General features: G+C 42.5%; 2 long non-coding RNA genes and 5 other non-coding genes across 8 annotated transcripts in view; 5 read left to right on the forward strand and 2 right to left on the reverse strand.

Moving 5' to 3' along the window:
- Nucleotides 1-10,673: 10,673 nt before the first annotated feature.
- On the reverse strand, nt 10,674-10,761 carry trnay-gua (transfer RNA tyrosine (anticodon GUA)). The gene is given in 2 exon segments: nt 10,674-10,709; nt 10,725-10,761. It is a non-coding gene; the product is annotated as a tRNA-Tyr (tRNA).
- A 6,098-nt stretch (nt 10,762-16,859) lies between these two features.
- Nucleotides 16,860-16,941, forward strand: trnas-cga (transfer RNA serine (anticodon CGA)). The gene has a single exon. It is a non-coding gene; the product is annotated as a tRNA-Ser (tRNA).
- A 5,358-nt stretch (nt 16,942-22,299) lies between these two features.
- On the reverse strand, nt 22,300-22,371 carry trnae-uuc (transfer RNA glutamic acid (anticodon UUC)). The gene has a single exon. It is a non-coding gene; the product is annotated as a tRNA-Glu (tRNA).
- Nucleotides 22,372-42,781: 20,410 nt separating this feature from the next.
- On the forward strand, nt 42,782-44,563 carry LOC113145008 (uncharacterized). 2 transcript variants are annotated; one of them, XR_003297204.1, is made up of 5 exons: nt 42,782-42,921; nt 43,102-43,170; nt 43,540-44,039; nt 44,247-44,334; nt 44,426-44,563. It is a non-coding gene; the product is annotated as an uncharacterized LOC113145008 (long non-coding RNA). The 2 variants fall into 2 exon arrangements; XR_003297205.1 differs by having other exon boundaries at nt 44,429-44,558.
- A 3,657-nt stretch (nt 44,564-48,220) lies between these two features.
- Nucleotides 48,221-48,302, forward strand: trnas-uga (transfer RNA serine (anticodon UGA)). The gene has a single exon. It is a non-coding gene; the product is annotated as a tRNA-Ser (tRNA).
- A 13,000-nt stretch (nt 48,303-61,302) lies between these two features.
- Nucleotides 61,303-61,376, forward strand: trnan-guu (transfer RNA asparagine (anticodon GUU)). Its single transcript has one exon. It is a non-coding gene; the product is annotated as a tRNA-Asn (tRNA).
- Nucleotides 61,377-67,542: 6,166 nt separating this feature from the next.
- The window catches only part of LOC113145007 (uncharacterized), a 4,904-nt gene continuing 357 nt past the window's right edge, over nt 67,543-72,089 (forward strand). The window contains exons 1-2 of the long non-coding RNA XR_003297203.1: nt 67,543-67,756; nt 68,402-68,403. This is a non-coding gene — a long non-coding RNA (uncharacterized LOC113145007). The remainder of the gene's footprint in view (nt 67,757-68,401; nt 68,404-72,089) is intronic.

Genomic DNA, 72,089 nt, shown 5'->3' on the forward strand with positions numbered 1-72,089 from the left:
CTTCCTGTCAGGCTCCCGGTGTGCCGGTCGTCTCTGGGTGTGGGACGAGTCTTCCTGTCAGGCTCCCGGCGTCTCTGGGTGTGGGACGAGTCTTCCTGTCAGGCTCCGGTCGTCTCTGGGTGTGGGACGAGTCTTCCTGTCAGGCTCCCGGTCGTCTCTGGGTGTGGGACGAGTCTTCCTGTCCAGGCTCCCGGTCGTCTCTTCTGGGTGTGGACGAGTCTTCCTGTCAGGCTCCCGGTCGTCTCTGGGTGTGGGACGAGTCTTCCTGTCAGGCTCCCGGTCGTCTCTGGGTGTGGGACGAGTCTTCCTGTCAGGCTCCGGTCGTCTCTGGGTGTGGACGAGTCTTCCTGTCAGGCTCCCGGTCGTCTCTGGGTGTGGGACGAGTCTTCCTGTCAGGCTCCCGGTCGTCTCTGGGTGTGGGACGGGTCTTCCTGTCAGGCTCCCGGTCGTCTCTGGGTGTGGGACGAGTCTTCCTGTCAGGCTCCCGGTCGTCTCTGGGTGTGGGACGAGTCTTCCTGTCAGGCTCCCGGTCGTCTCTGGGTGTGGGACGAGTCTTCCTGTCAGGCTCCCGGTCGTCTCTGGGTGTGGGACGAGTCTTCCTGTCAGGCTTCCGGTCGTCTCTGGGTGTGGGACGAGTCTTCCTGTCAGGCTCCCGGGTCCTGTCAGCTGGTCGTCTGGGTGGGACGAGTCTTCCTGTCAGGCTCCCGGTCCTCTCTGGGTGTGGACGAGTCTTCCTGTCAGGCTCCCGGTCGTCTCTGGGTGTGGGACGAGTCTTCCTGTCAGGCTCCCGGTCGTCTCTGGGTGTGGGACGAGTCTCCCTGTCAGGCTCCCGGTCGTCTCTGGTGTGGGACGAGTCTTCCTGTCAGGCTCCCGGTCGTCTCTGGGTGTGGGACGAGTCTTCCTGTCAGGCTCCCGGTCCTCTCTGGGTGTGGGACGAGTCTTCCTGTCAGGCTCCCGGTCCTCTCTGGGTGTGGGACGAGTCTTCCTGTCAGGCTCCCGTCGTCTCTGGGTGTGGGACGAGTCTTCCTGTCAGGCTCCCGGTCGTCTCTGGGTGTGGGACGAGTCTTCCTGTCAGGCTCCCGGTCGTCTCTGGGTGTGGGACGAGTCTTCCTGTCAGGCTCCCGGTCGTCTCTGGGTGTGGGACGAGTCTTCCTGTCAGGCTCCGGTCGTCTCTGGGTGTGGGACGAGGTCTTCCTGTCAGGCTCCCGGTCGTCTCTGGGTGTGGGACGAGTCTTCCTGTCAGGCTCCCGGTCGTCTCTGGGTGTGGGACGAGTCTTCCTGTCAGGCTCCCGGTCGTCTCTGGGTGTGGGACGAGTCTTCCTGTCAGGCTCCCGGTCGTCTCTGGGTGTGGGACGAGTCTTCCTGTCAGGCTCCCGGTCGTCTCTGGGTGTGGGACGAGTCTTCCTGTCAGGCTCCCGGTCGTCTCTGGGTGTGGGACGAGTCTTCCTGTCAGGCTCCCGGTCGTCTCTGGGTGTGGACGAGTCTTCCTGTCAGGCTCCCGGTCGTCTCTGGGTGTGGGACGAGTCTTCCTGTCAGGCTCCCGGTCGTCTCTGGGTGTGGGACGAGTCTTCCTGTCAGGCTCCGGTCGTCTCTGGGTGTGGGACGAGTCTTCCTGTCAGGCTCCCGGTCGTCTCTGGGTGTGGGACGAGTCTTCCTGTCAGGCTCCCGGTCGTCTCTGGGTGTGGGACGAGTCTTCCTGTCAGGCTCCCGGTCGTCTCTGGGTGTGGGAAGAGTCTTCCTGTCAGGCTCCGGTCGTCTCTGGGTGTGGGACGAGTCTTCCTGTCAGGCTCCCGGTCGTCTCTGGTGTGGACGAGTCTTCCTGTCGGCTCCGGTCGTCTCTGGGTGTGGGACGAGTCTTCCTGTCAGGCTCCCGGTCGTCTCTGGGTGTGTGACAGTCTTTGTCGGTCCGGTCGTCTTGGGTGTGGGACGAGTCTTCCTGTCAGGCTCCCGGTCGTGCTCCGGTGTGGGACGGTCTTCCTGTCGGCTCCGGTCGTCTCTGGGTGTGGGAGTCTTCCGAGTCTTCCTGTCAGGTCCCGGTCGTCTCTGGGTGTGGGACGAGTCTTCCTGTCAGGCTCCCGGGGTCGTCTCTGGGTCTGGGTGTGGGACGAGACTTCCTGTCAGGCTCCGTCGTCTCTGGGTGTGGGACGGTCTTCCTGTCAGCTCCGGTCGTCTCTGGGTGTGGGACGAGTCTTCTGTTCCATGCTCCCGTGTCTCTGGGTGTGGGACGAGTCCTTCCTGTCAGGCTCCCGGTCGTCTCGGTGTGGAAGAGTCTTCTGTCTAGGCTCCCGGTCGTCTCTGGGTGTGGACGAGTCTTCCTGTCAGGCTCCCGGTCGTGCACGGTCTCTGGGTGTGGACGAGTCTTCCGTCAGGCTCCCGGGTCGTCTCTGGGTGTGGGACGAGTCTCCTGTCAGGCTCCCGGTCGTCTCTGGGTGGTGGGACGAGTCTTCCTGTCAGTGATCCCGGTCGTCTCTGGTGTGGACGAGTCTTCCTGTCGGCTCTCCGCGTCGTCTCTGGGTGTGGGACGAGTCTTCCTGTCAGGCTCCCGTCGTCTCTGGGTGTGGGAGGAGTCTTCCGTCAGGCTTCCCGGTCGCTCTCTGGGTGTGGGACGAGTCTTCCTGTCAGGCTCTGCGGGTCGTCTCTGGGTGTGGGACGAGTCTTCCTGTCAGGCTCACGGTCGTCTCTGGGTGTGGGACGAGTCTTCCTGTCAGGCTCCCGGTCGTCTCTGGGTGTGGGACGAGTCTTCCTGTCAGGCTCACGGTCGTCGTCTGGGTGGTGGGACGAGTCTTCCTGTCGGCTCACGGTCGTCTCTGGGTGTGGGACGAGTCTTCCTGTCAGGCTCACGGTCGTCTCTGGTGTGGGACGAGTCTTCCTGTCAGGCTCACGGTCGTCTCTGGGTGTGGGACGAGTCTTCCTGTCAGGCTCACGGTCGTCTCTGGGTGTGGGACGAGTCTTCCTGTCAGGCTCACGGTCGTCTCTGGGTGTGGGACGAGTCTTCCTGTCAGGACTCCGGTAGTCTCTGGGTGTGGACGAGTCTTCATGTAAGGATCCACGGTCGTCTCTGGGTGTGGGACGAGTCGTCCTGTCAGGCTCCCGGTCGTCTCTGGTTGTGGACGAGTCTTCCTTCAGGCTCCCGGTCGTCTCTGGGTGTGGGACGAGTCTTCCTGTCAAGGCTCCCGGTCGGTATCTGGGTGTGGGACGAGTCTCCTGTCAGGCTCACGGTAGTATCTGGTGTGTGGACGAAGTCTTCCTGTCAGCTCCCGGTCGTCTCTGGGTGTGGGACGAGCTTACTGTAAGGCTCCCGGTCGTCTCTGGTGTGGACGAGTCTTCATGTCAGGCTCCCGGTCTCCTTCTGGGTTGTGGACGAGTCTTCCTGTCAGGACCCGTCCGCTCTGGTGGGGCGAGTCTGTCAGCTCCGGTCTTCTCGGGTTGTGGGACGAGTCTTCCTGTCAGGTCTACCGGTCGTCTCTGGTGGAGTCTTCTGTCAGGTCCGGTCATCTCTGGTGGACGAGTCTTCCTGTCTGGCTCCCGGTCGTGCCTGTCGTCTCTGCGTGTGGGAAGAGTCTTCCTGTCCAGGCTCCCGGTCGCTGCCGGGTCGTCTCTGGGTGTGGGACGAGTCTTCCTGTCAGGCCGGTCGTGCCGGTCGTCTCTGGGTGTGGGACGAGTCTTCCTGTCAGGCTCCGGTCGTGCGTCTCTGGGGTGGGACGGTCTCTGAGGCTCCTCTGTCGCTGTCAGGCTCAGGCTCTCGGTCGTGCCGGTCGTCTCTGGGTGTGGGACGAGTCTTCCTGTCAGGCTCCCGGTCGTGCGGTCGTCTCTGGGTGTGGGACTGAGCTCCGGTGTGCCTCGTCCTGTGTGGAGTCATGCGCTCCGGGTCGTGCCGGTCGTCTCTTGGGTTTGGGACGAGTCTTCCTGCAGGCTCCCGGTCGTGCCGGTCGTCTCTGGGTGTGGGACGGAGTCTTCCTTCCAGGCTCCGTCGTGCACTGGGTGTGGGACGGTCTTCCTGGCCAGGGCTCCGGTCTGCCGTCCGTCTCTGGGTGTGGGACCGGTCTTCCTGTCAGGCTCCCGGTCGTCTCTGGGTGTGGGACGGGTCTTCCTGTCAGGCTCTTTGTCGTGCCGGTCGTCTCTGGGTGTGGGACGAGTCTTCCTGTCAGGCTCCCGGTCCTCTCTTGGTGTGGGACGAGTGTCTACATCTTCTGAAAGTACAAAAGTCTCTGTTGTGGTGCCAGCCGTAAATGTAGAGCTGACACTTACGTTTGGTCTGGCTGTAGAAAGTGATTTCACAAAGCTCGTACTTTGAGTTGAGGTGCTTGTGGTTCCAACCACACCATCTTTTGCAGATAATGGAGAACTATAACTTGAAACTCCTGAAAGGGCTTCCGTAATTCCTATATCTTGAAGGAAAGAAGTACCGGTTGTGGTGGCACTAGTAGTTTTAAGGGCCAAGCTGACATTTGTCGTTGGAGTCAGTTTGTCTGCAGTAGTTTTTGGGGCAAAAGTCCTGATGGTGGCAACGCTAGTTGGTGTTGAAAATGAAATGACATCTGTTGTAACCATTCTAGCTGTGATCGGTTCTGTGGTGGAGCTTCTGGTTTGATCTCTAACCACTGTGTTTGGCACATTGACAGGCCACGTGATCTGACCAACACTAGTTGTGATAAAGACTGGAGCTTTGCTCATGCTTTGAGTAGCACTGACTGTAGTAGGAGAAGGTGGTTCGCTAATGGTTTGAGTTGCTCTAGTTATAGAAGTTGGGTTAATGCTTATAATTGATTCCAAACTAGTCTTGGTCAGGGCAGTAGTTGATGTGGTGTGTGCTTCAGTGATCCTCACAGTTGGAGCAAAGGTATTTACATCTGAGGAGGCACCGACAGTTGTAGGGGCCCACTTCACACTTCTGGTTGGAGTTTGTTTAGGTGTGGTAGCTGCAGGGGCAATGGTTGCTACTCCAAAGCTACTTATGGTGGAAATAAAACTATCTGTTGTAGTTAATAGAGTACGACGTGATGGAGCTGTTCTGGCTGTGGTAGGTTCTGAGGTGAAGCTAGTTTGAGATGTGCTCAATGTGATCGGCAATGAGACATAACTTGTGGTGTGATGCACACCAGTTATGGTCAAGTCTGGAGCCATGCTCATAGTGGTAGGAGATAAACCATTTTGTTTTGTACTAGATGGAGTTTTGGGGGTAACACTCATAGTTGGTGGCAAACTTATGATGGGGACAGCAAAGGATGTTGCACTTGCTACTGAGATAGGCAAAGTTGGCGTGTCACTAGCAGTTGTAGGCACCATTCTGGCAGTGGTAGGTTCTGAGGTGAAGCTTGTTTGAGCTGTACTCGATGCAATTGGCACTGGGACTTTACTGGCAGTCTGACCCACACCAGCTGTGATTGAGCCTGGAGCTGTGCTCATAACAGTAGTAGCAGTGACTGCAGTTGCAGATGAGGCTTTACTTAGGGTTTGACTTGTACTATTTGTGGGCGGTGTTAGGGTGATTCTTATAGTTGGTGGCAATGTAGTAATGGTGGTGGCTCCAGCAGTTGTATGGGTCGAGGCGACACTTATCGGAGTCCTGGCTGTGGTAGGTGCTGGGCTAATGCTTGTAGTTGGTGCCAAGCTGCTGATTGTCAGGGCAAAACCAGGTGTTGTAAAGGTTGGAGGAGATATTGTTGGAGCCGTTTTACCTGTGGCAAGTTCTGCGGTGGAACTTGCAGCTTGAGCTGTGCTCATTGTGATTGTCTCAGGGACAGAGCTTGTGATTTGTGCTTTACTGGATGTGGTGTAGGCTGAATCTGCCCCTCCAGTTGTAGTAGGTGGGGTTGCTCTCATGGTTTGAGTTGTACTTGTCATTGATTCTGTGATGTGGGTTTTGGATACAAGCAAACTGGTCATGGTGGTGACTGGACTAGCTGTAGTATGAGGTGTAAGAGTGCTTTTGGTTACAGCGATACTCATTGTACTAGGTGATTTGGTGTCACTTGTGATAGATTTCTTAGGTGTTGGGGCAGTGGTCATACTAGCACAAGAATCTGTTGTGGTTATTGCACCAACACTCATGGTTGTAGCAGCACACAGTATGGTATCAGTTCCAGGATTTGTTGTCACAGGGGCACAAGCAGCTCTGGTTGTGATAGGCACGGCACTCTTGGCCTGTGAGGAACCAGTGCATGTTGAGGTGCTTGAGGTGGTGGCAGGTGCTGTTGGGTTATTGTCACCAGTATATGGACCCTCTGGAATTTCATCAAAACCCCACAACTCAAAGATGTCATCTTCAGCATACATCATCTCAGTTTTTACTGTTTTGTCAGCATCAGGACATGGTTTGGGCTCAAGTGGCTCAGGTATTGCCTCTTCTATGTCCCAAAATCTCCATGGATCGTGTTCCTTCAGAAATCTTGGGCGACGATTCCGGCTATTTTGTGTTACTGCATTGGAACAAGTTGCCAGCACCATGAACACTTCTCCAGCTGAATCAACATAACTGATTTCAAAGACGGAACCCTGCAAAAACATTGACATGTAAGCTCCTATTCAATCTTGCACTAACCCAAGCCCATTTCAGACCTTCCTTACCATGTCTAGTGGTGTTGACATATGCACTAACACAGCTTCCTGGGTGGTTGTTGTCTGGGCTCTTCCAGCAACGCCACCTTTGCCGAGGTGTTTTACACACTCTAGTTTTGTTCCAAAAGGCAGTTTCACAGTGACACCTGTTGGTCTGCAGGTCACTGAAGGTGGTGCCAGTTGCTCTAACATTTCCAGAGTCTTGCAAGTGGCCACACCAGTCCTGTTGGCCTGCAGCAGGTGGTCGAAATAACGCATTCTGAACCGGTGAAAAGTTGTTCCATTGGAAATCTGTACACAACAGAACAAACAACATCACAGGGTGCGTCTTCACTTTAAAACTAGTGATGTTCTCTCTCAGCCTACAAAATTTTATCTTAAACTGTTTTAGTGCTGATTAATGAAACAATTAGGCTGTTAAAACATCAAATTGTGACTAATCTCAGTTTAGAGTCAACATTCAGTGCACCGAATTATTTTGGTTAAAATTTTAAACCGGCTAAATCAATTGCTGGCCATAGCGTAGTGGGTTTGTGGACTACCCAAATGTGGCAGTGCGGTGTTTCCCATAGATAGGCGCTATCAAGGTGGCCCACCCAAGTAAATTGTGACCCACCCAGAAAGATAAAACTTGAATTCCATTTTACAAATTTCTGTAGTTTTTGACCTTGTGTAAATCTTTTTTTTTTTTGAGAGGGTACTGTAGTGGGGTGAGGTGGTAAGCATAACATGAACATGATGCGTGCGTAGTGGACTCATCATCCAACACACCAAACTGGATTAAATGAACGGCTGTTTCATTTGGGAAATAATTCTGGTAAGCCTTCTTGACTTTATTTTAATGAATTCAGAGAGTTAGTGAAAGGCATCAAACAAGATTGTTACTCAAAGATTTTCATTTTTGCTTTAGTGAGGAACTGTCAAGGAAACTTATAAGTTTTAAAACTGTAAAACCTAAACAGATTAGACATTCCAGCAAACACTGACATCAACCTGAAATGACTTCTAGATTCATCAGATCAACAGAAAGACAGCTGATACTCTGGACTAAGAATCAATGTCTGATGGTCCATTGACATTTAACAATTACCTGTTAGTTCAGTTTAGTTTCAATAGAAATATATTTGTCATTCGGGCTGCTGAGTCAAAACTGCACAAGAAGCTTCAATTCTTACCCATGATTCCATGTGGCAACTGGCAGACAGATTCAGCAGCAGCCATGGCCCAAAGGCCTGAACAGAACCTTGACACCTGTCCTGCAGCAACAACCTCCTGTCTGTAGAGACGGTTTGGAATAAACAGTCAACCTCACTTATTTCACACAAACCAAAGTATAAAGATTTTACCAGTCAGCAGGTGGCAGCTTCACTCTACACAGGTATCTGGATTGTGTGAGCTCTACCTGCTCTGCTGGAACAGAGAGGATCAGTCTGTTCTGTGGACTCATAATTTAACGTTTTCGCCTAAGCACCTAAGCTTTCTCAGTGAGGCTGCATTCACACATTAAGCTATATAAAAATCCTCATCCATGTGAAATTAGCCTAGAGAGAAAAAACATGGGACTGTCCAGAGGCAAGTGCAACTGTTTTCCAACATTCTGTGCAGGGGGGGAGGGGTCTAGTACTGCATTTCAATGAATCAGTTACTCAGTTTGGACACTACAGATTTAGAAAAGCAGGACTCTCCTCATGAAATGTGGAAACAGCTGCAGCAGGTGCACAAATCAAACTCACCTTCCAGTCGCAGGTGTGAGTGTCGGATGAGGGAGAAGCGGACCAACAGGGACATGTTGCTACACTGGTACTGAGGCCTTCCCAGGTCTGAGGACTGCACATGCTCTGAAACTGAATGGACAAAAAGCAGATCAGACTGGGTCTGAGCAGACTGCTTCAGCTGTTCCTTCAAACTGAACTTCTTTAACCACGTAGGTTTTCTGGCTGAAGGCAACCGATTCACACGTTCTTTAATGCTTTCATGTCTTTTTTTTCTTTAAGCTTGTATGTGCAATGGTTCTGACTGTACCACCCACTACAGTGGTGATTAGTGTGTCATCCCATACTCTACGCCCCCCCGGTCAGCCATCGCAAAGGCAACAAAAGTTTCTCAAAACCAAGATGACCGACAGAAAGCCTGAGCAGCTTAGGAGCAGGAGTGACTGCATTGAACCTTCACAGAGAAAACCTGCTGCTTATTCTATTTATTCTTCTTCCCACAATTCTATAACTTAAGATTAATACCTCATTGTTAAAAATTACATAACATGTGGGGTAAAATGTCAAACTGGATTTTGCAACAGATAAAACCACCCATGTAATGTTGCTTCTTTTTAATAAGACTTCAATTCAAAAAGGAAGTTCAGCTACAGAAAAATCTTGATTAATCATTTAAGTTGAATAACTCCTGGAATGTAGCCATTAAACCACTAACAACTACAACATCATTTCAATCAAACTATCAAATAAAACCTGTCAGCCAAGTCTCAAACCAAGTCAAATATTCTGAATTATAGCTCTGGCACAAACATCAGCCAGGGGTGCACTCCACATTCTCTCCTCTACCAAGTCCAAATACATATAAATATTAAATATATGTATAAGCCAGGAGGAAATTATTACATCAATATATATCGGATATATATTACTTTTATCTATTCTTTTATTTTTCTAAAGAGACAAAGTTGCTTTAAGCCAATGCAGGTTTCAGGCGTCCAGGTTTTCCCTTTGGTTAGTTAAGATTTTAGGATCAGGACTGCATTTGAACGCAGCGCGTGCTGTGTGAGCAGAGCGGGGCTTTGAAACGTTTCAGTCAGATCAACTCAACATTCATCTAAAACCTAAACAATTTAAAAGACCCCGAGACCGACCAAAGACCATTTCAAACACTTTACAGGGAGCAGACATTCAAAATAAGAGTTTAAATTTAATGTGAGGAACAAATTTAAATTTAGAATAAAAGAAAATAAAAACGCTTCATTTTGGTATTTACTGAGATCTTAGTGGATCCGACCAGGTTTACGTTTTTACCTTCCAAAAACTTCCAGACCGACACAGGAAAAAATCCTCTCCGGGTCTCCACCGGCGGCTCAGAGACCGAGAACAACGGGTCCCACCCGGCCAAACCTCCGTCCGCTTCCCGGGGCGATTCCCCTGCCGTGTTAACCCGGGTCAGGGTCATCAAAACGACCCACGCTCGGATCATCATCGTCATCACTTTCATCCGTCCTGGAGCCGCCGACATGGTCCGCTCCGCGTCTCTCTGCCCGCCGGGAGCGACCCAAACTCAGCTACAAACTGCTGGAAGCCGTGGATCCACTGACACTATTAAATACTCCCGGACTCCTGAACTCACCTGTTAGCTACCTGGATAATTAGAACCGGAAGCTTAACCGCTGCTTTCCCACGTGTGGGTTTAAGCTTCAGGTGGAAAGATCTCTAGAATGAATTCAGGAAAAGTTTCAGCAGATGCTTTAGTAGACCTTCAAAGAACCTGTCAAGTTACTGAAGTTCTGAGTATTTAAATGAATTAGAGTCTTGTTTCCATTTATTTTTATTTTTTCTTAACTTCCTAGGACCTGGCGTCCACATATGTGGACATCACATTTTTCGGTGTCTTCACCATAATACTTTGGCACTTTGAATTGCGTAGTGTATGAAATTATAAATTTGCCTTGCCTTGTCTTGCCTTACTTAATTCATAACATAGTGTTAATAACATAGTGTTAATTCAACATAGTGTCTGTGATATTTCTGGTAACACACAAATGCACCAGTGGACTTTGGAAAATCAGCATGTTGAGACAAATGTCATCTCAGTGTGGGACATAAAGCTGTACAGCTGTTTAACACAACTAGATTCAGTTCAGTCACATTTAGAGTATTAGAAGGAAGTAAACACACTGTAGTTAAGGTTAGACCCTGTGTAACAACAGGTGCACTAGACAATACAACACAAATCTCATTCCCAATGTGACTTGAAACAACATGAGAATGTAATTTAACAGCATAACTTAGCAGCATTATGACGTTACAGTAAATAGACTGAGGCTGCAGTTAAAATAACATCATGGCTCTGCTTTGTTTTTGACCATCAGATCAGACACCAAACCAAAACCACATTCCTTCAAGCCGGAGTTGAACCAGCAACCTAAGGATAACTGCTATTTCAACCTACAGTCCTCCGCTCTGCCAACTGAGCTATTGAAGGAAGCACACAGTGGTTTGGTGTTGAACTTTTCCACAGATGCATAAACTGACACTTAACTACACATTTGATACCAAAGCTCTTTTCTTAACTGCAGGATAACTGTCACTTCAACCTACAGTCCTCCACTCTACCAACTGAGCACCTTGGACAGCATCAACAATGCTGCAGTTTCATTGGCTATGACTCCTATATACAACTGGCCCCTGTGTGGAAGGCAGCTATGCTCACCACTACACCACCATCACTGTGTCCAAAGTTTTTACTACTCTTCTGAGGTATTTTCCATCCACCTCATCTGTTCTGCTCCTTGGCTCCTGTACTTCTGCTTATGGAAAACATGTCAGTCAGGAAAGCAGGAGTGAAAGGATGACAGCACTTTGGCAGTTCACACTCACTCTGTCTATAACACATTCTGCTGTCTTTGTCTGGACTGAGTTCATACATGTTGTACAAATATGAAACAAGATATCTGATAATACAGAAGTCTTAAGATTGGGCTTTAAAGACTTGTGGAGAATGTGGGCATCGATCCCACTATCTCTTATATGTTTAAGCAAACACTCGACCACTTGAGCTAATTCCCCAAAACACTACCCACACAGATCCATAATTCAGTCTACATTTTGCCCAGACTGTCTACATGTGTTCTGTGGACTCAGAAAGACCTGGAACTGTGCTCTTTTTCCTATCACACTGAGCTAGTTTGGACTTCTCCTGACCGTCTGGGTTTTTCAAACTAATCTGTTTTTTAATAGTCTAATTTAGAATTTTCTCAAAATTCTCTTTCAAATTTCTCTTTTTTTGCTAGGGGTTCTGGCTTTCTTCTTAAATATCTCTAAACTGACATTGAAATTCTCCTAGACCTGTCACTGCTGGAGCTACAGGACCTCCAGGCACTCACTACAACCCCGGAGCATTGGTTTATACTGTGTCTATCAGTGGAGCAGAGCAGAGAGCAAATGGCCAATTCTTCAATGAGGCTCTATGAGAAACAGAGTGAATGGATGTGATGCTGGCTGAATGGAGAGAAAGCACAGACTTAATACCCCAACACCAACGAGACCAGGTGGTGCACTACACCAGTGGTCCCCAGCCCCCTTCCCTTCCTGATTGGCTGAACACACCTGATTCAGTTAAAATAGGTGAAAAATGTAGCCAGAGGATGAGCTGCACAGTGTGATCTTCCTTTTTTCAAGTCCACTGGATTTAGGGTAGACTCCCCAGACTCTCTGGATCATTAACCCAGAGATTTTGACAAATAGAAGCCCTGCTGTTGTTGCCACCTGCCACAATTTTCCAATTTTATCTTCCCCTTTGCTGCTGATGAGACATGTTCAGTAACACCCATTGTCCACATGTTGGATTCAGTGAAATTCCTTCAGTCATTTTTCCCTGTGTCGGCTCATTACATGCGTTGTGTTTAAAGACAGGTTTCATTATTGCTACTTAAAGTTTTATAGATAAACTGTTGATAAAACCATGAGCTCAGCAGGGGTTAATATTCACTTGTCTGGTAGTGTGGCTGAGTGGTCCAAGGTGCTGGATTAAGGTCCTGACCAGACTGGAGGGACTTTGCCCATGCCTCCTCAGACGTGCAGTGGAGCCAGACTGCCTCCACAAATTCAGGGTATGCTGAGGAGTAGTGGTCAAAAGCCTCCTACCAGTGGACATAGAGAAGTTGAAACTGTCATCACACATATTGCTGTACTGTATGCATTATACTCTGTATACATTACAATCATCACACTCTCATGGATTAAATTTCTGCAGAAAAAGGGTAGATGTGTTATTTTCTTCTCAGTTTGTAATAATCAATATTTGAAATGCTCAGACTGGGCAGCAAAAGAGAGATGAGCTCACAACACAGGTTGAGAAGGAAAAGTTTTATATTTGATCTGTAACTGGTAATGTGTTAAAATCAGCACCTTAAAGTGGACTAACTAACATAAGCAATGCAGCCTATTTAATAGGTAAGTTCTCTCACAGAACAGAAGGACATTCATCTGCCGTCACACCTGTGAAGTATCTCCAGTCAATGCCAGAGAGATGGAGCAGATTTCCAGAGGTGAGTGTGTTGTTGTACTTTGTCACTCTGCAACCCTACAGCTGCAGATTTGTCTTAGAATAGTCCATGATGGTGTTCATTGTGACTGAATCAATGGCACTGACACTACATCATTTCATAGCTTTTTTATTTTGGAACAAATTTTTAGAGACATACATTCACTGGAGAATTTAGTTCACTGAACAGGAGCTGACAAACATGAATCCTTTATGAAACAGGAGAATGGAGAGAGGAGACAGGAAGGAAACAGAGACAGTCCTTCTAAACTTTCTAGGCTCAAGAGCTAAACTTAGTTCTTACATGTTCCTGTGCCTGTATAAAAACTCAGACAATGTAGAATAATGGACATATATTTTAACCTTTTCCAACAGCTGTTTTTTTTTTTTGGTTTAGTTGGTTAAAGCACCTGTCTAGTAAACAGGAGTTTCTGGGTTCAAATCCAGCAGTGCCTCAATGTTAACAAATGATAAACAGTATAATGCTTATTTTTCTGTTTCCATGCACTGACATAACACTGCAAGAAGGAAATACTGCAAAACATGTTTACAGAAATAGTTCCAGTTGCTGGCTTCAGACATCCTGAACAAACTCAGCTTTTTCTCAATAGCCAAGTGTTATGTCAATTTAAAATTCACACGTTAAGGGTGAAGTAACTGCCAGGATGTTAGAGCAGTCTAAGATCCAAGAAGATATGATCCTTGCTCAGCCTCCTCAGAGAAGATCATGTCAGTGGCGCTGAAAGGTGTTGGAGTGTAGGACACTGATCAGAGACTTTGTGTAGTGGTCTCAGCCTAACCCCCTGCTACTGTACATAGACAAGACAAAAGAGCTTATCATAGACTTCAGGAAGAGGACACCTGTGGAGCCCATCCCAGGGTGAACGATAGAAATAAAGCTTTATTTTAATTTAAATTAATTTGTTTTGTTTAATTTGTTTCTGACTCCAGATCAGAAGGTTGTGTGTTCAACTCATATCAGCGTCAATGTGTTTGCTTCTTATTAGGATGTTATAGCATCGAAAGTGTGGTGTACTGACCACAGGGAAATTCACACGGTGATCTTTAAAATGGAAGTCTAAGTAGACTAAGGACTTACCTGAACTTGCTGCTATTATCATAGGAGTCTGTAGAAGTTACCAGTGGTGTACAGATCATTAGGAGCATGCACGTCTGTAGCATGTCCTACAGCAGGACAAGAAGAAGAAGAAGAAGAAGAAAAAGAAAAAAAAGAAAAAAAATCAGGACAACAAAGAAACAGGAAGGAAGGAAAATCGACTCTGTCAACAGGAACAAGGAGGTCCAGTCCTCTGTTCCGAGCGATCAACAGGTCAGTGTTCAGGATTTAATCGATAGAAAAGGCTTCAAAAAGAGGCCAGAGTCAATGGTCCGAGTGTCATCTGTTCTTTCTAATTTTAGTTCAAGTCTGGAAGCCTCTAAAATCCAGTCTTTATGTTTATGTGTTTCCAGGTGTGTGTTTTCCACACATTCCTGAATAAAACAGCTTAGAAGTAGGTCTGAGCCATTACCCAGCCACTTTACTAAGGATGAGTGTTGATACTCTGATATGCTACTTATGCTACTCTGTATTTCCATTTATTTCCATGGGTACACAGGAAGAGAGGACATGGGAAAGAACACTGATTAAAATGATACATGATGAACAATGGAACAGCTTCATGGAATTTATGGACTGAACTTGTCAGTAACAATGTTTGAAGTTTGTTACATCATGTTAGAGTTTGGTACTAAGTTCTATAGTTTGATGGAAGACTTGAGAAAATATCTCTGTTTTTGCAGTTTGAGACATCAGCTGTTCACCACAGAGTACTTTCAAGCCATCACCTGGAGCTTGCTGAGGTTAGTATGCAACCAGGGCAAGAAAGTCTGCTTCAGAGGCCATTTGGTCCTCAGAGTGGAATCAGTCGTAGTTCCAAGACTTCTCTAACCTGCAGGCTCAGAGTGTCTTTGTCACGAAGCTGGTGTACACACTCTTATGTTGGTCAATTGTTTCGATCTTGTGGTGGTTGACAGACCAGGGTCTGTGCGGCACTGAGTCGTAAAACTTGGTCTAACTTAAAAATAATCCTTCCCAGACAGTTTGGTGGCTGAAAACCAAATTTGTGTAAGAGAAAAATGTATTTAGGCTTAAGAGAAATTCAGTAATTTCAAAACTAAGCTAGTGCTTTAAATATGGTGCTGCACTTCAGAGAGTTCTGTCCTCTGTTTACAAATGAAATGATAAAAAGTTAAAAGTAGTGTTAATACTAAGAAAATCTATTAAGGTGAGGCAGCATACATTTTAAGAAAAATAGTTTTAAAAATGACAAAATATGTGGATGAGACAACACAATGTTACAACTTTGGAATAAAATAGAACTCCAATGATGTTCATGTTTCATAGAAATGTAAATGTCATTTATGGTTTTAGATTGTTCTATCATGTTATTTTATATCTTCTCTCCATTTTGCTTTTTTCTTCTTCTTTTTTATAAATAGAAAAGAAGAAAGGGAGTCACCAAGACCTTCACAACATTGCAGAGTTTAGGGATTAATCAGCATGTTCACACTGCAAAGAAAATGTACAGCTGTGACCAGTGTGGAAAAGCCTTCTCACAGTTAGGCCACCTGAAAACACATCAGCATATTCACTCTGGACAGAAGCCGTTCTGGTGTGACCAGTGTGGAAAGTTAGTTCAAGGGCTCTAACAGCCCAACAGCACATTCACACCAAGAAGAAATGTTGAAACTGACCACTGTGGTTGAAGTCTATATCAGAAAGCATAAGGACCCACCAAGACATTACACTGCTGTAAATAGAACATGTCCACAGGACCGAAACCCTTGAAAATGTCCAGCATTTTGATAGTCAAGGGCCTCTTAATTCTGGGTGGAAACTGTGGGAGATAGGTCTGAGACTGGCTTTTGTCTTTGCTTCTCTGTTGCTATGAAATAGAGGCTGTGGTTTAGGAGGTAGAGCAGGTCAATTATGAACCAGTGTTGGTGATTCAATCCCTGGCTTCACTAGTCCACATATTTTAGTGTCTTTGGGCGAGAAAATGCAACCCATGTTTCCCCTGGTGGCAGTTCCATTGGTGTGTGAGCAGTTGGGCGAACGGGCAAAGTGTAAAAGTGCTTTGAGTGGACGTGAGTGTAGAAAAGCACTCTACAATGTAGTGAAATTAAATATATATGTGTTGACCATGAATGTGTTTATTATGTCTGGTTTATGAATTATGAATATCATAAATCATCTTCATAATTTTGGAGCACCAGATCCTTTGATGGCAGATCAACCAGTCAATTAACTACAGGATATCAGTCTACAGCTGGAGTGAGAGTTCCCCGATTCAGTGACGTATTTACTGTGTGAAATAACATAGATGATGCCAGTCACAGATGCCTTTTTAAGATTTATTCAACTATTTACATGGTAGATACATGCTATTTACATAGGGGGAAACAGAGGGAGAACTGGTCAGAGAACTAGATGAATTACGAATTAAGCACTTCTGTGCTTCAAGAGCAGTGTAAAATTTCATTGGCTGTCACTGAATTTCAACTATACATGACTGGCCCCAGACAGACTAACTCTTCTTCTATTCTATACAAAGAATAAACAAAGAATCTTTAGATTGAGTTTAGGACTTCCTGTCCCATTAATAAACACAAATACAGAAAGAAATACATGCAGCTCTGCAACAATGTAGAAACACATTTGAAGCAGTTATTTATTCATATTCGGTTTATTACCAGCTTTTATTTCTTTTTGTTGTCCATAGAAGTTAGTGTGGGCATTTTGTAGCTAGTTCAGCCATGATGTTTGATGTTAATTCAGAATTTAGGTTCTTGTCTTTAGTTCTTCCTCAGTACTAAATAGACAAATGACTATATCTTCCTATTATTGCGGCACAGTTTCCACACCTAGTAACACACTTTAACCTACATTTATGTGCAGAGAAATGTTTCTTTTCAAAATAAAACAAATACTTACACATTTTTCTGTTTTAAATATAACAAATTAACCTTGACTGTAAGTTGTTGTGGCTGAGAGGTTAAAGCGATGGACTCGAAATCCATTGGGGTCTCCCCGCGCAGGTTCGAATCCTGTCAACAACGAGGTCTCCTTTAGGAATCATCATTAGCATTAATGTCTGTATCTGTTCAAAATTGGACTGACCACATAAAGTCAGTGTATTGTCTTCTGTTGATGTCAGTTACACCTTCAGATGGTGTTTCCATAGTAACTGAGTCTAGGTTGTGGTTCAGTGTTGTACAGAGAACTAGTTTGAGCTTTGCTTCATGTTAAGGTAAAGAGAAACATATCTTTGTTTCTGTTTTGTTGCATAATTCAGAGGTCGGTGGTTCTTCTTCTTTACTACACAAATGCAATACATGCTATAACTCCAAACTGAAGCAAATGTTACACTCAAGCCTTCGTCTAATGTCACATTTTTAATCTTTGAACACCAAACACCAGTTCACACGACAAGGATGGGATTTGAACCCACACGTGCAAAGCACAATAGATGAGCAGTCCATCACCTTAACCACTGTCACCTTGTCACATTGAAACAGATGTTTGAAATACATGATCTGTGCAGAATTCCCAGAATAACTTCCAGCTGACCTTCATGAGGTTGAGATGTGCCCAAGAACCCACCCAGGACATAGTTATTGTGTCAAAGCACTTCACTTTTCTCCTTTTGATTTCCCACTGACTGTCTAAACAATGTACAATACATATCAGTGCATATAAGTTCAGATGATGAATCAGTTTGTTATTGAATGTTTGCATATTGTGTTGACATTTGTTAGAAATGTTACATTTTAAATATGTTTTTCTAATATTATTGCATGATTTTATTATGTTTGCTTCTCAGAATTCCATCTTCCAACCTGAAGTTTTTTTTCCCATATCTGACTTTCTTCTCAGAATTGGGACTTTTTCCTCAGAACAAAATATAGTGCCCATAATCCTCTTCTGTAAAGCTTTGAATCTAACTGAATAGATAAACATGCTGCCATGACAAAGTGTGACAGCTTTGGTGGAGCTCAAACCACCATTGTTTCAAGTAGTAAACAAAGTCTCTAATCACTTGCTTCACAGAGACAGTCCTGGAATCATTGTAAGAGATCTGTCTTTATTTCAACTCTCCATCACCCCAGTATTTATTCAGCATTCCAGCGATGTCTTCAGTAATTCAACACATCAAATGGAGCTACAAAGAGTTTGGGTCACAGCTCAGGTTGAGTTTTCTTGGCCTGAGATGCAACAGTGACCAAAAGAGCCATATATGTACTGGTTTCTAACCAGGGACCTTTCATAGGTGAGGCAAATGTAATGACGACTACACTGCAGAACAAACCCAGCTTTTTCTAAATAGCCAACTGTTATATCGATTCAAAATTCCCACGTTCAGGGTGCAGTAACTGTCAGGATGTTAGAGCAGTCTAGGACACTGCATTCAGGTTGCAGTCTCCTCTTGAGGTGTGGGCTCAGTGTGCAGATGAAATCAGCATAAAAAGAAATGTTATACAAAATTGGGAAAATGCGACAGGATACCTACACTCATGCTAAAATTTTTATTCCATTCAGAGTCATCAAATTCCATTAGAACGACTCTGAACGGAATCATAATGAACTGTATGATGATAGCCAATGCCAACATGTAATTATGGAAGGAAGAAAGTCAGACAGCATGATGTAGGCTGACAGATGTGTATGGATAGATAATTTGTCTATGCCCTATAACGTGTAATGGGAACATGAAAGGAATATTCTAAAATCAACTCATGTAAACACTTTAATCAGAATATTGTCTTATTCAGAATAAGGTCAATAGTCAGATTACTGCTGTCCATGTAAACATACTCAGTGTAGCTGAATGTTATTCATCCTGCAGCTGTGAATGAGCATTGACTGAACTTTTTGTGTCAGGTTCTGATTATCCTCATGGAGTCAACTTACTTTATTTAGGAAGTTCTTTCTTTTTATAGTTTACGAAGTTCTAGTACCGGTGGGTAGTGAAAGTTCCTACTTCTGTTTCTGTGAAAGTGTAAGCATGTAACTTGCACCTTAAAAAAAGCACTGTTAAGCTGATGTATAACATTGATGTTAGCTTAATTTGCTCAGTAATAATAATGATTAAACATCTTTTTACAGCCGATTCACGAAATCATCTCATTGATTTACATTGTTTAAACTTTTAATAAGAAAGTCATTAACATAGAATTTGTCAAACAAGTGCAATATAAACACAATGAACAATGTTTTTTCCCATCGGGGCTTTCTGCCATTTTCAAATATGACAACTCCTCTCCTTATGGCATCATGGGAAAGCAGAGTGTCCATCGTATGCACACTTTAGAATTAGTAGAAGTAGTAAGTCATCCTGTTACTTTTTTATTTTTTGCATACTATTAATTGGGACATAGTACTTGCCTTGCATACTGGTTTTCACATAATATATAGTAAGAAAATATGCTACAATTTCTGACGTAAATAGTAAAATAAGAACCTAAACATGCTTATAGCGCTGTTTGTAGTCCGTTAGTAGCTTGATACTCTTTCATATACAGAACAAATATGGTGAAAGAACACACTCCTGTGGAGAGACAGTAGAAGAGTAAAGGATGTTAGTATGTACCTTGTAGTTCTGGGGTATAGCTCAGTGGTAGAGCATTTGACTGTAGATCAATGGCTATCTGTGTGGAGTGATCTTTTTTCAGTTTTCTGCAACACAGATCATATTAGACTTCTTGACACACCAACAACAGGACTGTTCTGACAACATTAAGGTCAGATTTATCTTTATGAATTAGTCTGACTATATTCAGAGACTCTGTTCTTTGGGAGCTAGAACTGTTTTCTATGTAACAGTGGAGCTGAAATATATTGAATGTGCAGCTGAACTTCCTTTATTCACTACTCATTGACTGATATCTCATGTTTCAGAAAAGTAATGTTTTATTTATTATTGCTGCTTTTCTTAAAGAGGTCCCACTGAGATTTGAACTCAGATGACTGGATTCAGACTCTAGAGTGCTAACCATTACACCATAGGACCCTGTAACTGATACATGCTGTCATCAGAAACTGGACAGAGTGGCTACTTTGCTCCACAGAGACAGACAGAGGTATCTGTCCCCTCAGCAGCATCGGACATTTCTCAGTCTGTAATATAGTTGAACAGCAAATCAAAATAATGTGTCCCCTTTTAAGATGACTTATCTTTACACAGTTAAGTTAGTAATACACGATGGACTGTGCCAAGAAATGGTGAGCATTCCCATGGAAGCTCCCTGTCTTGCCATGTGGTTGGGTGGGTTTACTCCGGGTACTCTGGTTTCCTCCCACAGTCCAATAAACATGTATGTTAGGTTGATTGGTTAATCTAAATTGCCTGTAGGAGTGAGGTTATTTGTCTTTGTGTGTCTCTATGTGGCCTTGTGATGGACTGGTGACTTGTCCAGGGTGTACCCCTGCCTTCCCCCTGAAAAAGAGCTGGAATAGGCTCCAGCAGATCCCTGTGACCCTGGTTAGGGAATCAGTGGCTGTAGAAGATGGATGGGTCACATCTGACTCAATGTAACAAGAATATACTGTATATTAATATTGTAATAATATTGTATATGATTCCACTTTAATTACTTTCATTTGGGTGTGTTTGTGGCAGCCCCTCTCAGTAGCTGGTAGTGGTAAGTGCCCAGCGCACAGTGAGCATGTTGACGTCTCATGGCCAGATCAGGCGTCATGATGTGAAGACATCAGCTTCCAGGAGAAACAGATGCATTGGTGGTTCAATGGAAGAGTTCACGCCTGCCATGTGGGATCTCCAGATCTCTCAGATCTCCTTTATGATTTCCTAAGGATGACACACATTTGGATCATTTGAATTTAGCTTCTCCAAATAAGTGCCGTATGGCCTTATTGTACAATTCTGTATTTTACAGCACCATGTTCTGCTTCCAAAGGCTGTGTCAGTTTCTGTACTGTAGTGGTCCTCGTGTTTGCCTGATAAGTGAAAAGACCCTGGTTTGGAACCAGGTAGAAAAAGAGGTTGTTTATTGACTGTTGAAGAAAACTCAGCCTGAGCTTACCAATGTTAGCTGTGACCCAACGCAAGAATAAACAGCCTGACGGTGACACCACAGTTAAATCTACAGAGACAGTCCCCCAAACACCTTAAAGTAAGTAGCAGCACAAAGTAAACATCAAATACTCATTTCACAGTTTCAATATCAATGCAGATATACTGGTTTAGCTTCAAGGAAAGCAGGATAAGGAGCATATCATACTTAACCAGTTCAACACAGATGCACAGTACCACAGTTGCAACCCTGAGATGTAGTGGGTGGGGCTTGTTATGCTGTTTTGTAAAATACAAAATTATTTGGAAGCCTGGATGACAGGGTTAAGTCATGACATTGTTTGCAGTACATAGCACTTCAGCTTCACTAGCTCAGTCAGTAGAGCATGTGAATTTTATTCTCAGGGTCAGCTAAGCAGTTAGTTCATCCACTTTGTTGCAGAGTGACCTCACATTCCCCATAATAATTTTTGGGAGAAATGGTTTAAATCTCCTACGTTTTTCTCGATGCTTCACTCCTGCTCTACAGCCCCTCCTGCGCCTCCTCAGGTCTTGGGGGATTTCAGGTTTTATACCAAGAAGCAGACTTTTTCCTTGAGAGCTAACAGTTGCTCTCTTGTATAGATGCCACAGAAACGTATATTTTCTGATGCAGTTTCCATAATCTCCATATGTCTTTCCTGCTGTAACAGGCTGCCACCTAACAGGCGCCATTCTAGAAAGGAGACCAGAGAGATTTCTTGAGACCATACAGCTGCATTCTTGTAATGTAGAGGTTGATACGTTTCGCCCCTGCAGCCTTGAAAGCTGGAAGACATAAGTGCTGCCATAAGAATTCTTCCATTGAACCACCAATGCTGCGTGAGACTAAAGGTCTTGGTAGACTACCCTAAATCCAATGGACCAATTGCAAAAAGGTCGACCATACAGGGCAACTGCTTTCCTAGTTAAATCTGCAGGCAAAAATGGAAATGTTTATTTTGGAAAGATTAATTTATCATTTCACTAAGCTTCATTATCCTATCTCACAGGAATATTATTTACCAGGTTCACCATTTAAGTTCAGCATGTTACACTATGAACTTATCACTAAAAAGCAAAGTTCAAGTTGATATGAAAGTCAGTTGCTTTGTAGTTATTTGGTGTTTACAATGTCCAAATGTGAATGGAGATTTTTAAGTGTCAGGGAATGTTGTGAACCAATCAGATTTAAGACAAATCTTAACACATGCCCTCTCAGAGGACTTTTTCTGAAAGGGTGGAGACACTGAGCTTTGTCTAATAGCAGAATGTGTTATGTGCTGGAGTCTGGCATGAAGGGGTCATTGCTGCAACTGGAGACACTGCTCTATAACTGGGCATATACAAGCTTATTAAACACAAGTTCCCATACCGGGAGTTGAACCCGGGCCACTTGGGTGAAAACCAAGAATCCTAACCGCTAGACCATATGGGACTTGAGTGTTTGGCAAGCTACTTAACAAAAAGAATATATATAAGATATAAAACATAAGACTGTAAATAATACTTTATTACAAGTAAACATGTGCAGTCGTCAAATTGTACCACAAAAATCTAATAATATGTATTTAATAATATAAATATAATGATCAATAAAGTTTCATGATTATATTGTATTTTGTTTGATTAATGTGATTCTGAAAATAAACTGAAAATTTACTGATAGACTGAAAATTTACTGATAGACTGAAAATTTACTGATAGAAGACAATTTGATTTGTCGTTTAAAAAATCAATATTTCCATTTTATCTCTTTTTCAGCTCAGTTACAAATCAGACCTGTTTTTAGACTGGTTCGCTCAAAGCACAGGAAGCTAAAATGCTAATAATGAAATCCGTTCATTCCTGCTCCTGTCTAAACATGTTATAGCTAAACTGAATTCACTGTTTGTACCAGAGTTTAAATAGTGTCAAAGTACAACAAGTGAATTTGTTATTCCTTGGCCTAATATGTCACATGTAAAACACTGCCACACACAGTTTGTTGGAAGTACTCACCAAAAGTTGGGACACCTGTAGGAATTGTTTGCATCCATATTCAAGGCTCCATTTACTTCTACTGCTGCAAAGAAGATGGAAGTAGCTCAATCCCTGATTTCTGACATTTGCTTCATTTTCTGTGTAAAAGTGACTTTTTTAACCTCAGGCAGTACCAATAGAACATGTTTTGGACTTTTAATGTGAGGAAAGAAGGTCTTTTCCTGGGTTGCTGTGGCTCCGTTGCTTAAAGTACCTGTCTTATAATCTGCAGCAGAAACAAAGTTTGAAGTGAGTGGAAAACTTATCATGGATTGGAGATAAGGAGAACAGTTTTTTCTTTGAAAAAGATGACGGTAGCTGATCATGGTCTGAAAGCTTGATGATGGAGGAACAAGTCCACTTGTTTATTAATGGTACAGTTATGTCTCCAGGTCCAAAGAACAGATGGGCACAGAGACTTAACTGTAACTCCAAGGTAGCTTATCACCCCAGAACCTCTTGCACCCTAAGCAAGAAACACCGTTAGACCAACAAGTATCAACATAGCAGTAACATAGGGGCCTGCTGTCTTTCATATAAAATTAGGTTTATATTTCTATATACAAACTGTTACATTCAGAAAAACCTACATACAGATCAGTCTGACACAGGCACCGGGAATGACTGAACAAGATGTAGGAACAACTAAAAAAGGAGATTTAATGGCATAAAGTGTTTTTATTTTCAGTGTTGAAACAAGGGACAATATGACAAAGGGAAAATAGTGTGAGAGTAGAGGACGACTGGTTGAGCCTTAAAGAAATGAAACTAATAAAACAAAACAGACCTATCCAAACCAAACTATAATGGATAAACAAAAGGAAACAAAAAACAGCCAAAGGGAGAATAATTACATTTGGAAATTTGTTGTACATGAAGCCCATCATACAGAATAATGCAGCTGTACTGAGAAAATATCTTACACTTTCCAGCAGTAGCAGAAGATGGACACAGCAACCGAATGGTCCAGCATGTTAAGATTGCTGTTTGGATTTTATGCTTTGGAGCTTCAAACATGTTTCTGCTGAATTCAAGTTGGCGTCATTGTCTTAAAGCACACACTAATGCTGGAAGAACTAGGACAGCATAATGGCAGTGGTGGGATTTGAACCCACACCTCAACTGACACCTGAAATCTCACACAGGTCTTGTTAATATTTAGTGTTTGAGTGGTGCGGCTCTCATCTCTAGAAATTTGGCCGAGTTTAATAGCTAACCTAAAGCCTGACAATCCAGAGTGGGGACCGGGACGCAGAGACTCAGTCTAAAACGCCTCTCTGCAGTTTCCTTAGAGCCGCCGCCCCCCTCAAACCACATAGAGACTGTGTCGGCCCCTCGAACATCATTAAATCAAATAAATCAAAAGTTAACAGAAGAGGACTTATTCATAAAAACTTAATAAAAATTAAGACCACTCCTCTTATTGAATAGAAAAACAGAACTGTCAAATGTGGATTATTAAATCTCAAGTCGCTTTCATTTAAATCTTTGTTAGTAAATGATTTGATAACTGATCACCAAATTGACCTACTTTATTTTACTGAAACCTGGTTACAGCAGGATGAATATGTCAATCTGAATGAATCAACCCCCCTCAGTCATAAAAATGATCATGTTCCTCGAAGTACAGGTCGAAGTGGAGGAGTAGCTGCAATCTTCCACTCAAACTTATTATTAAACTTTAATTCTCAGAACAATTATAACTCATTTGAGAGCCTCACTCTTAGTCTCTCGCATACAAACTGGAAAACACAAAAACCAGTTCTAATTGTCATTGTGTACCATCCACCTGTTCCTTACTCAGAGTTTTTAACTGAATTTCCAGACTTCCTGTCTGATTTAGTGCTTAGTTCAGATAAAGTCATTATAGTGGGAGATTTTAACATTCATGTAGATGTTGAAAATAACAGCCTCAGCATTGGATTTAATTCTATATTAGATTCAATTGGTTTCATTCAAAATGTTAATAAAACCCACCCACTGTTTCAATCACACCCTTGATCTTGTTCTGACCTATGGCATCGAAGTTGAACATCTAATAGTTTTTCCCCAAAATCCTGTTTTGTCAGATCATTCTTTAATAACTTTTGAATTTTAAATGATGGATCATGCAGCGTTTGGAAGAAAATTCCACTACAGCAAATGTTTATCCGACAACGCTGTTGATAAATTTAAGAAAATGATTCCATCTTTATTTACATCTATGCCGAGTGTTCCCTTAGCTCTCAGCAGTAATGAATTTCTGAATTTCTTTACAAATAAAATCACAACTATTAGAGATAAAATTCATCAGATCCTTCCTATACCTGCAATAAATGAGGCTACGTACCACAGGCCTTTTAAGACTGCAGTAATCAAACCTTTACTCAAAAAGCCTAGTCTTGATCCAGGAGTCTTTTCTAATTATAGACCAATATCCAACCTGCCATTTATTTCTAAAATTCTTGAAAACGCTGTCGCCAAGCAGCTATCAGACCACTTACACAGGAATGAACTATTTGAAGATTTTCAATCAGGATTTAGAGCACACCATAGTACAGAAACAGCACTGTTAAAAGTTACCAATGATCTTGTCTTAGCCTCAGATAATAGACTTGTTTCTATACTTGTCCTCCTAGACCTTAGTGCTGCATTCGACACCATTGACCACAACATCTTATTGCAGAGACTGGAGCATGGGACTGGTATCAGAGGAACAGCGTTACAATAGTTCCAATCCTATTTATCAGACAGATTCCAGTTTGTTCATGTCCATGATGAACCTTCCACATGAACAAAAGTTAGTTATGGAGTTCCACAAGGCTCTGTGCTAGGACCGATTCTGTTCACCCTGTACATGCTTCCTTTAGGCTACGTCATTAGAAAGCACGCTATTAATTACCATAGCTATGCAGATGACACTCAGTTGTATCTATCTATTAAACCTGTTAACACAAACCAGTTAACCAGACTTCAAGCCTGTCTAACTGACATGAAGGCCTGGGTGACCAGTAACCTTTTACTTTTAAACTCAGAGAAAACAGAAGTCATTGTATATGGGCCAAAAAATCTCAGAAATAACTTTTCTAAAATTATAGCTACTCTAGATGGCATAACCCTGGCCTCCAACACTACTGTAAAAAACCTTGGAGTTATTTTTGACCAGGACATGTCCTTTAACTCACACATGAAACAAATCTCTAGAACCGCATTCTTTCACCTGCGCAACATTGCCAAAATTAGGAACATCCTGTCTCAAAATGATGCAGAAAAACTAGTCCACGCATTTGTTACCTCAAGGCTAGATTACTGTAACTCATTAATATCTGGATGTCCCAATATCTCCATAAAAAGCCTCCAGTTAATCCAGAATGCCACAGCCAGAGTCCTGGCTCCCTGTAAAATATAGAATAGAATTTAAAATCCTTCTTCTCACATACAAATCCCTTCATAATCAAGCTCCTTCATATCTTAAAGACCTCATAGTACCATATTATCCCAATAGACCACTTCGCTCTCAGTGTGCAGGTCTACTTGTGGTTCCTAGAGTTTCCAAAAGCAGAATGGAAGGCAGAGCCTTTAGTTATCAAGCTCCTCTCTTGTGGAACCAGCTCCCAGCCTGGGTTCAGGAGGCAGACACTCTCTGTACTTTTAAGGCTAGACTTAAAACCTTCCTTTTTGACAAAGCATATAGTTAGGGCTGGCTTCAGGCAACCCTGAACCATCCCTTAGTTATGCTGCTATAGGCCTAGACTGTCCGAGGACCATCGGTGCACTGAGCTCCCCTACCCTAACCACCCCTTTCCCTTCCCCTCCTCTCTCTTCTCTCCTCCCACCTCATGTATATTCCACCATTGAATGTCACTAACCTTGTCTCTCTCTCCCCTAGTTTGTGCTCTCTCTCCCTCTCCTCTGTTCTCTCTGTACCTTCTGCAGGTGTCCCTGGTCCTGGAGCTGTTTATCGCTGATGTGCAGTTACTGGCCCCACCACCTTACAGTGTCTATTTGTTGTTTATTGTTGCTGTTTTTTCTCTCTGCTCTATCCACTCACCCCAACCGGTCGAGACAGATGGCCGCCCAAACTGAGCCCGGTTCTGCTGGAGGTTTTTTTCTTCCGTTAAAGGGAGTTTTTTCCTCTCCACTGTCGCCAAGTGCTTGCTCATAAGGGAATTGTTGGGTTTTTAGTTTTAGTTTTAGTTTTGTAAAGTGCCTTGAGATGATTTGTATTGTGATTTGGCGCTATACAAATAAATTGAATTGAATTGAATTGAATTGAATAGTGCAAGGGATGCTCGATGCAGGAATCCTGGTGAGATCCCCAGAGGCTCAGTGTAACACCCCCATATTTCCAGTCAAGAAAGCTGATGGAAATAGTTGGAGGATGATCCAGGATTTGAGGGAAGTCAATAGGGCAGTGGAGAGTAGAGCACCATGTGTCCCAGACCCTCACACCCTGATGAATCAATTAAGACATGAGATGAAATGGTTTACAGTAGTAGACCTAAGCAATGCTTTCTTTTCTTACCAGTGCATCCAGACTCACAGGGATGGTTTGGTTTCACCTTTGAGGGAAAGAAGCTTACATACACTAGGTTACCTCAAGGCTATGTAGATAGCCCCACAGTATTTGCTTCTGAATTAGAAAATTGCTTATCTACATTCCACATGCCTCCACACAGCCAAATTTTGACTTATGTTGATGATATCTTAATTGCATCAGACACCCAGCAACACAACAAAGACACTGCAATAGCACTGTTCAAACACTTAGGAAAAACAGGCAACAAAGCATCCCCAGAAAAATCACAATGGGCTGCCTCTGAAGTTGTATTCCTGGGTCATAAACTAACACCAGAAGGCAGAGCCCTGACTGAATCCAGGAAAGCAGCTGTTCAACAAGCCTGTAAACCTATCACTAAGCAACAGATGATGCAATTCTTAGGGCTATGTAACTATTGTCGACAGTGGATTCCAAACTATGCTCAGGTGACACAACCCCTGTTAGACTTAATTTATGAGACTCCAATGGCCATGAAGCAGGAGATAAGGTGGACTCCCGAAGGCGAGAGGGCTTTCAGTGAGTTAAAAGGAAAACTAGTGACCACGCCAGTTTTAGGCCTGCCAGATTATAGTAAACTTTTTGTCCAGACAGTAGACTGTAAAGGGAAGTTTATGACTTCAGTGTTGACTCAGCTGTCAGGAGGAAAACAGAAACCAGTAGCCTATTACTCTAAGAAGTTAGATCCTGTGGCTTGTGCCCTGCCTGCCTGTGTCAGAGCTGTGTGTGTGGCTGCAATGGCAGTACAGGCCTCAGCAGAAGTGGTACTTTTTCACCCACTTACACTGCTAGTCCCACACTCAGTTGACTTGCTTCTGACAGAGACCAAGATGTCATTTTTGTCACCAGCTAGACATCTGTCTGTCATGGCTCTTTTAATGTCTCAGCCACATTTGACCATAAAAAGATGTTCTACACTTAACCCTCTGGGGTCTGAGGGGGTTTTGGGGCCTGGACAAATTTTGACATGTCCTGACATTTGTGCTTTTTTCAGTGTTTTTTAAACATATTAATGTCTAAAGTCTGATAACACTGTAATCAGCACAAAATTGGCTACAATAATATGTGAGCTTCAAGTTTATACATTATTGTGTTTTTGAGAAAAAAGTGTTTATGCATGGCTAGTGAAAAACTACAATTTTTTACTCACTGAAATAAGACCATAAAACACAAACACATTGGTTCACAAGACTTTGGAGACCAGCATGTTGTAGGCTAAAGTGTTTACTTCAGAGTGCTGTGAATGTCATCTTGTTCACACATTCACAGTAAACAATACACTGATTTAAATTTTCTAAGACACTTTTTGTCCAGAAAGGCCATATGCAAGAGGGTGTGTCTGAGGATGAATAGTCATGTGATTTACCTGAGAACACAAAAGACGCACTGAACGTCCAGACAAAGGCGCGCATAATGAGCCTTTCAGTCAATGTAGATGGGACGGATTAGTGCAGTACAATACAACACAATGAGGAGCCAAACGATCCTCATTTGAGTTAAAATCAGTGTTCTTACTCTGAGGACAAGCTAAACTATTTGTCTCTGTGAAGAATGTAAGGAGCGCCGCTTCATGTGCGTAACGCGCCATCATCCAAACGCGCCGAAAAAGTGAGTAAATTCTATGATGAAGTTTGATATTTTGTGTCATTTCTGGGGGCGTGCACATATTTACCTGGTTCACCTGAGATTATTTACATGTGAACAGTGGACAGAGTACAAGGCGGGACCGCATTACCTGTAATGAGGTGAGACAGGAAAAAACGGCCTTCTCCTTACGTTCATACGGATTAAATAAAAAGTGATGATTTGTTTTCGACTTGAATTGTTTCACTCAAAAGAAAACATTTCAAGCTTTCTAGCCATATAATTCTTATTTTTATGAGGCAAGTATTCGCTGAGATTCTGGTTGTTTTATTTACGCGTCTGTGAAGAGAAATGGCAGAGACAGAAAAGTCCGAGAGCTTTATTTTTATAATTCTTTATTTAAAAAAAGCACAATGTTTTGTTGTTATTATGATGGTATACCACTAAAACTAGACCCTTTACAGATTTGAATGATATACTTCTTTTATCTGTACGATCAGAATTGACGGGAGTAATTTAAGTTTGTTTCGGCCTTATCAGAAAAGATGCGTCAAAACGTGCCGGCGCGTGCGTCAACCCCAGAGGGTTAATCCATCTACCCTACTGCCCACAGCTGAGGAAGGCACACCACATTGCTGCATTACAAACACTGAAGAGATGTGCAAGCCTCGTAGTGATTTGAAAGATGTTGCCTTAGCTGAGGGGGAAGTGTGGTTTGTAGATGGCTCCTGCTTTAAAAATGAGAAAGGAGAAAATATGTGTGGGTTCACTGTAGTGTCACAACAGGACGTTTGTGCAGCAGGTCAGCTCCCCTCACATTTCTCAGCACAGGCTGCAGAGATAATTGCTCTAACTCAAGCATGTAGACTAGCAGAGGGAAAAAGTGTTACAGTGTATACAGATAGCCAATATGCTTTTTTAACGCTCCATTTCTTTACTGCACAATGGGCTCGCAGAGGAATGAAGACAGCTGGAAGACAATCAGTTAAACATGCCTCCCTCCTAAAAGAGTTATTGCAAGCTGTTATGTTACCAAAGCAGATTGCTATCTGTAAATGTGTTGCACATACACAAGGTACAGACTCCGTATCGAAAGGAAATGAGAAGGCAGATGTAACAGCAAAGGCAGCTGCACAGGGACAATTCGGCAAATGTAATCTATATATTATAGAAGACGTGAAACAGCCCATAGACCATGAAGTACTTTCGGACATGCAGAAAAGAGCCCCACCAGTTGAACAACAACTCTGGCTCAAAGAAGGAGCCACAATAGAGCAAGACCTTTTTAAAATCAAAGACAAACTTTGCCTACCTAGAAGTCTTTATCATACAGCAGCTATTTTGACACATGGGCCTTGCCATGCAGTGGAAAAGTATTTCCACGCACCAGGATTTAATAACTACTCAAAACATTTTTGTAAATCCTGTTTGATTTGCGGTAAACACAACCCATAGGGAAATCTCAGACCAAAGAGAGGGAGATTCCCCAACCCAGACTATCCATTCCAAGTCATTCACATGGATTTTATAGAGTTGTCACAATGTCAGACATATAAATACTGCCTTGTTCTGATAGATGCATACTCTAAATGGGTTGAAATTGTGCCCAGTAAAAATGCTGATGCATTAACAGTGGCCAAGGCACTGTGTAAAAACATTATTCCAGATCATGGGATCCCACAGCGAGTTTACAGTGATAATGGTCCACAATTTGTGAATTAAGTCGTTACACAATTGTCAAAATACCTGGGGTTCGAGTTAAAAAAACATTGCTCATACCACCCCCAGAGTGCAGGACTAGTTGAAAGAACTAATGGCACTATAAAAAATCCATCGAGCAAACGGGGAGGACATGGGTAGAATGCCTCCCCCCTGGTAAAAGTGTACATGAGGGTCACGCCAACAGACAAAGGCCTGACCCCGTTTGAAATCCTTTATGGGAGACCTTTTACACTTCCCATTTGTGAGGATGTGTGTGAAAAACCTCAAGGAGAAACTACTCTTGCAGAGTGGATGAGTAAAATGTTAAAGACCAAGGAAGTTGTGAGTGCAAATAATCTGCCAGATGACCTTTTGTCTCCACAGGGGCAGAGGGTTAAACCAGGAGACCAAGTGCTGATAAAGGTCATAAAAAGGAAAACCTGGTCTACACCTAAGTGGGAAGGATCCTATACCGTGATCCTGACCACACCCACAGCTGTAAAGATCCAAGAGAGACCCACGTGGATTCATCAGAGCCACTGCAAGGTACTGCGACACCTGGTGAGTGTCGAGTAGAGGTGGAAGTCGGCCGGTATCAAAACACTTGGCCGCTGAAGAAAACATCTAATCCTCGCTCCCAGCTATGGCACCCACTGCCTGCCCTAAAGGGTGGGAATGTGTCCTATTGCCAGTATGGCTCTGCCTGACCATACTGGTAATCTTCCTCACAGTGGCAGATCTAGAGACTATAGCGAACAATAATTTTACGAAGGAGCACAAGAAAACCTAGGGCCAAACGATGGACACGCACTGACCTCACAGACTGGCATTGGATACAGGAAATGACCGGAATGCCCCATCCGTTTAAGACTAATATGTGGTATAGATATGCTGCCCATGTGGCCAGAGCAAAAAACCGAACTGGATGCTACATACTCATATGAAACTAGTAATGCCTTTTATTGTTGTTTTAATACTGTTTTGCTTATTTACTACATGTATTCAGCCATGTATTCAGTCAATGGTTACCAAAATGTTCACTCAAGCCTTTGTGTCCTATACTCTCCTATAAACAATTCTATTGGAGGAAGAGGACCGAGTGTAAAAGAGATGTGAATGTTTTTCTTTTATCTATGTAACGTTTTAGGTAGCAAGCCATAAGGTGAGGTTTTTCGCCCAGCCTTGCTACATACTTACCTATATGTATTATTCCTTTTTGTTCTAGCATTAACACTGTTAGTTTAGGACCTATGTGATTTCCTCCACTCCCTCTGTAGTCAGTCATGGATGATGGCGGCTCAGAAAATCTTATGAAGTTGGGTCAGCCTGATGTATGTTTCACAATGACAAACAGGAGGGAAATGTTGGGGTCATGAGGTCAAAAGTTTAAAGGTTGCCATTGTGGAACCGATTTGAAGACAGGATGTTTGTGTAAGAGGTCTGTTTCTCCAGGTAACCCACATGACCTTATGACCTTTGCATCCTGTGTCTGGTTTGTTTCTCACTATACAAATAAAGGACTGCTGAGTGAAAAGAGAAGGAGAAGGGTGAAAGTCGCATGGGGGAGAGAAGAAAGTCTCTTCTCTCCGTCTGCAACTGAGGCGTTTGCACTTGCAGAGCATATACTCGGTACAAAGTTGTCGTGTGTTTCATTGCCTTCAGGAAAAGAACCATGTCAGTGTAGCGTAAACCTGACAATCACGTTTGCCTAACACGTGAAAGGTCCCTCGTTCAAAACCAGGCAGAAACATTGGCTGTTGCATCTCAATTTCAGAGAACTCAGCCTGAGCTTACGAAACATAGCTGTGACCCCTTTGTAGCTCAATTTAATGTGCTGAATTACTAAAGGCTTAGCTGGAACCCTGCATCAATACAACCTGCACTCATTGTCCTCATGCATGTGGTTGGTGGTTACTGTCTTTCAAAAACTAGGCAGTGTGAGCTGTGCTTCCATCTATCCCTGCTCAGCATCCTCAGAGAAGCTCATGTCAAGGAGTTGGAGTGCAGGACACTGATCAAAGACATTGTGGAGTGGTCTCAGCCTAACCACCTGCTCCTGAATGTGGACAAGATAAAGGAGCTCATCATAGACTTCAAGGGGGAGGACACCAGTGGAGCCCATCACCACCTAGGGCCAGGAGGGGGAGCTGATCAGAGGACGAAGCCAAAGGCATCTTCAGTGTGTGTTACTCCTCTTTTCTGACCTCATTTTCAAACGGGTCCTTGTCCGAATTTTGACACATGACAACCACATTTTGGACTATCTCTATAATTTAGCCCATGATAAGAGTGGTAATTGATCCTTGGTGTACCTCGCCTCCTGCCCAGATTGGCTGAGATTGGCTCCAGCAACTGCCCTCCTACTGACATTTGAAAGGATAAGAGCTAAAGTTAATTGAGGAATAGATTGATGCTGGATTAGCTTTTAGTTGGAACCATTGTTATCATCGCAAATGAACACTGTAACCAGCAGTATAAATTATAACATCATCTTGCAGTGGTTGAAAAAAACCTACACAAATAGGAAGGCAAATCAATATTAGTACTGCAACTGAACACCACAGGTTAAGAAACAGTATTGTCTGCATTGGAGAGACATTTTCCACCAATGGAAAATCTATCCTTTCAGCAGATTTCTTCACACTTGGAACAGATCTAGAGGTTGGACCAATACAACATTGCAATTAAACACAGCCATGTATATTAGAAAAGGTTATGCATATGAGTCTGACACAAATTACAGTAAGGTAGAAAATAACAGGACTAAACGGGGATGAATTGGTGGATGGAAGTACAAGCTTGTGGGTACACTTGATTTTCTAAGTAAACCATGATCTGTTGACTGTTCTATCATTGGCTGACCGACATCATCAGGATTCTACTGCTTATCGCAAGATGCAGCTGAAGCAAAGCTCAGTATATTTAAATGATCACAACCTAATGTGGGACCTGAACCCACAATCCTGAGATTAAAAGTTTTATGCTCTACCAACTGAGCTAACCATGGTCCATGTGGGTAATCTGAAACACTGTGCTGTTTCCAATTGTGACACATGCCACAACCACTTTTTCTTGACACTAGTTTCATGTATCAGCTCTGTGATAGAGTGGTGCAAATAGTACCACAATTAAACACTGTCATGTATATTGGAAAAGGTTATGCATACCTAACCTGTTATGTTAGATTACAGAGAAGGTCAAATATAATCTTTTTAAAGAAGAAGAAAGTGCATATTTCTGGACTATTTCTTTACCTCACACAAAGAGTCTGCAGTCAACTCTGGGATGAGCCATACTCTGCAAATTCCTTCCTGCCAGAGCTATTTTCTGAAGCTCTTTGAACACAACTGCCTTTATTTGTCTGTCCTTGACACACATTAGAGGCACGAAAGCCAGATGGACCCAGTGGGGCGAGCACTGACTTCAGACTTGCTTGGGTTAAGGTGTCAAAGGCAACAGTTCAAACACTATACAGATTTAAGTTTAGTGGTTCATGTGTATTTAATGCACTTCATCCAGATATGCTTCTGACTACAAGACATTTCACATGATGATAATATTGGGTAATGGTATCAGGTTTTAGCTCCAAAATAACATTTATTCTTCACAGACAGAAATAAACTGAAACATTTACTGAAATGCAAAAATATACTGTCAAGCCTGAAATTATTCATACCCCTGGCAAATTCTAACTTAATGTTACTTTTATTCACATGCCACTTTTTGTTCAAATGTAAATATAAAATTAGTAATAATTTTTTCCACAATGATGCCTCTTGTACATCGTCTTATTTTCATCTGGGAGATGCCTCTGTCATTTCTAATCAAGCAAAAACTTGCTGGTTGAACAAAAGTAACTTTATGTCAGAATTTGCCAGGGGTATGAATAATTTCGGGCTTGACTGTATATAGGCTGAAAGAAAAGAAAAGGGTATCCTAGTCCCTTTTCTCTGTCTTACTACTCTCTGCTCTGGTTCAAAGATTGATTTTTAGAAAACAAGATTGAACTGCTATGTACAGTGGGTACGGAAAGTATTCAGACCCCTTTAAATTTTTCACTCTTTGTGTCATTGCAGCCATTTGCCAAAATCAAAAAAGTTAATTTTATTTCTCATTAATGTACACTCAGCACCCCATCTTGACAGAAAAAAACAGAAATGTAGAAATTTTTGCAAATTTATTAAAAAAGAAAAACTGAAATATCACATGGTCATAAGTATTCAGACCTTTTGCAGTGACACTCATATTTAACTCACATGCTGTCTGTTTTCTCTGATCCTCCTTGAGATGGTTCTGCTCCTTCATTGGAGTCCAGCTGTGTTTAATTAAACTAATTGGACTTGATTAGGAAAGGCACACACCTGTCTATATAAGACCTTACAGCTCACAGTGCATGTCAGAGCAAATGAGAATCATGAGGTCGAAGGAACTGCCCAAGGAGCTCAGAGACAGAATTGTGGCAAGGCACAGATCTGGCCAAAGTTACAAAAGAATTTCTGCAGCACTCAAGGTTCCTAAGAGCACAGTGGCCTCCATAATCCTCAAATGGAAAACGTTTGGGACGACCAGAACTCTTCCTAGACCTGGCCGTCCAGCCAAACTGAGCAATCGTGGGAGAAGAGCCTTGGTGAGAGAGGTAAAGAAGAACCCAAAGATCACTGTGGCTGAGCTCCAGAGATGCAATAGGGAGATGGGAGAAAGTTCCACAAAGTCAACTATCACTGCAGCCCTCCACCAGTCGGGCATTATGGCTTAGTGGCCCGACGGAAGCCTCTCCTCAGTGCAAGACACGTGAAAGCCTGCACAGAGTTTGCCAAAAAACACATGAAGGACTCCCAGACTATGAGAAATAAGATTCTCTGGTCTGATAAGACCAAGATTGAACTTTTTGGCATTAATTCTAAGCGGTATGTGTGGAGAAAACCAGGCACTGCTCATCACCTGCCCAATACAATCCCTACAGTGAAACATGGTGGTGGGAGCATCATGTTGTGGGGGTGTTTTTCAGATCTCATAACAAAACTTGTCACATCTTTCAGTGTACTAGGTACTAGCCCATATGCTCCTTTTGAGCTGATGCCTGTGCTTTTTCAGAGTATAGATGAGGTCCCTATGGAAGACAATTTGCCACATGTAGATTGTACTGAAGATATGGCTGTTTCTGACACAAGGAGCAGGCCCTTTACACTATGTCTAATCCACTGGCTGAAATGGAGACGTCAGTGTCATCCTGCTCAGTTACACAGTTAATGACACACGCTGTTCATATTGCATCTGACGCAAATAAATCAGTGCTTAATAAAGACACCAGCAAAGGTATTGTTGAACAACCTTCATCAGAGATACCGCAATGTATCCACCCTATGCTAGAGTTGTCTAAGCTTAATAAAGAGAAAAGGAGAAAGTTTAAAAGGAGAACTGGGATGGAAAAACCAAAAGTTGCACATGATAAAAATATGAAGAGCGGAAAAAGTATGCTACAGATAAATTATACAAAGAACATAAAAAATCAAATACAGTCACTCGTTACAGACAAGATTCTGAGTTTAAACAGAGGCAGAGGTTTTACATGAACCGTCGCTACTCTCAAGATTCTGAGTTTAAACAGAGGCAGAGGTTTTACATGAACCGTCGCTACTCTCAAGATTCTGAGTTTAAACAGAGGCAGAGGTTTTACATGAACCGTCGCTACTCTCAAGATTCTGAGTTTAAACAGAGGAAGAGGTTTTACATGAACCATCGCTACTCTCAAGATTCTGAGTTCAGGCTCAGACAAAAGGCTTATGTTACTAAGCGGTATGCAAATGACCCTATATTTAGATCACACCAAAAACAAGTAATGAAACGTCTTATGCAAAACAAATACAGAAAAAACTCTCGATATAGGATCATGCATAACATGTTATGTGCACTGAAAATAAAGCAAAAGTACAGGCAAATGAGACGACAACATAAACAGAGCAATGACAGTGTGATTAGAAAAGCCATAGAGGTTTTTCAGTCACAAATAAAAAATGGGCCAACATATGTTTGTACCGTTTGTCATAGAGCATTGTTTTCAAATCAGGTAAAACCTTGCAATAGGACAAATTATGTTAAAAACCCAGATGTTTCTGAAACTTGCCTCACAGGGATGTACGTTCATGTTTGTAGTAACGAATGCCAAATTTCACAACAGTGCACAGTACCAAATGAGCGAAAGAGAGAATGGATATGTTATACTTGCCATGATCACCTTAAGAATGGTAATATGCCATCCATTGCCATGGCTAATAATTTAGAGCTTGCAGCTATTCCAGCTGAACTGTGTGACCTGAACATACTGGAGAGGCATCTGATTGCCAAATGTATAGCATTTGCCAAAATTATTCCACTTCCCAAAGGTCAACAAAGAGCCATTCATGGCAATGTGGTCTGTGTCCCCTCTGAGGTGCAAGAGACAGTCAGTGCCTTACCTAGACTGAGAAGTGAGTCTCAAGTGATGAGAGTGAAGCTAAAGAGGAGACTGAGTTACAAAGGACACCAGATTTTCCAAACTGTGACTTGGACAAAACTTGTGAAAGCATTGCTTAAACTAAAAGAAATCCATCCACAGTATGAAGACGTAACAATAAGAGATGAGGCTCAGTTATGTGACCCAATACTTGATGAGGATAATGATGACAGTGATGAGGATGAAAAAAACATGGATGATTGTGATTATAACGAGGAACAATTGATGGAAATTGACAGATTTAATGATGGGCTTTGCGAGGCACAAAGTGATCCTGAAAACAATGATCAAAGTGTGCACCATCAGTTACATGACGACGATCAGTCGAAGGAGCAGTTGGATAACGTGCAGCAGGAAAGTGAGGAACCTAATGGTGGTATTGCTCTTGAGTCATGTCTTCAGCCACCTGATGTTTCAGAGGAGATACTAAATTTTGGCGAGGGAATCTATTCTGTTGCCCCTGCTGAAGGAAAGAAACCGGTGAGCTTTTTCAAAACGCCTAAACTCGAGGCCATGGCTTTCCCTGTTCAGTTTCCCACTGGTGAGAATACACTAGACGAAAACAGACCTATTAGATTAACACCCTGCAGTTATTTCAAAACTAGGCTCTGCTGTGTCGATGATCGTTTTGCTAGAGATACAAACTACTTGTTCTTTGCTCAGTTTGTGACTGAAATACATCTGGCCACTTCCAGCATGAGAATACAGTTGCGTAAAGGTAGGCCCTTTACCAGAGATGGCCGCAAAATAAACAATGCCATGTTACAAGATAAATGTGAGGTTGAAAGACTAGTGCGTAATAAAGATGCAGTCCGATTTATGATGCCATTGAGAGGCACCCCAGCCTATTGGGAAAAAACCACTAAAGACCTCTTTGCCATGATCAGACAGTTGGGAACACCCACATTCTTTTGTACATTCTCTGCTGCTGAAATGCGTTGGAAAGAGGTTATCACAGCCATTAAGACTCAGCAAGGCGAACAAGTTAATTTTGATGAACTTGACTGGTCCTCCAAGTGTGAGATATTGCGAAGCAATCCTGTCACAACAATGCGCATGTTTGACAAACGTGTTGAGGCTCTGTTCAGAGAGTTGATCCTGTCTCCTGCACAGCCAGTTGGCAAAGTGGTTGACTACTTCTACCGGTTGGAATTTCAGCACAGAGGAAGCCCACACATACATGGTCTCTTATGGGTGGAAGGTGCCCCTGTGTTTGAAGAAGACTCTGATCAGACGGTGTGTGATTTTGTGTCCAAATACATTACAGCTGAACTTCCTGATCCAAACACGGAACCGGAACTGTACAAAAAAGTCACAGAAGTTCAGATGCACAGCAAACGTCACTCCAAAACATGTGTTAAAAATCTTGGCTCTAGCTGCCGATTTGGATTTCCAAAACAACCTTCCCAAAAACCATGATAATAAGACCCTCAGAAAATGTTGATCCAGATAGAGAGTTAACAGCAAAAACAAAGCTCAGAAACCTGAGTAGGTTGCTTCATGAATCTGAAACTGCATCTCTGAGTTTAGAGCGCATTCTTGCTATGTGTGAGCTCACTGTTGATGAATACACACAATATTTGTGTATGACAGTCTCATCCAGTGCAGTGATACTGAAGCGTGAGCCAAAAGATTGCTGGGTAAATGGATACAATCCATATCTCCTTGAAGCCTGGGATGGAAATTTTGATTTGCAGTTCATTCTCAACCCATATTCCTGCATCTTTTACATTTGTTCTTACATAAGCAAATCGGAACACGGTTTAAGTGAGTACCTTAAAACACTAATAAAAAACTCGCGTTATGAAAGTGTCAATGAAAGCGAGGAAATGAAGCTAATTATGCAGGCATACTCCAAAAAACGAGAGGTCAGTGCCCAAGAGTGTGTGGCTCGTGCTTGTGGATTACACATGAAACAGTCTTCACGCAGTGTAGTATTTGTACAGACAGATGACAATGCCCTCAAAATGAGTTACCCCCTCTCATTACTAGAGAACAAAACACCAGACTCTGTTAAAGTGTGGATGACCAGTTTGACTGATAAGTATAAATCCAGACCTGAAACACCAGAGTTTGAAACAATGTGTTTGGCTGATTTTGCTGCCACGTGTAGAAGTGTCTATGGAAAACAAGTTAAAGGTAAAAATGTTCTGCCACTATTGAATGGCATGGGATATGTTCAAAGGAGAACAAATGGTAAACCTGCTGTCATTAGGTATCACCGTGTTTCTCAGGAAAAATATCCAGAGGAGTTTCATGGCACATTGCTTAAGCTTTACCTTCCACATCGCTCAAAGGCTCAGCTTAAAACCTGCAACTTCCCTACTTACCGGTCCTTCCATGATTATGCTGCTGTTCACCTACCAGGTTCAGAGCAGCCTGAACGTGTGCGTGACATTGTCAGACGAAACAAAGAGAAGTACGAAAAACATAGACAGGACATTGAAAATGCCATTGAAGAGTATGAACAGAATGGTGGCCTGAGAGATGAATGGTGCAATCTGGCTCCTGAATCTGAACTACAAAGGTTAGAGTGTATTGAAGAACTTAAGGCTAAACATATTGAAAATGACAGCATACAAGAGGATGTGCCAGACTTTCAACCTAGATCAGAAGCAAGGTCAGAAACTGCAATCGTGAGAGAAGCCCCTGAGATGGACCCGACATTGCTACTGCAGATGTATCGGAATTTGAACCAAAAGCAAGCATCTGTTTTCTATGCCATAAGAGACTGGTGCATAAAGCGTGTGTCTGGTTTAAATCCAGAACAGTTTTACTTTTACATTAATGGTGGTGCTGGAACAGGAAAGTCACACCTTATCAAATGCATCCATGCAGAGACATCGAAAATACTGAGAAAACTACCAAGAAATGCAGAGGAAGCAGACATATCTAAACCTACTGTTCTACTAGCTGCATTCACTGGAACTGCAGCATTCAATATTTCAGGTACAACACTGCATTATCTCCTTAAGCTGCCAAGAAGTTTAAAGCCTCCATTCCAGGGTCTTGGCAATAAATTAGATGAAGTCAGGGCAGAGCTTTCAAATGCAGAAATACTGATCATTGATGAAGTGTCCATGGTCTCAAAGTCTCTCTTTGCCTATGTAGATGCAAGATTAAAACAAATCAAAGGAATTCAGAGACCTTTTGGTGGAATGTCAGTTCTTGCTGTTGGAGACTTCTATCAGTTACCACCTGTCAGACAGGCTAAACCTCTATGCGTATATGAACCAATGCAGATTGACCTGTGGCGAGACCATTTTCAGATGATCACACTGACTGAAATTATGCGTCAAAAAGATGACGTCACTTTTGCTGAGATGCTAAATCGAATCCGTGTGAAAGAAAAGTCAGATGCATTGTCAGAGAAGACAGAGCTTTGCTTTCACAGGCTATCACTGACTCAGAACATTGTCCAAAAGACACACTGCACATTTATGCTACGAATAAACAGGTTGAAAAACACAACTCTGAATCATTAGCGCTATTTCACTCTGACATCATCAGAATAGATGCAGACGACTATAAAAAAGATCCCAAAACTGGTAGAATGATGAGACAAACTATCCCTTTTCAAGGGACCAAAAAAGAATTACCCGATACAATAAATGTTGCCATAGGTGCTCGTGTGATGCTCACCAGAAACATCAGTGTGCAATCAGGTCTTTGCAATGGAACATTTGCAAAAATAGCAAAAATAATGACAAGTGAAAATAGTGGTGGCCCACACATTACTAAGCTTGGTCTAGAATTGTTCAATGACAACGTGGCAAACAAACAGAGTAACACGGGTACAACTGATAATATTGTGTTCATTCAGAGAGAGGAGGAGAATCTGAAGCAAAAGGGTATAGTTCGAAGGCAGTTTCCTTTAAAGCTTGCATTTGCATGTACAATACATAAGGTGCAAGGTATGACGAATCCCTCAGCAGTAGTTTCGCTAAAGCACATCTTTGAACCTGGCATGGCTTACGTGGCCCTTAGTAGAGTAACCTCTCTTAGTGGACTCCATATTCTTGAGATGGATGAGAGAAAAATATTTGCCAATCCAGAAATTACTGCAGCCCTTGAAAACATGACAAAAACATCTTTAGAACAGGTAATGCCTTTGTTTCATATCACTGCCTCATTAAACAGACCAGATGCACTTATTGTCATCCATCACAACACAGAAGGACTGCCATCTCATATTGGAGACATCCAAAGTCACCATGAACTGCATCTTGCCGATGTCCTTTGTCTGACAGAAACCCATTTAAGAGGATCACTTGTTGGTGAAAGTCTCCATTTAGAAGGCTACAACATGTTTAAACGTAACAGAAACGTTTCGTATGCGAACTACCCTCACATGGCCAACAAAGATGGTGGTGGGGTCGCTGTCTATGTAAAAAACCATATCCAAGTTCATGAAAAGCGGTACTTGCACAACACTACTGATATTGAATTTATCGTCATCAAGGCTGATGGTCCAATCAACGCTCTGATTGCTGCTGTCTATAGGCCTCCGGACTACAGAATTCACCCATTCTTATCAAACCTGCAAAGCCTCTTAGAATCGTTAGAGATCATGGATCATCATCTCATCATAGTTTGTGGAGATTTCAATGAAGATCTGTTGTCCAAATCAAGCAAGCCAATACTTGAACTGTTTCAATCTAAAGGTTACACGCAACTCATTACCACTGCTACCACAGATAAGAAGACACTCTTGGACCCCATTTTTATCTCTCAGCCACAGCGCTGTGTCCATTCAGGCGTGCTTCATACTTATTACAGTTATCACAATCCCGTGTACTGCATAATAGACTGAAAAACCATAAACTTAAGTTACAAGTATAAACCAATAATCATTGTGAAACTACACATTACCACTGTATTCATGAATGTAAGTTGGCTTTGTGTAATTTATTAAAAGTAAATTTATTTATGTTTTACAAGCACTTGGTATGATGGGAAAAAGAACAGAAAGTCTTCATCAACAAATTTTACATAGTAAAGCATTAGTCAATACATGAAAGTCAGAAATTAAAAATTGAGAAGGGGGAGGGATCGTCCTTGGCAGCCATGCTGTAACACCTGCTCTGGCTGCTCCAGTCTGTCACAGGCTGGGAGGGAGGGTGGGATGGAGGGATGATCTCACCTCCAAGGAAAAAAGTAAAAAAGGTGTAACTGCCTATTTTTTGAGTACATGCACAGAGAAGACAAAGGTGGGGGTGCTCAGGTAAGCATCACAGATTCATATGTTCTACAGCTGCATGATTCATTTTTGAGATAGAGAACATTGATGCTTTAGACGTCAAAGAAGATTATATTGTCACTTCAGTACTTATGATAAATTATGATTCTTATTTTGACTGGAATCATGCAGCACTACCACTTTAGATGTGCTTTATCACTTCTACTAAAACCAAACCTAAGTACAATTTCCTAGTACTTCTACTTTGTTAATAGCTGTGTACTTTTTGTCACTTTTTGTGCACTAGTGCCTTACAGATGCTGCAGACATTCTGGAAAATGACCATCAGTCCAGGATGAGCTAAGATGTCTGGCAACACTCCTGAGTTCTCACATTATTTGGGAAACAGACCCCTACCCTAAAAAGGAAGATACCACACAACAAAGAACCTTCTTTCCTGCTTCTCTACTAGGTATGTATATGTGAATGTTTTTATATCGCAGTGTTCATCATCTTTCTCTGTGTCTGATTTGATTGCACGTTACTGGCTGGATTGGAGTCATTTTTCTATAGGTGTCTTCAGCAGCACAGCCTGAGCCTGAGATCCTTGTATTCAGCAGTAAATTGCAAATGTTGCCTATGTGATTTTCAGTCTTTATCAAGCTAGTGAGCAGAGGAGAAGACTGACCTGCACCGAAGAAACAAGGCAACACCAACAAAGGTGAGAGTGGGTAATAGGACAACTAGTGGTATTCCACCATATGGCCCCCATTTTCTTCACATTTGCACAAGTTAAGCATCACCTCTAACAGAATAGTTAAAGGCTAAGAAGGTAGTGGATTGCAAATGCGTGCAATTAGCGCAAAAGTCACTGGCTCTTAAAACGTTAGAGCGCAGAAGGGACAGTTTTTGGAACGCAGATAATTTAATTGATAAATGCAGCTTATATGATATTTGGTTGTTTAATGTAAGACACAAACTGCTAATGCATCTGTAAATTGGGATATATATCACAGAAGCAGCATCATTCTGACAAAACATTTTCAAGTTTTTAATAACAGTGTGCTTTTTGTCACTTTTTGTGCACTAGTGCCTCACAGATGCTGCAGACATTTTGGAAAATGACCACCAGTCCAGGATGAGCTAAGATGTCTGGCAACACACCTGAGTTCATCATTATTTGGGAAACAGACCCCTACCCTAAAAAGGAAGACACCACACAACAAAGAACCTTCTTTCCTGCTTCACTACTAGGTATGTATGTGTGAATGTTTTTATATTGAAATGTTCATTATCTTTCTCTGTGTCTGATTTGGTTTCACATGTTATTGGCTCTATCAAAGCTGGATTGGATTCTTGTCATTTTTCAGTAGGCATCTTCAGCAGCACAGCCTGAGCCTGAGATCCTTGTATTCAGCAGTAAATTGCAAATGTTGCCTATGTGATTTTCAGTGGGTCAGAGTGGGTGATAAGTCATAAGATGTCTGGCAACACTCCTGAGTTCATCCTTTTTAGGGTAAAAGATTCCTACCCTAAAAGGAAGATACCACACCACAAGAGACCTTTCCCTGAGCAATGTTGTGACAAGAGGTAAAGTAGGTTACATATCACAGAAGCAGCATCATTCTGACAGAACATTTCCAACATTTTAATTGTGCTAAAATTCAGTTGCTATATTATGCAATGTCTGTAATGTAAACACTGATAAATTAGATTAGACAATATATTTTATTGTATTGCTGAGACATTTAGATTTGCAGTGATAATTGTCATAATCTTGTATTCTTTGTGCACAAGTGTTTAAGAAACAAGCATTTCACATGAATGACAACTGGCAGCAAAAACGGAGATGTGTAGCAACACCACATATATTCAAATTATCTAGGTAAGGGATACTGTATTCCAACAAACAGGTATGGGCTGTTGGTGCTGGTCCACACTACATAACTAATGTAAAGGTTTTCTCTCCTCTCCAGCAGGTAACACAAGACACACATCACAGAGCTAGTGCTACATTGACCTTGGAATAAGTAAAGAAGGGGAAAGCAAGACCTGAAGACACCGAAGTGAACCTGAAGTGGCTACACCGTTACCATCCATCCATCCATCCATCCATCCATCCATCATTATCTATACCCGCTTATTCTTGACCAGGGTCATGGGAATCTGCTGGAGCCTATCCCAGCTCTCTTTGGGTGAAAGGCAGGGGGCACATCCTGGACAGCTCACCAGTCCATCACAGGGCAAAGGCAAACAAGTCTCACACTCACTCCAAGGGGCAATATGGAGTTACCAATAAACCTGATATACATGTTTTTGGACTGTGGAAAGAAACTGGAGAAAACCTATGCAAGTACGTGGAGAACCAGTTGTGAACTTGGGCCCTACTTGCTATGGAGCAACGGACAGACAGTTACCATTTTTGACAATTTAGAGCATATTTTTGAGCTGGAGTCAATCTGTTTCCAGCCTACAGAGATAGAGAGTAGTGCTAATGTTAATAGTTTTTTTTCCACAGTCATACACATGTAGACAAACATTCAGATGCAGACAGACACTTATGTAGAAATGTCATCCAAACTTGAAACAAATTACATAGTTTTTTTGGCTTTTCACAAATAGACCATTTATAAGCAATATCCTGTCATTGCATACATTTTGCACCCTTCATCCACATTTTCATATGTCAATGCTACTTTGCTGTTTATTTATACAAAGTTATATCTGTTAAGTTTATAATTCTGAGCTATTCCCACTGTGCCTAGCAATTTGAACCAGCTTCAGCTTTTTAGCAGTGAGTAACGTCCTTTAGTTCAAGCTTTTTTAAGCAGCAATCATTTTTTTAGAAATTGCATATTACATATACAGACACACACGGACAGATGTACTCAGACACACATACAAATGAAAACCTTCACATATATACTTGCACACAAGCAGTGACACACATACAGACACGTATACACATACACAAGCATGCACCCAAACACAAACAGGCACACGATTACAGACACACACTCATAGATAGGCACAGAGACAGACATACACAAACACATTCACAAATATAGAACCACACATGCAGACAAATATAGACACAATATAGACAATCACACACATGCACACATGAATACACATTCATACATAAAGACACAAGATACATATACAGATGTACTCAGACACACACTTGCAAACATGTAAGAGACATTTCTGTTGCATTTTCTATATTCATTATGTGAACTCAGTGTTAGCGCTCTTTTTAAAATATTTATTTATATATTTATGAAATACCATATATTTTTAAAGGTGTATTTTTTTTAATATTTAATATTGTTATGCAGTAGAGGTTTCTATGTTAATAAATGAACTGACCTGAAAATACTTTTTTTTGCTGCCATTACTGTCAATCATGATGTACCTTGAAGGGCTTAAATTTTGCATTAAACTACATCATGTACATGAGCTCCAGTCTGATTAATATACAGTGTCTTGCTAAGTCCATTCCACACACAAGGCAAACAAGCGGGGTTCAAGAAACTAGTCAGATTTATTCTCATCACTGACAAAAATTTTCTGCACAAAACAATAGACGGGCGATTTAAAAAGCACACATCTGCTTTTCATGGAGGGCAAGGATCACAAAACCATGATCAGACAGGTGAATATAGTAAACAATCAATCCACCTATATATATGTAATTCACATATTTTTACATATTTGCCTGCAAACAGTAACATATATTAAAAGCCTGCATTTCTTTCTGAAGGTTAATACAGCCACTCGATTTATAGCATTTCTGTTACCTTGGCAACTGCGGTCTACCGGTCCTGACTTATTAACGTTTCTGTTCCACCACTACTTTAACGTTGACTAACGATTGTTTCCAAGGCACTTTTTTTGGCATTTTTTGCAAATTAAACTTCAAGGTAAGCCATTGTAAAAAATACACCACTTGCCAGGTGTATCTTTATTGTGTTGTCCTTAGGGCTTTAAGATACTTTTCATCCAGTGCCCAGCATTTCTGTATTGTAGGCAGGTAGCCTTAGATAGTGTTCCATAAAGTTTTAACATTGTAATGGTCCAGTCCAGCCGAACTGATATTCATCTCAAAGGTGGTTAAATAAAAATCACTCTGTTGCTTGTTACTAACTGTATGCTTATTTTGTTGTGTTTTGGATTAAATGCCAAGTTTAGCCATATAGCTAACGTTTTCCACCGTCCTACAGACCTCTAACACTTTTGAATTACTGGTAGCTAACCTTGTTTTGTGTCCCCACACAGTTGTAACATTGTTTCAATGGTCAGTGAAGTTACATTTTTTTCAAAATTTTATTCAGCGTGTTATCTTGACAGTCTTAAACTGTCACATATATTTCCATGAACAATGTGTAGCTGATAATATTTGTCCAACTGATAGCCCTACTATAAAGTGGTACGCTTGTTGAATACTGCAAGCTACTATTATGACAAGTATGACCATAGCTTTATCATACCAGAGTCCAGATTCTTGATTGAGGTCCCAAGAGTCTCCTGAAGCACTATGTCCTTTGACATGGTCAGACTTTCACAAAAAAAGTCTACAGTTATTTATAGGAAGATATCACATTTTTGTAAAGTATGAGGAATATTCAAAATAAAGTCCAGATTCTTTTGTGAGTTCCCTTGAGTCTCCTGCAGCTCTTTGTCCTTTCAAAATAAAAGCCTTTTTATAGCATTTTCTCAAAATAAAATCACCCTCACTACAGTCGGTATTTCTCGATTATCGCAATCGGTCGATTCAAAACGTGCTTCGGCGACGCGGTCTGCCTCGAGCTTTTCGCGGCGATCGGCAATCCCAACGCAATTTCTTCAGAAATTGCATCGTCTAGTTACTATTGGAATATACTGATTACAGACATTCACTGGAGAATTTAGTTCACTGAACAGGAGCTGACAAACATGAATCCTTTATGAAACAGGGGAATGGAGAGAGGAGACAGGAAGGAAATATGAACAGGGACCGTCCTTCTGGACTTTCTAGGCTCTGAAAGTAAGCTTTCTAGACTTTCTAAGCATTTATTCCTGCTTCATTCACAATAGAAACTTCACTGAACTTCAAACACTAAGACCATTGTTTCATAACAGTCTCAGATTGACTTCATCCAGACAAATGCAGGACCAGTGAGTTTCCAGCAGGTGTCACATTTCTGCCTGTGTCAGAGCTTCCAAACAGTGACTCACTTTTCTCCATATGGACTCAGACCTTCAGAAAGCTTTGTGTTCTCCATCATTACAAATCTCTCACTCAGTGAAGGTTAGTGCAGCTGCATGTGTCTTTGCTGGGAATCATTTGCTTCTGTCTGGCTCTAGCACTTTACCAGTCCAGCTTTAGGCTGAGCTTAGGACTTCCGGTCCCATTAATAAACACAAATACAGAAAGAAATACATGCAACTCTACAACAATGTAGAAAACCATTTGACACATTTATTTATTCATATTCAGTTTATTATAAGCTTTTATTTCATTTTGTTGTCCATAGAAGTTAGTGTGGGCATTTTGTAGCTAGTTCAGCCATGATGTTTGGTGTTAATTCAGAATTTAGGTTCTTGTCTTTAGTTCTTCCTCAGTACTAAATAGACAAATGACTATATCTTCCTATTACTGCTGCACAGATTTCACGCCTAGTAACACACTTTAACCTACACTTATGTGCAGAGAAATGTTTCTTTTCAAAATAAAACAAATACTTACACATTTTTCTGTTTTAAATATAACAAATTAACCTTGACTGTAAGTTGTTGTGGCTGAGTGGTTAAAGCGATGGATTTGAAATCCATTGGGGTCTCCCCGTGCAGGTTCGAATCCTGTCAACAACGAGGTCTGCTTTAGGAATCATCATTAGCATTAATGTCTGTATCTGTTCAAAATTGGACTGATCACATCTTCTGTTGATGTCAGTTACACCTTCAGATGGTGTTTCCGTAATAACTGAGTCTAGGTTGTGGTTCAGTGTTGTACAGAGAACTGGTTTGAGCTTTGCTTCATGTTAAGGTAAAGAGAAACACATCTTTTTTTCTGTTTTGTTGCATAATTCAGAGGTCGATGCACTGAAACCGTCCTCTGCTACTACTCCAACAAGGAAGTTCATCAGCACAGGTACTCCAGTCTGTTAGTGTGGCCACATCAATGCACTTTTATTCTACTATGGTTCTCCCTCTATACTACACAAATGCAATACATGCTCTAACTCCAAACTGAAGCAAAGGATATACTCAAGTCTTTGTCTAATGTCACATTTTTCATCTTTGAACACCAAACACCAGTTTTCACAACAAGGATGGGATTTGAACCCACACGTGCAAAGCACAGTGGCTTAGCAGTCCATCACCTTAACCACTGTCACCTTGTCACATTGAAACAGATGTTTGAAATACATGATCTGTGCAGAATTCCCAGAATAACTTCCAGCTGACCTTCATGAGGTTGAGATGTGCCCAAGAACCCACCCAGGACATAGTTATTGTGTCAAAGCACTTCACTTTTCTCCTTTTGATTTCCCACTGACTGTCTAAACAATGTACAATACATATCAGTGCATATAAGTCCAGATGATGAATCAGTTTGTTATTGAATGTTTGCATATTGTGTTGACATTCGTTAGAAATGTTACATGTTAAATATGTTTTACTAGTATTAGATTAGATTAGATTAGATTAGATTAGATTCAACTTTATTGTCATTTAGCAGAGTACAGGTACAGAGCCAATGAAATGCAGTGGACATCCAACCAGAAGTGCAAAGAAGCATTAAGTACCAAGTGCAGGTAGAGTATGGTTGTGTAGACAATATAGATGAATAATGTACAGTGTATAGATGGAAAAATACAGGTTTCCATATAACTAATATATGCATGTAATATATATGTACAATATATTGCCCAGGTATATGGGCAGGCTATGGAATATAAAACAAAATAAATATATCCATCCATCCATTTTCTATACCCGCTTTTCCTGGCTCAGGGTCACGGGGATCTGCTGGAGCCTATCCCAGCTCTCTCTCGGGTGGAAGGCAGGGGTACACCCTGGTCAGGTCACCAGTCCATCACAGGGCCACATATAGACACACAAAGACAGACAACCTCACACACTCACCCTCACTCCTACCGGCAATTTTAGAGTCACCAATCAACCTGACATGCATGTTTTTGGACTGTGGGAGGAAACCGGAGTACCCGGAGTAAACCCACTCAAGCACAGGGAGAACATGCAAACTCCACACAGAAAGGCCGGGATGCAAACCCACAACTTTCTTGCTGTGAGGCAACAGTGCTAACCACTCAGCCACCATGCTGCTCCAAAACAAATATATCTATATATATAAATATAATGTATAGTATGGGGTGTTAGCAATGCAAGTCCTGGGTGAAACAGCGTAGGAGTAATGTAAACTGATAAACAGTGCAATACAGTCAATGTAAACAGGTACCAGTGCAAATAGTAAAAAGTAAACAGGTAACTAGTAATAGCTTAAAGTGCAAATGCTAGACAGGAGGTGAAGTTTTGTTCAGCAGTGCTACAGCCTCTGGAAAGAAGCTGTACCTGAGCCTGCTGGTGCGGGAGCGCAGGCTCCTGTATCGCCTGCCAGATGGGAGTAGGCTGAAAAGACCATGATTTGGGTGGGTGGCGTCCTTGACAATGGATTTGGCTTTGTTTGAACAGCGTTTATGATATGTGTCATGGATGGAGGGGAGTTGGGAGCCAATAATCCTTTGAGCAGATTTCACTACTCTTTGCAGTGCCTTGCGATCAGCAGCATTGCAGTTGCCGTACCAAACAGAGATGCAGTTAGTGAGTATGCTCTCAGTGGTACAATGGTAGAAGTCTGTTCGAATCCTAGAGCATAGGTGAGCTTTCTTCAGGGTACGTAGGAAGCTGTTTCATCCTCCTCTCTGATCAGGCCCACCACTGTGGTGTCATCTGCGAACTTGATTATAGCATTGGAGCCATAAACAGGGGCGCAGTCGTGGGTGAAGATGGAGTAGAGCAGAGGACTCAATTATTGCATGATTTTACTATGTTTGCTTCTCAGAATTCCATCTTCCAACTCGAAGTTTTTTTTTCCCATATCTGACTTTCTTCTCAGAATTGGGACTTTTTCCTCAGAACAAAATATAGTGCCCATAATCCTCTTCTGTAAAGCTTTGAATCTAACTGAATAGATAAACATGCTGCCATGACAAAGTGTGACAGCTTTGGTGGAGCTCAAACCACCATTGTTTCAAGTAGTAAACAAAGTCTCTAATCACTTGCTTCACAGAGACAGTCCTGGAATCATTGTAAGAGATCTGTCTTTATTTCAACACTCCACCACCCCAGTATTTATTCAGCATTCCAGCAATGTCTTCAGTAATTCAACACATCAAATGGAGCTACAAAGAGTTTGGGTCACAGCTCAGGTTGAGTTTTCTTGGACTGAGATGCAACAGTGACCAAAAGAGCCAAATATTTACTGGTTTCTAACCAGGGACCTTTCATAGGTGAGGCAAATGTAATGACGACTACACTGCAGAACAAACCCAGCTTTTTCTAAATAGCCAACTGTTATATCGATTCAAAATTACCACGTTCAGGGTGCAGTAACTGTCAGGATGTTAGAGCAGTCTAGGACACTGCATTCAGGTTGCAGTCTCCTCTTGAGGTGTGGGCTCAGTGTGCAGATGAAATCAGCATAAAAAGAAATGTTATACAAAATTGGGAAAATGCGACAGGATACCTACACACATGCTAAAATTTTCATTCCATTCAGAGTCATCAAATTCCATTAGAACGACTCTGAACGGAATCATAACGAACTGTATGATGATAGCCAATGCCAACATGTAATTATGGAAGGAAGAAAGTCAGACAGCATGATGTAGGCTGACAGATGTGTATGGATAGATAATTTGTCTATGCCCTATAACGTGTAATGGGAGCATGTAAGGAATATTCTAAAATCAACTCATGTAAACACTTTAATCAGAATATTGTCTTATTCAGAATAAGGTCAATAGTCAGATTACTGCTGTCCATGTAAACATACTCAGTGTAGCTGAATGTTATTCATCCTGCAGCTGTGAATGAGCATTGACTGAACTTTTTGTGTCAGGTTCTGATCATCCTCATGGAGTCAACTTACTTTATTTAGGAAGTTCTTTCTTTTTATAGTTTACGAAGTTCTAGTACCGGTGGGTAGTGAAAGTTCCTACTTCTGTGTCTGTGAAAGTGTAAGCATGTAACTTGCACCTTAAAAAAAGCACTGTTAAGCTGATGTATAACATTGATGTTAGCTTAATTTGCTCAGTAATAATAATGATTAAACATCTTTTTACAGCCGATTCACAAAATCATCTCATTGATTTACATTGTTCAAACTTTTAATAAGAAAGTCATTAACGTAGAAGTTGTCACACAAGTGCAATATAAACACAATGAACAATGTTTTTCCCATCGGGGCTTTCTGCCATTTCCAAATATGACAACTCCTCTCCCATGGTATCATGGGAAAGCAGAGTGTCCATCGTATGCACACTTTAGAATTAGTAGAAGTAGTAAGTCATCCTGTTACTTTTTAGTTTTTTGTATACTATTAATTGGGACATAGTACTTGCCTTGCATACTGGTTTTCACATAATATATAGTAGGAAAATATGCTACAATTTCTGACGTACATAGTAACATAAGAACCTAAACATGCTTATAGCGCTGTTTGTAGTCCGTTAGTAGCTTGATACTCTTTCATATACAGAACAAATATGGTGAAAGAACACACTCCTGTGGGGAGACAGTAGAAGAGTAAAGGATGTTAGTATGCACCTTGTAGTTCTGGGGTATAGCTCAGTGGTAGAGCATTTGACTGTAGATCAATGGCTATCTGTGTGGAGTGATCTTTTTTCAGTTTTCTGCAACACAGATCATATTAGACTTCTTGACACACCAACAACAGGACTGTTCTGACAACATTAAGGTCAGATTTATCTTTATGAATTAGTCTGACTATATTCAGAGACTGTTCTTTGGGAGTTAGAACTGTTTTCTATGTAACAGTGGAGCTGAAATATATTGAATGTGCAGCTGAACTTCCTTTATTCACTACTCATTGACTGATATCTCATGTTTCAGAAAAGTAATGTTTTATTTATTATTGCTGCTTTTCTTAAAGAGGTCCCACTGAGATTTGAACTCAGATGACTGGATTCAGACTCTAGAGTGCTAACCATTACACCATAGGACCCTGTAACTGACACATGCTGTCATCAGAAACTGGACAGAGTGGCTACTTTGCTCCACAGAGACAGACAGAGGTATCTGTCCCCTCAGCAGCATCGGACATTTCTCAGTCTGTAATATAGTTGAACAGCAAATCAAAATAATGTGTCCCCTTTTAAGATGACTTATCTTTACACAGTTAAGTTAGTAATACACGATGGAATGTGCCAAGAAATGGTGAGCATTCCCATGGAAGCTCCCTGTCTTGCCATGTGGCCCCAAGGAGGAGGTTATCAGGCCATGCCGTCATAAATCTCCAGGGCCCCACAGCAATACCCTACCCTACACTAACCTATTGTAACCACCCTCTCATACACTACATCTGCAACTAAACCTAGTGTTACTCCGCCCTGCAGCTCCTGTGTGGGTGCAAGAGTGGAGGCAAGTCAACAGGGTCATCAGGTGGGCACCCTCTCATCAAATGGTGTTTCGTTGAGTGGGGCCCACGACACCAAGAAGGCTCAACGGTGTGTTCCAGCGTCCCAGAACCCCCACCCCCCCAGCCTACACCCGTGCCCCCACCACAACAGCTACACTACTAGTTACAAGGACTATTGCTTCTAATGAGCCCCTTAGCAACATTCAACCTGAAAAACCAACATAACACTGGACAACCTCCGTGAAGTTGGCCTCCCACCCAACGCAAAACTTCACAAAAATAGTCTCAATCGTTTGTGCTCCATTTGTGCTGTAAAAATTTTGTTACTTGTACATGTACATATTCAAGTAGAATACTTCACAAAGATAGAGACAGAATGTTATCAATGTACAGGGATGAACTCAGATTAGTAACTTAACTATTTAGAAAAAGCTGGGTTTGTTTACGTGACATTATTCCAGATGAACCTTTAAAAAACCCCTGGCCCATGTGAGGTTTGGACTCAACCTTCATATTAGGAAACTCATGTAATGGAACATTCATTCCTTATCTATAACCGTTTATTGCTAATTAGGGTCACAGCTCTCTTTGGGTGAAAGGCAGGGGTACACTCTGCACAGGTCACCAGTCCACACACACACTCAACGCACTCATATGGGCAATTTAGAATACCCAATCAACCTGACATACATGTTTTTGAACTGTGGGAGGAAACAGGAGTACCTGGAGAAAACCCACACAAGCACAGGGAGAACATGTAAATTCCACACAGAAAGGCACCCACCAGATTACAAATGCAGGCCCTTCATGCTATGAGGCAACAGTGCTAACCACTAAGCCAACACGCTGCCCCACTTTTGAGCTCAGTGGGAGCTCAGTGCACCAATGGTCCTCGGGCAGTCTAGGCCTATAGCAGCATAATTAAGGGATGGTTCAGGGTTGCCTGAAGCCAGCCCTAACTATATGCTTTGTCAAAAAGGAAGGTTTTAAGTCTAGCCTTAAAAGTACAGAGAGTGTCTGCCTCCTGAACCCAGGCTGGGAGCTGGTTCCACAGGAAAGGAGCTTGATAACTAAAGGCTCTGCCTCCCAGTCTGCTTTTGGAAACTTTGGGAACCACAAGTAGACCTGCACTCTGAGAGCGAAGTGGTCTATTAGGATAATATGGTACTATGAGGTCTTTAAGGTATGAAGGAGCTTGATTATGAAGGGATTTGTATGTGAGAAGAAGGATTTTAAATTCTATTCTGTATTTTACAGGGAGCCAATGAAGAGAAGCCAGTATAGGAGAAATATGATCTCTCTTGCTAGTTCCTGTCAGGACTCTAGCTGCGGCATTCTGGATTAATTGGAGGCTTTATATGGAGATATTGGGACATGCAGATAGTAATGAGTTACAGTAATCTAGCCTTGAGGTAACAAATGCATGGACTAGTTTTTCTGCATCATTTTGAGACAGGATGTTCCTAATTTTCAAAATGTTGCGCAGGTGAAAGAATGCAGTTCTAGAGATTTGTTTTATGTATGAGTTAAAGGACATGTCCTGGTCAAAAATAACTCCAAGGTCATCTGCATAGCAGTGGTAATTAATAGTGTCATATCCCCAAAACTAGGTTTCCGGTTCGGGGATTTTATTTTGAAGGAACAAGGGGAAATGTTTTGGGCGCGCTGTCCTGAGCTTGGTTTGATTACTGATCTGTGTCACCTGCGGACCTGGCTTAAGTAGCAGGGATCGTGGGGACACAGATCGCCGGATTGTTTGTTACCATTACTCCCGTGAGGATTCACGCTTCGGCTGTATATGCTCAGTGGTTAATTGTTTGCTTTGATCGGAGGCATCAACAGCTTATGGCAAGTGACTTTTTTCACCAATGTGACCTGGGCTTTTCTGTTCTTTTGTTTTACGCGGATGCGGCTCGGAGGAGCTAGCTCTTGTACTCTATACTGTTGTTCACACGAAGAGGAATAGACTCGGCGTGGGGGACGCTTTCTCTCTTGTGGATTACTATTTTGACTGTCGTTGACACTAAACAGGCACCTACTGTGCTCCCCTCTTCGGAGCGGGTTCAGGTGCGAGCACTGTTTCTGTTACTGTGTATTTCCTTTATTAACCTGGTTTTCTCCTGTTCCCTGTTTTCCGAGCCTGGAGAGCGCCCGGCCTCTGGTAGGCCCCAGAGGGACCCATACACCGTCAGATACTGCTCTGCAGACCCGTGACGGACATATCACCTCCATCTCCGAGGACCAGCCCGGCGGTACCGGTACTGGCCGTCGGAGAAACCACCACCTGCCGACTCTTCTTGGATCATCACTCATCACCATTGGCCTACAACCACGACCCACATTTAATTCATTGTACTGCATTTAATAAACTTTGGAATACTCTGCTTCAGTGTCCTGGGTACTTGTGTTAGACGGGGTTGTGATCCATACAAATTGATATACAAATCATGACAAATAGAGTGCTTCCTAATGACATATCCTAAAGGAAGCATGTACAGCGTGAACAGAATCGGTCCTAGCACAGAGCCTTGTGGAACTCCATAACTACCTTTTATTCGTGTGGAAGGTTCATCATGGACATGAACAAACTGGAATCTGTCTGATGAATAGGATTGGAACCATTTTAACGCTGTTCCTCTGATACCAGTCACATGCTCCAGTCTCTGCAATAAGATGTTGTGGTCAATGGTGTCGAATGCAGCACTAAGGTCTAGGAGGACAAGTATAGAAACAAGTCCGTTATCTGAGGCTAAGAGAAGATCGTTGGTAACTTTCAACAGTGCTGTTTCTGTACTATGGTGTGCTCTAAATCCTGATTGAAAATCTTCAAATAGTTCATTCCTGTGTAAGTGGTCTGATAGGTGCTTAGCAACAGCTTTTTATAGGATTTTAGAAATAAATGGCAGGTTGGATATTGGTCTATAATTAGCCAAGACTCCTGGATCAAGACTAAGCTTTTTGAGTAAGGGTTTGATTACTGCCGCTATAAAGGCCTGTGGTACGTAGCCTGATACTAGAGATAAATTTACCAAGTCTAATAAAGATGAGTTAATTAATGGCAGGGTGTCTTTAAGCAGTCTAGTCGGGATGGGGTCTAAGAGACACGTTGAAGCAACTACTGATGTAAATTCAGAGAGTTCTACGGGAGAGAAGCAGTCTAAACATAACTGAGGTCCTACAGATGATTCAAGAGCTACTGCAGTAGAAGATTAATTTATTGCAGGTATAGGAAGGATCTGCTGAATTTTATTTCTAATAGTTGTGATTTTATTTGTAAAGAAATTCATAAATTCATCACTGCTGAGAGCTAAGGGAACACTGGGCTCAACAGAGCTGTGACTTTTTGTCAGCCTGGCTACAGTGCTGAAAAGAAACCTGGGATTGTTCTTATTTTCCTCTATTAGTGATGAATAGTATGCAGTTCTGGCTTTACGGATAGCTTTTTTATATGTTAGTAGACTGTTTTTCCAGGCTAGAAAAATTTCCTCTAAGTTTGTGGAACGCCATTTCCTTTCCAGCCTTCATGATACCTGCTTTAGAGTAGTAGAGCATGATGTTCTTAATCTCAGGGTTAGGGTTAGGTTTGAGCCCCACTTTGGGTGGTCGTGATTCTACGGGAGAGCTCCATGTGTTGAGAAGAGGTGACGTGACTTCAGGTGGATAACAGGAGAAAAATGTATGACCCATGACCCTGACATTACGAATCTCATGCTCTACCAACTGAGCTCGGCAGGCTTGTGTTCTTCACACTGTAAACATGGTTATGACTTAACAATCATCCAGATTTGCAGCTAATTTTGTATTTTACAAAACAGCATGACAAGCCCCACCCCCACAACTCAAATGAGGAGCAGAGTGGCACAGCGGAAGCGTGCTGGGTCCATATCCCATAGGTCGATGGATAGAAACCATCCTCTGCTACACCTCAGTTTTGCAAGGCAGTTGGTCAATCGTGCTGCACATGTCTACTTTGCACTTGTTAATTATCATGGGCCCTTCATCTTCTCTGGTGGTTCCATGAAACTAAACAAGCGTATTATTCACTATACGTGCATTATGAATTAATCTTGAAACTGTCCATCCATCCATCCATTTTCTATAACTGCTTATTCCTTAACCAGGATCACAGGGATCTGCTGAACCCTTTCCCAGCTCTCTTTTGGGTGGAAGGAATGTTGACGCTGTAATACTTGAATATTCATTGTGTAGTTTGTGTCTTTGCCTTAACCTCATAACTATAATCACTGAAGACTAAATAACAGCTCTCTCAATGAGAAAGGGAATCTAACCCACAATGTAGAGCACAATGGATTAGGAGTCCATCACCTTGTCCATCAAACTTTTTTCTTACTTTAATATGATGATAGTTACTAATACTTAGTCCAAGTAATACTGCATTTGTTAACTGGAGTTGAAGTTGACTGCTCATGGATCAATTAAACAAGAGATTCTGCTCTGACAAGTAAAAAGATAGACCCTCTGTTTAGACCAGTGTTCAAACAGGTAGCAAACAAAGTCTCTAATCACTTGCTTCACAGAGACAGTCCTGGAATCATTGAAAGAGATCTGGTTTTATTTATTAAGCTCCACCCACCACCCCAGTATTTATTCAGCGTTCCAGCAATGTCTTCAGTAATTCAACACATCAAATGGAGCTACAAAGAGTTTGGGTTAAAGCTCAAGTTGAGTTTTCTGAGACTGAGATGCAACAGTGAACAAAAGAGCCATATATCTACCTAGTTTCTAACCAGGAACCTTTCGTGGGTGAGGCAAATGTAATGACGACTACACTGCAGAAACCTCTGATAACAGTTTTCATTTCATATTTACTATCGGAGTATATTTAGTAAATTCTTACAATGTTAAAGACGTGTAGGAGCAGCATTATAGTTTTCATTTCCCTTGAATGAACCCATAGAAAATTAATGATCAGGGCTTTCCTTTTCATTTGCCTGAGGACATGAGTCTGGGAAATGCAGCACTGTACTCTGAGCCCATAGAACACTTCTATTGGAGACGCTAAAATCAAGTGGATTTTGAATTCATCACCTAAACCTTACCAAACATCACATCATTTAGAATGAAAACTTACTATGTGTTGTGTGTCCTGCTTTGTGTAACAGAGACAATATGGTGAAGGGCACAAGCAGATATTTTGTACATGTAAACATTCCAGGATTTTTACAGAGACGTTTACTACAATCCCACCAACATTGGGCTCATCTGGGAATCGAAACCTGGACCTCACAACCAAAGCGACATTCATACCCCCGGACAAATGAGCCAAGTGTTGACTTATTATCCTTCACATAACAGATCACAATTCCTCCGTTTTCCTCTTGTTTCTGTTTTAGGCTTTTTTTTTTTTTTGCAGTTGTATTTCATTTCAAAGTCATTTATAATCTCAATCTCAAATCTCAATCTCAAATGATTTTATGAACATTAGCAAAAGACATAGTGGTTTGACTATTACTGTCACCATGGAACCACAATATGAACATAATTCAAGTTTCAAGTTAAACTGAGCTCTGTCCTATAACTGTGAGTTGTATGTCCTGCATAAAATCTAAATCCCAGTATTTCCTGTTTGACATAGATTTGTCTCAGAATAGTTCATGACTGACTGGTGACTGAATCATTGGCACAGACACTACATCATTTTGTACCTTTTCATTTTGGAACAAATTTTTAGAGATCGACTTTTACTGGAGAATTTAGTTTAGTGAACAGGAGCTGACAAACATGAATCCTTTATGAAACAGGAGAATGGCGCAAGGAGATAGGAAGGAAACAGAGACAGTCCTTCTAAACTTTCTAGACTCAAGAGCTAAAATTAATTGTTGTGTGCAGATGATATCAGCATAAAAAGAAATGTTTCCCACTGGTCAGTCAGTAGAGCAGTCATCCATCTATTATCTATATCCGCATATTCCTAACTAGGGTCACAGGGATCTTCTGGAGCTTATCCCAGCTCTCTTTGGGATAAAGGCAGGGGTACACCCTGGACAGGCCAGCACTCCATCGCAGGGCCACATAAAGTGGAACAACCTCACACTCCTCCACACATCCTCCTTTCCTTGAAACTAAACCTGTATACATGCATTCTGCATTGATATTGAAACTGTGAAATGAGTATTTGATTTGTCCTTTGTGCTGCTACTTTCTTTAAGGTGTTTGGGGGACTGTCTCTGTAGATTTAACTGTGGTGTCACCGTCAGGCAGTTTATCCTTGCGTTGGGTCACAGCTAACATTGGTAAGCTCAGGCTGAGTTTTCTTCAACAGTCAATAAACAACCTCTTTTTCTACCTGGTTCCAGACCAGGGTCTTTTCACTTATCAGCAAACACCAGGACCACTACAGTACAGAAACTGACACAGCCTTTGGTATCAGAACATGGTGCTGTAAAATACAGAATTGTACAATAAGGCCATACGGCACTTATTTGGAGAAGCTAAATTCAAATGATCCAAATGTGTGTCATCTTTAGGAAATCATAAAGGAGATCTGAGAGATCTGGAGATCCCACATGGCAGGCGTGAACTCTTCCATTGAACCACCAATGCATCTGTTTCTCCTGGAAGCTGATGTCTTCACATCATGACGCCTGATCTGGCCATGAGACGTCAACATGCTCACTGTGCACTGGGCACTTACCACTACCAGCTACTGAGAGGGGCTGCCACAAACACACCCAAATGAAAGTAATTAAAGTGGAATCATATGCAATATTATTATACAGTATATTCCTGTTACATTGAGTCAGATGTGACCCATCCATCTTCTACAGTCGCTTATTCCCTAACCAGGGTCACAGGGATCTGCTGGAGCCTATTCCAGCTCTTTTTCAGGTGGAAAGCAGGGGTACACCCTGGACAAGTCACCAGTCCATCACAAGGCCACATAGAGACACACAAAGACAGATAACCTCACTCCTACAGGCATTTTAGATTAACCAATAAACCTAACATACATGTTTATTGGACTGTGGGAGGAAACCAGAGTACCCGGAGTAAACCCACACAAGCACAGGGAGAAAATGCAAACTCCACACAGAAAGGCCAGGTTGCAAACCCACGACCTTCTTGCTGTGAAGGAACAGTGCTAACCGCTCAGCCACCGTGATGCCAGACTCAGATGTGACCACTTTAATATTTTGTATTAATACTAAAATATTTATATAATATAGTTTTTTTTTTTTACATCTTTGTAGACAGAAACAGCAACAGACTAACTCAACAACAGCAACACAACAGTCATCCAGGCCAGGTAGCTCCTTCAGCAACAACAGAGACTGACTGTTACACACTGAATGTCCACGTAGTATATACACAGAGGCTTCTTTTCAAATCATTTACACTCATCAACCTGTGAAATTAACACATGCCATGCATGAACTACCAAACTGAACAGTGAAATGAACTACTAACAGATTTGGACTTAAAGGAAAGTCTGTAAGTTGTTGCAACAGTGCTGTTATTTCCTCTGATTGATTTTTACAGCAGATGTGTCTCTCTCTCTCTCTCTTATATGGTTTCTGTCTCTTTCAATGAATGATGAACAACTCCTGTGCAGTCGAGCACAACCACAACCACAATCAACCACATGCTTGTGTGGAGCTACTCTGGTTTCCTCCCACAGTCCAAAATCATGTATGTCAGGTGGGTTGGTTATTCTAAATTGCCCATAGGAGTGTGTCAAGCTTTTCTTTGTAACTCAGCACTTGGTGAACTATGAGGACTGAAGGAACTGTTTGTGTCCAAGTTGAGAAGGTTAGCGTTGACACAATGGCTCAAAAATGAAGGCATTACACATAAACATAGTCAATTGTGTGCACAGCCCTATGCTTTGTGTCTTGTTTCCATGGTGTAATGGTTAGTCGTCTGGACTTTGACTTGATCCCATTTACATCCCAGACGGATGGTATCTGGCTTTAAAAAATCCTGTGGTCATGCACATCAACATCTTACTGTTCTCAAAACATCCAAACATAAAAGGAGGAACTTTCTTCTTTTTATACCAGAACCTGATATAAAAAGTTCAAACCTCACACAGGGCTTCTTCTTAATGCCCACCTGAAATTATGTGCAGTCATATGTATTGTGCTTTGTTTAGACAGTCAGTGGGAAACCAGGTCTGAAAATGTGTTGCTAAGAGAGGAAATGAAAATGAAAAATGTTGCACTAACAGTCTCTGTGGCGTAATAGGTCAGCGCATTCGGCTGTTAACCGAAAGGTTGGTGGTTCAAGTCCACCCAGGGACGTCTTCCTTCTGGTGACTTGTTTGTATTCAGAGTTTGACCACAAATGAGTTGAAAATCAGGAAGTCATACCTACAAACAAATAGCACAGCTTTGATGGTGAAGTATTGAAGTTGTTTCTGTGTTACAAGTCTTCAAGCAGCTTTGTTTGACTGAACCAATGGTGGTTTGAGCTCAACCAGGTCAACTGTACTTTGTCATGGCAGCATGTTTATCTATTCAGTTAGTCTCAAAGCTTTACAGAAGAGGATTATGGGCACTGTGATATTTGTCTGAGGGAAAAAGTCACAATTCAGAGAAAAAGAAGAATTCTGAGAAGAAAGTCAGATAGAGAAAAAAAAAGCAAATTATCAAAGGCTGAGTCGTGGCAATTGGACTTTCAGTTCCAATGTATTTCTGTCAGATAAATTGCAGGTTCCAGTCCAACTTTCTCTTAGACTAATGAAGCCACCTGGATGGGTGGTGAAACGTTGAGGCCTTAAAACTGAAAGTCCAGTTGCTATGACTCAACCTTTAGATTCTTAGTAATGTTAACATAGTATATAGACACTTGGTTGTAGTAGAATAGATGTTATAGTTAATTTTATGGCTGATTAGTCAATAATGAAGTTTTCTGACACTTGGGTTTGAAGTAAAGCTATAGTAACATCAGCTCTGAATGGAACCCCCACATCCCCAACACACCGTTTCTTCCCAACTGTGTCACTGTGTCAGTATCATAATCTAAAGGTATAGCAAAGGATTGTTTCGATCCACCGGCCTCTGGGACCAGGACCACTACAGCAGTGGGATGATAAACGAGAACCAGGACCCGAATTTTATTCACAACGTGTGTTGTTGGTCTTCTTGGGAAGGTTAACTTAGAAATATATCATAGATTTTTTAAGAGAAATAGGTTTTGTTGAAAGGATATAGTTTTTTGTCAGACCTCTGTTCCACACTCCAGTCCAGTTGGTGGCACAAATGCACCTTTAAGCTGGATTGTCAACCACCATTAAAATGAAAGAAGAAGAAGAAGCAGCAGCAGCAGCAGCAGCAGCAGCAGAAGATAAAGAAGAAGAAGAAGAAAAAAGAAAAAAAATCAGGACAACAAAGAAACAGGAAGGAAGAAAAACTGACCCGGACCACAGAAGTAAAGACCCCACCGACAGGAACGAGGTTGTTCAGTCCCCTGTTCCCAGCAATGAACAGGTCAGTGTTCAGGACTTAATCGATAGAAAAGGCTTCATAAAGAGGCCAGAGTCAATGGTCCGTGTGTCATCTGTTCTTTCTCATTTTAGTTCAAGTCTGGAAGCGTCTAAAATCCAGTCTTTATGTTTATGTGTTTATTTGTTACATCATGTTAGAGTTTTGTACTAAGTTCTATAGTTTAAAGGAAGATTTGGGGAAAAATATTTCTATGATTTTGCAGTTTGAGACATCAGCAGTTCACCACAGAGTACTTTCAAGCCATCACCTGGAGCTTGCTGAGGTTAGTATGCAACCAGGGCAAGAAAGTCTGCTTCAAAGGCCATTTGGTCCTCAGAGTGGAATCAGTCGTAGTTCCAAGACTTCTCTAACCTGCAGGCTCAGAGTGTCTTTGTCACCAAGCTGGTGTACACACTCTTATGTAGGTCAATTTTCTCAGTCTTGTGGTGGTTGACAGACCAGGATCTGTGCGCCACTGAGTTGTAAAACTTGGTCTCAGTTAAAAGTCATCATCACCAGATAGTTTGGTGGCTGATTCTGAAAACCAAAATTTGGGTGAGAGAAAAATTAATTTAGACTTAAGAGAAATTCGTTAATTTCAAACTTAAGCTAGTGCTTTAAATATGGTGCTGCACTTCAGAGAGTTGTGTTCTGTTTACAAATGAAAGATGATAAAAAGTCTAAAGTAATCTTAATACTAAGAAAATCTATTGAGGTGAGGCAGCATACATTTTAAGCGAAATAGTTTCAAAAATGACAAAATATGTGGATGAGACACAACACAATGTTACAACTTTGGAATGACATAGAACTCCAAGGAAACACAGTTCTCATGATGTTCATGTTTCATAGACATGTTGTAAATGTCATTTATGGTTTTAGATTGTTCTATCATGTTATTTCATATCTTCTCTCCATTTTGCTTTTTTCTTCTTTTTTACAAATAGAAAAGAAGAAAGAGAGTCAACAAGACCTTCACAGCATTGCAGAGTTTAGAGATTAATCAACATGTTCACACTGAAGAGAAGCCATACAGCTGTGACCAGTGTGGAAAAATCTTCACTGAATTATGCCACCTCAAAAAACATCAGTGTATTCACTCTGGCTGGAGAGAAGCTGTACTGATGTGACCAGAGTGGAAAAGCCTTCATTAGGTCAAGTGCTCTAGTAGCCCATCAGCGCATTCACACCAAGAAAGTAATAGTCAAGGGCTTCTTTTACGTCGGCGCGTTTTGACGCATCTTTTCCTGATAACGCCGAAACAAACTTAAATTACTCCGTCAATTCTGATCGTACAGATAAAATAAATATATCATTCAAATCTGTAAAGAGTCTAGTTTTAGGTGTATACCATCATAATAACAACAAAACGTTGTGCTTTTTTAAAATAAAGAAAGCCGACAGGGTGCGCTGTCTGTCTTTTCTGTCTCTGTCAATTCTCTTCACAGACGCGTAAATTAAACAACCAGAATCTCAGCGAATACTTGGCTCATAAAAATAAGTATCATATGGCTAGAAAGCTTGAAATGTTTTCTTTGAAATGAAACATTTCAAGTCGAACAAATCATAACTTTTTATTTAATCCGTATGAACGTAAGGAGAAGTCCGTTTTCTCCTGTCTCACCTCATTACAGGTAATGCGGCCCCGCCTTGTACTCTGTTCACTGTTCACATGTAAATAATCTCAGGTGAACCAGGTACATATGTGCACGCCCCCGAGAAATGACACAAAATATCAAACTTCATCATAGAATTTACTCACTTTTTCGGCGCATTTGGATGATGGCGCGTTACTCACGTGAAGAAGCGCTTCTTATATTCCACACAGAGACAAATAGTTTACCTTGTCCTCAGAGTAAAAAACACTGATTTTAAATCAAATGAGGAATGTTTGGCTCCTCATTGTTTTGTATTGTGCTGCACTAATCCCCTCCCATCTACATTGACCGAAAGGCTCATTATGCGCGTCTTTGTCTGGTCACATGAAGGTCATGTCACATGACTATTCATCCTTAGACACACCTTCTTGCATATGGCATTCTGGACAAATCTTAGAAAATTTAAATCAGTGTATTGTTTACTGTGAATGAGTGAACAAGATGACTTTCACATCATTGTGAAGAAAACACTTTAGCCTACAACATGCTGGTCTCCAAAGTCTTATGAACCAATGTTCTGTTTGTGTTTTATGGTCTTATTTCAGTGAATAAAAAATTGTGGTCTTTCACTAACCATGCATAAACACTTTTTTCTCAAAAACACAATCATGTATAAACTTGCTGCTCACATATTATTATAGCCAATTTTGTGCTGATTACAGTGTTATTAGACTTTAGACATTAATATGTTTAAAAGACACTGAAAAAAGCACAAATGTCAGGACATATCAAAATTTGTCCAGGGCCCCAAAACCCCCATCAGACCCCAGAGGGTTAATTGGTGATGGAAATTTTGGGAGGTAGGTCTGAAACTGACTTTTGTCTTTGTTTTTCTATTGCTATTAAATAGAGGCTGTGTCTTAGCAGGTAGAGCAGGTCAGTCATGAGCTCACCTCAACCTCACACACTGTGAGTGTGTGAGGTTGTTCCTCTTTATGTGGGCCTGTGATGGAGTGATGGCCTTTCCAGGGTGTACCCCTCCCTTTAACCCAAAGAGAGCTAGTATAGGCTCCACAAGATCCCTGTCACCTTAGTTAGGAATTTACAGGTATAGATAATGGATGGATGACTGCTCTACTGACTGAGCTGTGGGGTACAAAATGATGTAGTGTCAGTGCCATTGATTCAGTCACCAGAACAATCAACACCATCATGGACTATTCTAAGACAAATCTATGTCAAACAGGAAATATTGGGATTTAGATTTTATGCAGGTCATACAATTAATCACAGTTACAGGGCAGAGCTCAGTTTAACTTGAATTATGTTCATATAGTGTTTCCATGGTGACAAAATATGAATCAGTGCAGTAACATTAGACTGGAAGTAGACAGAGTTACTGTTGCAGTAAACTGTTTATACTACGTTCTCTAGTAAAAATGTATCTCTGTAATAGTCAAACCATGTCTTTTGCTAATGTTCTTAAATCATTTGTGATTCCATTTATAAATCACTGTGAAATGAAATATAACTGAAAAAAAAAAAAAAAATAGCCCAGCCTCAGACGAGCTAACCTCAACAGTCATCCAGACCAGGTTGCTCCATCAGCAACATTAGAGATTGTCTGTTCCACACTAAATGTATGTTTGTATAAATATAAACTCAAATATCTCATGCGCTCTGGCTCATTTGTCCAGGGGTATGAATCTCGCTTTGGGTGTGAGATCCAGGTTTCGATTCCCAGATGAGCCCAATGTTGGTGGGATTGTAGTAAACGTCTCTGCAAAAATCCTGGAATGTTTACATGTACAAAATATCTGCTTGTGCCCTTCACCATATTGTCTCTGTTACACAAAGCAGGACACACAACACATAGTAAGTTTTCATTCTAAATGATGTGATGTTTGGTAAGGTTTAGGTGATGAATTCAAAATCCACTGGGATCTCCCTGTGTGGTCCATCCACGTGTGAGGCGAACATGATAACCACTACACTACAGAAACACAGTTGTTGACTACATATATACTAAATATGGGAAGTTTCCTTTATGATTTCCTCAAACTAAAGTGCACATTGTGACCACTTGAGTTTAGTGTCTCCAATAGAAGTGTCCTATGGGCTCAGAGTACAGTGTTGCATTCCCCAGACTCATGTCTTCAGGTGAATGAAAAGGAAAGTCCTGATAATTAATTTTCTATGGGTTCATTCAAGGGAAATGAAAACTGTAATGCTGCTCCTAAACGTCTTAACTTAGCTACCGCACCCCTTTTTTTGCATACGGCCGAACAACACATACCCAAATTAAACTAGCTGTTGTTCTTACATTTTAAGGGTTATATTGATGACCTTGGTGTCGCTTGAAGCAAAAGCTTCCCAGTTTTCTATCGGTGCGCTGTAAAATGTGAAACATGACTCCCCTCCCCCTCTAGCGTCGAGCGCTGCTTGCCCAGTGTTGTCAAGGCTACATTTACAGTAGCGGAGGGGGCTCTTTAAAGCCCACTGTTGCGTCATCAAACATAATGAGTCATATACTGTTGGAAAGGCCTCATCATTGGCTACAAGATGCATCAGTCATCACTGACGAACAACGCAACTGGCTGATTCTACTGTCAATCGAAGTTAGTCTATGCCCCCTGACTGGGATTTTCTCTGATGATGTGAATTCTATTGGTTTAGGTTAGTTACGCTGTGACGTACAAAGGTCTGATTGAGGCTTCATGTGGTTCACAGAAGCTTGCTATGTCAAACTTTATTGAATAAACGGTGAAATCAACCGCAAAACAAAGCGGATTACAGCTTTTTAATGAGGAGGACGATGGTTTTATGGATTTACTGTATAATATTATATCTTTTGGACTAAAACATGGGTGCACTTTGTTCTATGGATTCTAATGAACAAAACGATATGCGACACTCCATGTTTGAGTACACGTATGAAGTTACACGACAGAAAGGTAAGAAGCAGCGTATTGTACTGTATTTGTACTTTTGTTAAATATTAAGAAACTGTAGTTGCTGTGATTATTCAATCCTAAATTGCTTTATGCCATTTGACTCGTGAGACCTTAAGCTTTTATTAGATATAAAATTTGTTAGACTGTATTCAAATTTGTGTGACGATCTTTGGTGACATATTTGGACGTACAACTATCGGATCGGATCCGCTCCAGGGGTGCCTTGTAAGAATTTACTAAATATACTCCGATAGTAAATATGAAATGAAAACTGTTATCAGAAGTTTCTACAGTGTAGTCGTCATTACATTTGCCTCACCCACGAAAGGTTCCTGGTTAGAAACCAGTTAGATATATGGCTCTTTTGGTCACTGTTGCATCTCAGTCTCAGAAAACTCAACCTGAGCTTTGACCCAAACTCTTTGTAGCTCCATTTGATGTGTTGAATTACTGAAGACATTGCTGGAACGCTGAATAAATACTGGGGTGGTGGGTGGAGCTTAAGAAATAAAACCAGATCTCTTACAATGATTCCAGGACTGTCTCTGTGAAGCAAGTGATTAGAGACTTTGTTTACTACCTGAAACAATGGTGGTTTGAGCTCCAGCAAAGCTGTCACACTTTGTCATGGCAGCATGTTTATGTATTCAGTGTCAGGTTCCGGAAAATCAGAGGACCAGAAATGCCACACACTAGAATGCTTGTAACGAGTTTATTTTCAAAACAACGAGGGCTGGATCCGCAGAGCAATATCTGGCGGTGCAGTGTAATCTTGGTCAGGGATACGGGTAGCGGCAGAACACAAACATTAATTCCTTGGGCATAAAGAAAAACACCTCCAAAACAAAACTCAGGTAAACGGTGGAGGGCAGAACACTCTGATCAATTCTTCTTTCAGGTCAAAAATACATAAATCAGTTCTCTTTAAATCCTCACGCCATTCCTCAGAAACTGAAAAGAGGTAATACTTCACAGATCGTCTCTGACGGACTGTCATGGGAAATACCAGGAGGAGTGGGACGGCGTGAGTCGATCCAATGCCTGGGACCGGAACGTAGCTCCTTAGTGCGATCGGACGGAGAAGCTGGAGAAACATCTCGGCGTAGTTCTTCGACTGGTGAAGCAGACAATCCCGCACTTGACTGTGGTGACCGAGGAGGATATATGCGGGGAATCCTGAAAGAGAGACAGGTGAGTGGAGTCGACTACTAATCACCGGAAGTCCGGGAAGCCCAGACGCACGGGGAAAATTCCAAAACAAGAGACGGCTGGGAATCTATGTTCCCAGTTGTGACAGTACCCCCCCCTTAACGGCCGACCCCCGGCGGCCCCTAGGTTTATCAGGGTGTGAACGATGGAAATCTTCAATGAGTTTAGGGTCCAGGATGCGCCCCCCAGGTACCCAAGCACGCTCCTCCGGACCATAACCCTCCCAGTCCACCAGGTATTGAATGCCCCGGCCCCTGCGCCGGGACTGGAGGAGGTGACGGACCGAGTAGGCCGGCCCGCCGTCGATGAACCGGGGGGGTGGGGGGGCAGGGGAGGAGGCAGGAGGTTGCTGCTATGAACAGGTTTGACACGAGAGACATGAAACGTGGGGTGAATCCTCAGTGCTCTAGGCAGCTGCAGCCTAACTGCCGCCGGGTTTATCACTTTGGAAATGGGAAAAGGACCAATGAATCTAGGGGCTAACTTGGCATGTGGTACTTTCAGGGGAACCTCTCGGGCCGACATCCAAACCTTCTGTCCCTCCTTGTAGAGAGGTGCCGGCCGCCGCCTTCTGTTCGCCTGTCGGCAATAGCTGGAGCCAGAGATCAGGAGGGCCCGCCTCACCCTCCGCCAGGCCAGGTGGCATTGGCGAAAACCCGCGGTGGCCGGTCCAGAACCCCCTCGGGGTAACGGCAAGTCGAACACCGAGGGCTGAAAACCATACACAATCTGAAAGGGAGAGAGTTTAGTGGAAGAGGACGGCAGGGAGTTATGGGCGAATTCCACCCATGCCAAGTTCTTTACCCAGGACCCTGGATCCTCGGCGCAAAGGATGCGCAGGCCCTTCTCCAGTTCCTGGTTCAGTCTCTCGGCCTGCCCATTAGTCTGAGGGTGGTAACCGGAGGATAAACTTAGGGTAATTCCCAAAAGGCGGCAGAACTCTCTCCAAGACCTTGCGATGAACTGTGGTCCTTGATCGGACATGATCTCTTGTGGAATTCCGTGCAGGCGTACGACATGGTCAACCAGGGCCTGCGCGGTTCGGAGAGCTGAGGGCAGTCTGGGTAGAGGAACAAAGTGCACCATCTTGGAGAACCGGTCAACGATGGTTAAAATGGTAGTATTACCTAGTGATGGGGGAAGGCCGGTTACAAAGTCCATGGCAATGTGGGTCCACGGACGCCGGGGAATCGGAAGGGGTTGGAGGAGTCCCGAGGATGCCTGGTTGGATGCCTTGAAACGTGCACAGGTCGAACAGGCCAGGACATACTGATGGACGTCTCCCCGTAACCCAGGCCACCAGAAGCGTTGTCGTACGACCTGGATAGTCCGTCTTACTCCGGGATGGACGTGGAGCCGGGACGCGTGGCAGACCTCCAGTACTCTGGAACGCAGCTGGGGAGGAACAAAGAGGCAGTGAGAAGGACAACGGGCAGGAGAAGGGTTACCTGCGTTGGCCTGAGAGACCTCCCGTTCCAAGGGAAGACGTGCTGCTCCTAGTCTCGCTGAGGCCGGCAGGATGAACTCAGGTTCTACCTTCGAGTCAGACGGGGAGTGAAGGCGGGACAGAGCATCAGCCTTTGAATTCTTGGCCCCGGGGCGAAAGGACAGGGTGAAGTGGAACCTGGAAAAAACCCCTGACCATCGGGCCTGGCGGGGGTTGAGGCGCTTGGCAGTCCGAAAATGCTCCAGGTTCTTATGGTCGGTGAGGATAGTAAAGGGGTGCTTGGCTCCCTCCAGCCAATGCCTCCACTCCTCTAAGGCCAGTTTTACTGCTAGCAGCTCCCGGTCCCCGACATCATAATTTCTCTCGGCAGGAGACAGTTTCTTGGAGAAAAAGGCGCAAGGGTGAGCCTTAGAATCCCTGGGATCTACCTGAGAAATAACTGCCCCCACCCCCGTGTCCGAAGCATCTACCTCCACCAGGAAGGGTAAATCAGGGTTTGGAAGGGTTAAGACTGGGGCAGAGGTGAAACGGGACTTCAGAGTCATAAAGGCCCTTTGGGCCTCGGGAGTCCAGAAGAAGGGAACCTTTACTGAGGTGAGTTGGTGTAGGGAGTGGGCTACAGAGCTATAGTTCCTAATGAATTTACGATAAAAATTGGCAAATCCTAAAAACCCTTGTAGTTGTTTGCGGGACTGGGGAACTGGCCATTCCCTGACTGCCCTCACCTTCTCAGGATCCATAGCGATACTACCCGGTTCTATAACGAAACCCAAGAAGGACGTCTTCTTGGAGTGGAACTCACATTTCTCCACCTTCACAAATAACTGATTCTGAAGGAGCCGCTGAAGCACGGCCCGGACATGGTGAATATGTTCGGTCTCAGAACGGGAGAAAATGAGGATGTCGTCGAGGTATACAAAGACGAACTTGTTAATCATATCTCCCAACACATCATTGACCAGGTTCTGAAATACAGCGGGGGCGTTGGTCAGCCCAAACGGCATAACCAGATACTCAAAATGGCCGTTAGGTGTGTTAAAGGCCGTCTTCCATTCGTCCCCCTCTCTGATTCTAACTAGGTGATAAGCATTTCGTAAGTCTAACTTAGAAAAAATGCTTGCACCCTGAATGAGTTCAAAGGCGGAAGTGAGAAGAGGTAGGGGGTAGGAGTTCCTGATAGTAATGTTATTAAGGCCCCGATAGTCTATACAAGGGCGTAAACCTCCATCTCGCTTCTTTACAAAGAATTATTACTTATTATTACTTACTTATTATTATAATTATTATTATTATTATTATTATTACGAATTATGCCAGAGGCCAATGATTCCTGAATGTAGGTTTGCATGGCCTCTCGTTCCTGCCCCGATAAAGGGTATAACCGACCCTTTGGGGGAACTGAGTCAGGTAGCAACTGAATGGCACAGTCATAGTGGCGATGAGGTGGAAGGGAAGTGGTTCTCTCTTTATTAAAAACCTCCCAAAGGTCGTGGTACACCGGGGGAACTTGGACCAGGTCGGGGCTGGTACTGATTCTTGGGGGCTGAAATGGCGGGGATAAGGGCGGTGCGGAGGCATGTAGCATGGCAACTTGGACTCCATTCCAGAATCTCTCCTGTGGACCAATCAATCCGGGGATTATGAGCCTGTAACCAAGGAAGGCCTAGAACACTTGAGGACAAGGGGGGGTCAACTAGAAAGGTGACGTACTCATGGTGATTTGCAATAGTTAAAAGAACAGGCTTAGTTCTGACCTTAAGAGAGAGTCTGGTTGTTGAGAGCTTTGACCAGAAGGACCTGTTCCAGGGGCTCCGTGTCCAGCTGGAGTGCCTCTGCCACGGACCAAGAGATGAGATTGGTGTCTGAGCCGGAGTCAATGAGAATCGGAAGCTGTTTCCGATGTGGAGGAACCCCGAAAAGAGCCTTGGTAAGAGGGTGTGAGAATAACAGTTCAGGAGATGATTGGCTCAGTAAGGACCCCACTCTCCTCACTGAGCCTGGTCTTTTACTGGACATTGGTGAATCTGATGTCCCGATCTGCCACAATAGAAACAAAGGCCCTGGTCTCGTTCTGCCGGAGAAAGCCGACCCCGACCAAGCTGCATCGGCTCCGGGTTTGGAGGTCGAGGCTGGTCCTTCGTAGGCTGGTAACTCGGGCGATGACTGCTGGGTAGAGGTCCGGACGAGTCCCGCTCCAACAGGCGTTCTAAGTACTGCTCCTCCAGATGAGTGGTAACATCGATCAGGCCCCTTAAATCCTTGGGACGCGGTTGATGAGCCAGATCGTTCTTAAGTCTAGCGTCGAGTCCCAAGTAGAAAT

This window comes from Mastacembelus armatus, unplaced genomic scaffold, assembly GCF_900324485.2.
Source record: "Mastacembelus armatus unplaced genomic scaffold, fMasArm1.2, whole genome shotgun sequence".
In the NCBI taxonomy this organism is placed as follows: domain Eukaryota; kingdom Metazoa; phylum Chordata; class Actinopteri; order Synbranchiformes; family Mastacembelidae; genus Mastacembelus; species Mastacembelus armatus.